Raw genomic sequence first — 54,181 nt, 5'->3', positions numbered from 1 at the left:
AAGGTTGGCACTCATGAAATGTCGTTAATGTCATAACGCCGTTGCCACAACTAATATCGATTTTATTACGAAAATGCCGAAAGTGATTGAAAAAAGAGACAGGGTTTCAGGAAGTTCTATTTAGAATTCAGGTCCGCTCATTCAAATAGTTATAAACTGATATTCTAAAATCCACAATACGTCAGACGGTAGCGAACATATTCAATGTAAGAGAATTTGTATAATGTTTCATCTGAATCCTCATATTTCATCTGAACATTTCCACAATCAGGAAGATTGTGAATGACAAAGAATTTCCTTCTATTGGGAGACCCAAAATAGTGGTGGCATTTGAGAATTTTATATTTGAGTGAATTAATGCGAAAAGTTTACTAGAGGATTTTCGATTAATGTCATCGTAGAATAAGTTCCAGAAAATTGATTATTCTATTTTTCATTTGACTTGTCCTGTACATTGTAAATGTCTCAAGGTACCAATAAATACATAATTATTAACATTATATCAATGTATTAAGATGAACAGCCACAAATACGCGACAGTTGTCATGTTACTTGTTTATTCATATGGAATTTTTTTTCAAAGGTGAAGTTCATCTTGACTTGAAACTTCCTTTAATTCCTGTTACTTCTATTGATGCAAGATGATTTTTGTTGATAATTCTTGTAATTATCTGTTGATTCCTTCGGGAGATACCCATTCCCAACCACTGCATCATATGCATTTCATCTTCGGGTTAATATTTTTGAAATCTACAACTGATGTAACGTATTCAAACTTCAGACAAAGAAGATAACGAACATTAACTCTCCTCAAACTAGTGCATATTATGATATTATACAGATCTCTTGTATATATGCTGGATTTGGTATGCCTTTAATCAGTTTGTATAAACTTCAATTATGTTTGTCACATATTTTCCGAAGAGATTCAACATTGTGATAAAGTACGTAATAACTTTTACGTAGAACGGGCAACATAGCGTTGACTTAAAACCCAAAAATGTTTTGACAAGCGTCATAACCCCACATTTTCGTACTATACAGAGTGTAATGTGTCAAATTTCGATGACCAAGCGAGTACTAAAATAAGAGCGAATGGAGTATAGGTATATGAGTCCATACAAATGGATGACCTAATCATATTTACGAAAAATGTATGCGTTACTCAAAATGGAGCTCAATATATCCTGTAATCAATGTTAATTTGATAACTGGTATAATTTCTGGATTATGAGGTCACTATCATTTCTCCTCAAAACCTAATTTTATTAGGAATTAAAAGAATACAAACCTGAGTAATATTCGGGCCATTTTTTTTCATGGGGGGAGGTTCAGTTCACCAAGTCAGATTCTGGTTCAGGTTCTGACCAGATGAATAATGACTTTGAGTTGTGCGTATCAAATGTTTAAAGTTCGCTAATGGTTTCTTACAATTCCAGTCCAGTCGCCTGATTCACAAAGATGCCGACTGAACCAAAGTTGATTTACTGAATAAGCACAAATGCTCCATTATGAACACTTTAGACTTTGATTATTTTGATTTGATTTGGACGGTACTTATGAGTTACTGAATCATTTTTAACATAACGAATCGAATTAGGGGTATGAAACAAGGAAAATTAAAAAATATAATATATAAAACGAGAGTATTGAAACTGCTGATTTACAAATTATACAACAAACAGAGGAAAATGTTTTCCAAGGAGTTTGGTGAGGGCATACAAAAAACTACAGTGAACACAAGAAAAATTTAGTGGCTCATTTTCATGATAAAGCTATAATTCCTAATTGCCTTCTATTTTTCACGAGGAAACAACTAAAATGTAAAAATAAAACAAGTAAATGTCATGCTTCAAAATACGTGGTATCACAGGTTACCCTCCCTATTTGAAATTTAAGGGGTGGCAACTGGCACTCCAAGAGGGTTGTATCAGGGGATGCAATGTCTACGTGTCATTGAAGTGAATTGCCTGAATAGGCAACATTATTGAAGAATTTCTTCCCTCATACTTGTATACTGTCAACTAGATTAAAAAAATCAGAAGCATCGGAAGAATAGGGAAAAATTCCAAATTTTTTTTAAGTATGGATAAAAATTATAACTGTTATATTTTCCTAAGAGTACATATTTATCAAATTCGCTCTCTGTAGGTCTCAGAATGTTCACATTATTACTAACTTCAACATATTGAGGCACAAAAATTATTATAATATCCACCAATTTCATCAAGGATAATCTGCATCTAAGGTTAATAAATATTTCAACTCAGTAATAATCCATCAAATATAATTATTATTTCCACTAATTTTTCAGTGTTTCATTAGGTTGTTGGTCCTGAAGACTGGCTCCTGAATGGCTGTTTTCTATTTCGGGTATCACACCACCACTTTTTTTAAATTCTTCGAATTCGGTTGGATCGTTCCTATAGCCGACATACCTGAGGCCTTGCGATTTCGGTGCCAGGATCTAGAGGGTCCCTACTACAATCGCCTTCGTGACTAGCTGATTCGCCTTCGTGCAGGGTCGGTCTCGTTTTTTACTGGAAAAAAATGGATTTTATCGATTTCCTATTGTCCTTAGAGACGCTAGGAGCACGTACGCTTGTGTTAAGTTCTATTAAAAAAAAGTCAATGAAGAAAATTCGAGTAATAGAGACAGAGAAAATACTAATTGAAATATGACTGTTTGAAATACATACCATCAAGTAGTAAACCTTGTATAACCAAAAAGATATTTTATCTCTTTCGACATGTATGTATATTTCACTTCAACAACATAATTTTCTTTTACTCTTTCAGGGATGAATAAGTTTTTGCATGAGTTTTGATGAATTAATTTGACACAAAAAAGCTAACAGAAATTATGAAAGTGGTATCGTAGGAAGTTGGACAAATCAATAAAGCTTTTTATAACAGAAATAATTGACCCAGGAAAAAGCAGCGAATTTCACAATGTGATCCATGCATGTAAAACAATTTTTCAATATATTATTGTGCTCATTGTTGATGTTCTATTTGATAAACCTTTGATCAATTTTCTTCAAATATACAGGGTGTCCCAAAACTAGTGAATCAAACGTCACACCACGATAGAGTAGACCAAATACTATATTGAATGATACCAATATTAGTTCAGCGAAAATGTACCGTTTCCAAAATATTCAGAATTTTATGAAAATACTTAAAGTTGCCGATTTTCGAACTATTTTTTCAACCACAGGGCCAGTTTGTGAAAAAGAATAGCGATTTTAAATCATATTAATCCTAGATTATTGTTTTATTATTATTAATAATATAATATTACACCTATTAAAATTATTTCAATTATAGTTAAGCGAAAACCTTAGTACATGTAAATTAAAACAGTTATTTTTTCTACATAATTTTTATTATTCAGAATAAACCCCCTCTAAAGGGGTGATAATATGGGTGAAAAACGCTGTCCTTAATCACAAATTGGCCCTGCGTTTAGAAAAATAGACCGAAAATCGGCAATTTAAGATTAGGTTTTTTTGGAAACGGTACATTTTTGCTCAATGTTGGTGCCATTCGATAGTATTTGATCTACTCTATCGTGGTGTGATTGGTTTGATTCACTAGTTTTGGGACACCCTGTATTTTCTGATGAATAACAGTTTTTTATGAAAGCTCATGATTTTTAACTCCTGCCTCCTGCGGTTAAAAAGTTGATGGATTTTTATGGGTTATCAATGTTCAAAAGGAATATTTCATCATCAATTTTTAAATCCCTACAATTTTAAATCCTCCTTCAGTCTTACAATTAAATTTTTGAAAAAGTACGTTCAGTCAATACGCTCCGCCTATTCGTCACAGAAGAACAAAAAAAATCGATCTTTCAGAAAAAGGTCTTCGAAAAAAAAAAGAAAATAGTTATTTTTATAACAAGCAAAGAAAGTAACACATTTCGCACAGTTTTTCTTTATTTTTCTTCACTCATTTGTAGGTTGTTAGTCGGAGTGTTTGAGAAACTTCATGTGAACGTGATTGCAAGCTCATAGTTTGTATTATGACTACAGTATAGAAAGCTTCAGGAGGAATTCAAATCGATTATATACTTGGAAAATGGTTTTCTTATAAGTCTTGTGTATCGAATTTGTAATGATAACTATACAGTCTTTGTTTTATTTCCATATAATGCAGACGTAGATCGTTTCGAAGAATGATTACTTACAGACGTAAATATTCTTGTTGGCGACACTTTACACAATACTGTCCATCATATCGAAGAATATTATTGTGTGATCATACATTCCTCTTTTGTTTAGTTGACTAGAAGTCTTGTTGAGATACATTTGTTCTGAGTATATACCTTTTTGTCATCTAAGAAGTCATACAGATATAGGTAGGTACTTGTCATACCTAATAAGAAAACATTAATATTATCACATATCTTCAAGATTTCCAGATTGGTAATTTGAATATTATCATTGAGTTTGAGTATCAACTTGAACTTGAATAGTCGAAGATATCATCATTATCTACTAACATTCAAATGCGATTTGTAAATATCAGAATGTCGATGCGTTTTACTTCCAATATCTCCTAAGCTTTTCCTTTTTTTACAGGAACTTTGTGCAATCTACCAATCATCAACTGTGAACTACTTTAATTCAAATATTGTTGGTTGTCTCATTCTACTAGTAATTTTTGTATTGTTCATGTTATACTCATTTCTAATGTTTTAAATCATACATTTATATATAAAGACAAATTTGTCCTGTTTCTGCTCAGTTCAGAAGCCTTGAATGACCTTTTTTCGAATCTCCTCCATCTGTTTAGAAAATGGAAACAGAGGTCTAATGAATCATTCATTCCCATGTTCATTTTTCACTGATACCGGCCCTGATCGATCTATTATAGCGTAGTCGGGTGCATATAGGTGGCCGAGCTCCAATACACTGGCCATAAACAGTTGCACATCATGACTTGCAAGACCTTTTCCGACCCGCGGCCGTCTCTTGAGCCTCATAACATTTCACGGTTCGTGTTCGTCTCGATATTCGTTTTCTGAAAAATCGTATATTTGCACACACGATGCCAAAGTTCAATTGTTGCAAAGACCGATCGATCATTGCGCTACAACGACCGAGTGCCGTTGTCGTTGTCATAATATTGAGAAATGTTGATTTGTCATTGATGGAACGTCTAACACGGTAATCCTTCTTCCTAATTTAATGTTTGTGCTATTGGTCGTGCTTCTTAACTCTTCAAGGAAGCGTTTCCATGGGAAATTTCCGTCTTACTTTGATGTTGTGAACCTATACCCAAATAGGGAATACTCTTTCTGACGAAAATGATGTATTTTTTATGGAATATCTTCAAACCGTCACATTTTGAAATAACCATTTCAACCGTTTCCCAAAAAAATTATTTTAAGCAGTTAGAAATGAAAAATAAATATGGGTATTTGAAGTTTAAAGCGTTTTGTGAGAATTGCACAAGCTGGCAACATCGACTGAAATATGCCTTGATAATAAAGGACAACAAATGCATTATCTTGATGAGATAGACAAAGATGGCTGTCTATGAAGTCTGCGACGAACGAGGAAGGTCGTAAAATTTTATGGGATTTTTATGACCGGTTGCAATTGAAGCTCGCCAGTATTTAGGCACCTGTAGATCAACAGCTGTTATTTTATAAACAAGCTGATCGGACATTGTTCTTTTCATTGTCTTGTATGCGCTGCTGCCAAATCTTAAACTTCGCACAAAACGATTTAAATTTTGAAACCCCATATTTAAAGGATGATTTTGAATAGTTTTCGCGGTGAATTTGAAAAAATTATGAATTAAACTCATACTTATTCAGTTCAAACTTGCATATGCAATGATAACCCAAATTGAGGAGAATTCCTCATTTATACCCATTAATCCTGGGACACTCTGTATATACTCAAAGATTCAACGTTTACTTCCACACTTAGGCCAGGATTTACTGCCTATTCCCAGGGGCGTAGTAGGTCGGCAACTCTTTACTTCATCGAGAAACATGAATCTGAAAATGGATACGCATTTGTGTGCAAACAAATTCGAATCGGCTGGGGAATTGTTGACAAGTTGTCACTCATTTCGGCTTCCTGGTGACGCCAAAAGACTTTTTATTTGGCACTAAAAGGGCTACCGTTTCCGTGCAATGCGAAAACAATAATTCATGTTCTACCTGTGAATGGTTTGGGATTTTGAATGTTATTCAAATTCGACATATAGAATTAGGAACAACGAATAGTTTTCGCTTTATTGCAGCTACTGCTACCGCTATTACCCGTAGGGGTACTTTGAAGTGGTTTCAGAAAGGAATGAATTGTTGAATTCCAGAAACTCTTGGGTGTTTGGTGTTAAGATTCAGGATCCTTGCGAACAATTTGAGTCATTAACTTTGGAGATCATACAATCAGGAAAATTTTCATGCAATGCCGTCAATATTTCAAGTTTGTTTCAGTCAGTGGCACCATTTTGGTGAAGCCGTATATCGAGATCAATAACTAGATAAATAAGTTCGCTCCTTATTGAAGAGCATGTGTTTCATCTTAGAACTCACTGAAGGAATCACCAATTCAGTTGGCTCAGCTAATTTCTCCTACAAGAACACTGCTACCCAAGTAATTGTAGAAACTCTCTGAGTTTACATCATAAAAAAGGAGTGGTCTCATTAAGTATTATACAGATCGGTGAGACATCTGTCGGCAGGTGGGCACATATGATACCTATGCAGAGCGTGCTGCATGTAGATTCCCGTCAAGTATGAGCGTTTCGACTTGCAAGTCGGATAAAATTCAGAATTCTTACTTGTAACTCGAAATTCTGAGATGCAAGACAGAAGTTTTGCTAAAATGGGTCTTATAAGACTTTTATTTCGTTGCATTTGATAAGGGATTCTGTTTTTGGCTTTTTGGAAGAATTTTGGATGAATGGAATGATATTCCCTTGTTCTTTTACCTTGCAGCAGAGCAGAGCTGTGCCAAAGCATTGTGCTTAGTGCTTGTGAAAGCGCTTGGAGTCTTTTTGTGCTCCGAAGAATTTTGGTCCTTTCGACAAGCGTATCTCCCAGAACAATCACCGAGGGAGCTAAAAGTGATACTAGAGAGCAACTCTTCTAGTAATAAATCTCAAAATTCCATAGACACAGCAAACATGTTTTACCAATTAGATACTAGTTTTTGATTTCATAGTTAGTTGATCTTTGAAACCTCATTAACGTCTCAGGAATTATTTAATGAATTTTCTGCTTATTGCCATAAAAATAATGTACAAGAAATTTCGGGAATATGAGTGATTTGGTTAAGACATTCCTCTAATGTACCCCTGAAGTTTTGAACGTTTTTTTCGAAGGATAGATGTAGATGAAGACCAGCCCAAGAATTCCGAATGATCCAGGCCTAGCGAATTTAATTTGGTACGAAATTCTTCGGGGAACCGTAGGCGAAGCACCAAAGAAAGAAAGGCCGAAAATTAGAACGTGTTCTACCTACCAGCCGTTCGGTTTTCTCGTCAACAATGTGCAGTGGAAACGTCAACTTCTCTAATGATCATTAATAATTCCTGACACTTCGAAATTATACATCAATGTTTTTCCCGAACCTTATTTAAAACCTATTTATAGACGGCGGGCCTGAAGCCGGAACAGAAATTGAGTGGACTGGCATACCCGCACTCCTCAATTAACATATTTCAATTGGATTGAGTGACAGAATTTTTTGAGTTACTTTCTGATACTTGATGAATGGACGGCTGTTGTAGGGAGGTGAAGAGATTCCATTATTTTTGAGTTATGGAGAAGGGAAATGCAACAGAGTTGGAATGGGGTTCTGGAATTGCGTAGGCTGTCTGGGATATGCAATTTAAGCTGTCAATTATTATAGAATGATAGTGTCGCTTGAGTGCATTACAATATGTTGCCATTTCTTTGATTTATCAATTTGGATTATTAAGTATTAGATGGGATATTAGAGATTGACTTTTGAACTTCGGAGGATTTTCAAGTAAAAAATAAATGGGAAACTCAAATACTGAAAAAAAAAATACCAATTAAGTCCTTAGTCGAAAAAATTGAGAACAGCTTTCGAGAAAAAAGATAATTAGACAATAATGTGGGAGCAAGATTATTTCTGGTACATTCTTCCGGTAGAAATTTTATGGTTTCAATGATTCAGTTACAGGAGCAGTTTTAGGAGAATATTCCCCTCCAAAAAAAAAAAAAATACAGAAAAAATATCACTCACTAATTTTTCATTTACTTATATTGTAATTTAATTTTGGACTACGGATAATGGAATTTTGTAGGAAGCTATGTATATTTGATGTTGTTATTTTGTATACTTACAATGGAAGCGTATTATGTAGTTGTTTGAAAAAAATCGGATATCGTTGATTCTAGCAGCATAGTTTCAAGCAAATTAAAAATTATCGTATCAGTTACAATTTCTTCTTGAGACGTAATTCATAATTCCAGTTAACGTAAAAAATCTTCGAATAAGCTTAATTCGAATTTTATTACCATTTTGATTTTTATTGCAATAAAACGAATTATCATTGTTGAAAAATTATTTTTGCTTAAACTTCTCTTCAGAATTTTTGCTCATCCAGAAATTAAGATAGAAATCACTCATATTATAGGTATGTGAAATGATTCGAAAATTCGTGACTGAAAAAAATTAACCATAAATTACACGGAAAAAATCTGCTTCAACATTCTACTCAGGAAGTATGGGGAGTTCGTTTCTACAATCGTGAGCCTAATTATTATCGTGCTGTATTCGTACTATAATTACAGTATTTGTTTATATAGAACTGTCTATTGAAACTCCTCACGTTATCGTAATTATTACTCTTGGATTTTTCGAATGCATTAATTGCTGGGTTATGAATAGAAACGCTTAAAGGAACGCCAACAAGAAAATTTCTCTATTTCTATGGCGTTATATGAATCTGAGCAAAAATTATTCTGAATTTAGGTATTCAACGAATCCTCCTCTGACTCCCAATAATAAATTGAAAAATAATGCCTCCATAAAATATATATTTTTATTTCATGAATATTGCATCGAAAAAACTTTGATCATTGTTAGATTTGATTCATTAACATGAGATTTTTATTGATTGGGATGGTACTTGATAATAAAACTAAATTCCAGGTGAATCTCATAATTTCGATATAGATCTTATACAGAATGGCAAAGAAAAAAATTTGTGTATTCAATAAAAAAAAATTGGCATTCTACCTTCCGATATTAGTGAGAATTAAAATATTACACGTCGGTTTTATTTGAAAATATAAAGTTTTCTAATTTAGATCTCATGTAAACTCAAATTTTCGGTTAGATCAATATTTTGTCAGCTTTCTTGGCAGAAAAATATTCTTGTCGATATAATTTAATAATAGATACACTTTATCAAATTTAAATTAGAATATTTTTTTTTACATTTAGCGAAAAAAATCAGTTTTGCATTCATTTCTCCGATATTTTGGTCCGAAATGTGATAATATGCATAAATTATTTCAACAAAAATAGAACTTCATGTTCTAGAACAACAGCGATGTTAATTTTTTTAAATATTTTCCTTAAATATTCAATAGCGGGATTCAATGGAAAAAATTTTTAAATTTTCGTTATAATTACCCAGATTAATAATTAATAATTACTTTTTAATTTTTTGTTCACTTATTATGAATTATAATAAATTAAACCTATTCATTTATACCAGTTGAAAAACCAATAAAATATGGCTTTTGGTTTTTCAAAATCAAATTAACGAACTTCAAGAGTATTTTGAAACAATTATTTCTAATAGATTTCAACGGAATTTTTTATTATTTTATTCGCACCCTGCGAAAAGCAATTCAATTATTCCAGGAGGAAACATTCTGAAAATATTTTAGCACTGAATTAGTTATGACATCCCATATAAGATCATTCAAATATTATCTGAATATACTTTGTAATAGGTTTTCATTAAAAAAAATCAATCCCAAAAATTCAACTTTCACAAATTTGGTGAAACATAATATTCAAAGAAACTGAAACAATTGAAGGTATCAGAAATAAATATGTATTCATAATGAAAAAATTTTGGAAATTATTGATATAGAAAGAAATTCTGAGATTTCAATAAGAAGGAAAATAAAATTTTTCATAATTTTGTATTTGGAATTGTTGAATAGTTTTTTGTTTTCTGTGAATTATTTTATATTATATTCTATTGTTGAAAATCGGTTTAGCGAAAAACATAGATCAATCTTGATCGCCAGATGCTATATTTTATTCTATAAGAAGGATTATAAATTTTGGATCTTGTGTTAATCACATAATTGTGATGAAAACCTCTGATTATAAAAAATTCACAATTTTTTATATTTATAATATAATATAATATTTTTATATTGATATTATCAGAGCCACTTCGAGAACACAAACATATCAAGTTCAATTTTGGAATCTCCAATCGATGAAGAGTAACAAATTGTAGAAAATTTTTTTCCGTGTTTATTTTCGAAGGTTTAGATACAGAAATCTCTGCAGCTTCGATTTAAAAAAAAAAAGTTGGAGGACAAAAATTTTGTAAATGAAAAAATCCTCATCATTGATATAAAAAAAAACTAATTTTTAATTTTCACTGCTAAAAGAATGACATACACCATTAGCAAATATTTCAGTATCGAAAGCAATAAACAAAAAAAAACAGAAAAAGAAATTGAAAACCATTTTTGACCTTGATGAAAAAACTGGTATAAAATGTTAGACAACTGATGGGCTTTTTAACAATAATAATTGCTAGACTTTTTAGCAAATATTTATATATATATATATATATATGTGTGTGTAGGATTAACGCCTGTCAACTTCCTTATAAAGCTTCACTTCTCAAAAATATTTCTCAACAACGAACTTACTCTCATCTCCAAAAGATCCTGATGATTCGATTCCCATTTCCCGGGGAAGCATGGCACGCTGAAGGCGCAAAGGACCTTTTCCCTACCGTCCTATTCCCCACTGGATATTAGAAAAGTCCCGTGCCAGAAGAAGGTGGGATAACGAAGGAGCAATAAGAGGCACTCTCACGCCGAGTGGGAGGAGTAAAGAGTTAGCAACTCGAAAACGTTCCTTCCGAACACACAGTCCATACGAAACCGTGGAACCGAACGCGCTGCAGCTAAGGTTAGACGAAGATTAAATAAAATTTAACTCAGTGACTATTTGCTACACTTAGTTGTTTAGTGAAGGTTCTAGTGGTAGTGATTAAAGTGAGGAAAACACTGATGCAAATTTAGTGCATACTCTTAGTGTGACGAGTAGATGAAATTCGTGACGTCATGAACTTGAGGATTGCATTTATTTAGCAAAAGTACGTAGCAAATAGGTTGGGATATACCCGAACGCTAGCAAGAGTACACGCTTGCTTCCCCTACCACCGTTTAACGGCGCCAGACAAAACGTCATCCATCATGGTCGATGACGATCTGCGCGGGGATTGGTAGACTCGGCGTCACGTGTACTGTTAATTGGCAACGGTGGGCGTGTCCGGGCATCAAACCGGGGACAAGAAGGGGAACTGAAAAAAGGCATAGTATGCGCTGCGAACCCCCCGCGTGTTCGAAACTCTCCACAGGCTATCTCGCATAGATCACAGTGCTCGAGGAGAGAATTCCACAGAAAAATTAATGATCATGAGCTCGTTCCTGATGAACCCCGTGTCTGGTGCAGCCTTGCCGGCTAGTTATCAGCAGGCCCAGCATTTGTCGGGCGTCGTGGTAGACCCCAAGTTTCCTCCGACGGAAGAATACAGCCAGAACAGTTATATACCGTCCTCCAGCAACGATTTCTTCGGCAATCACCACATACCGCAGTCTCAGCATCACCTTCAGTATGGCTACCATAACCATCACCAACAGGCCTATGGGTCAACCCCTGTGCCCATCGCTAATGGAGGGTACGGAAGCTACGGTAACTATTATCACCCCCAGATACATTCGCACCACGGGCCTCCCATACATTCTCACCAGATCAGACCGTCCATACCCCTGCACGAAAGCCAGCAGTCCATGGTGCCTTGCGGCAATCACCAGCCCCCGGTGTCCAGTGCGAGTGGCATCCTGCAGACCTTGTCGGACATTCCCTCGAACGTTCCCCAAAACTCTAGTGATATAGTGAAAAGCAGTGTGTGTAGTCCTGGATCTGTTGGACATGGCCAGGATTCTAGGAGTTCCCCCCCTGGTCCTCACAGTTTGCAGGAGCTCGGCCTGCGGATGGAGGAAAGTGTGTCTGACGAACATGAAGACTGTGATGATGGACAGGGTAGTTCTACGAATAATGACGAAGAGGAGGAAGATGACGATGGTAGTGATAGGCAGATTTATCCGTGGATGAGGAAAGTGCACGTTTCTGGAGCTTGTGAGTGTTTTTTCTTTCATATTATCCACACGAATCTTTCAAGTGCCATACGAAAAAAAGTAGTTGGTATTTAGTATTTTTATGTATGTCTCCAGACTACCAAATAACTGAATCCAATTATGGAGTATAATAACATACGAAATCTTTAAAAATGGCCTGCCTACATGTCTTGAAATATGAGTACCATTGGATTTGATACATTTTGTTATTTGGTTTGGCCAAGTTTGGATGGAAATCAACAAATAGTTATTATTGAACCAAAAGAACTGATAGCCGAGCCTGTAAAAGCTAGCAAGTAGACGAAACCATACAGACAGTATTTCATATAACTCTCTCTCACATAACTATCCATTCTTGATTATAATGAACACTAACATTCAAACCACGTACCTAATTCACTCGTGAAATCTAGCAGATTTAGTGAAGAATTAATTTGACAACAGCAAATAACAGTTATTGTCATGTTATCGTCAAATTCTGTATTTCTAAGATTGATTCAATCGCCCTCCTATGTGGTTTTGGTATCTGGTTTTGGTATGGACGAACACGAAAAGAGTTTGCGGACGAAAAGTGTATGCGGACGAAAAGTTCTTGGCTTCAAAAATCGTGGACTTTTCGTTCGTAAATCAGTATACTTAAAATGTCATTTTCTGTTTATGTCGATGAAAAACAAAATTCATAATCATTCAATCAGAAAGTTATGAAGTTTCATATACAGGGATATGGTACAGGGTTGTAATGCTGATAAAGTGGCTTCATTGGTACTATTATACAGGCTAGGTTTCCAAAATTGTAGAGGAATCGGTGAGGGTGAACAATAATGGTTTTAACCACCGAAAAACATGAAATTCAAATGGCAGTCTCCTATAGTTTTGATACATCGTTCAAAAGCCTGCCTTTTCAATGAAATTAGGAAAATTGAATCGTGAGACCAACCACGAAATCCATTATTAGTGGATTTTGGACTTCTTGGCCACAATAACTGAGAATAAGTTTTTTCTCTTCAATTGGTAGTGAAATCGAGGGAACAGCTAGTAGAACCAAGAGTTAATCATATGTTTATCAATAATCTATTTACATGACACAATAATTTGAGGTTGTAGATTTTACTTATTCTTGCACGTTTTCTCAATGAGTTATGATAATTTAACCACTATCATTTTTTCTGTTGAACAATTCAAAACATTAAGTGCACAATTCTGTCGTACCTACCCCACATCATTCTAGATACCATTTCACCGAACTTGAAATGAATAGAGGTCATCCATATTTCCCATCTAAATTTTCTCAATTTTATTATTTATTTATTATTACTATTATTTTGGTGAAAAAAGATTTCTCGCACACCAGTTTGCTATTTACTATTTCATATTTGTGCGTTTTATTCTCGGTTTCATTGTTGCCGGTTGACAATAGCGTTGACAAACCTTGTGAACAAGCTTTCGATGATATGTTTGATCAATATAAGTACATAAATAAATAAAATAAACTTTATTAACACTATAAGACACCAGAACATTTTTGAACATCAAATTACTCGAAAACGGCGCATTCTACGAGAAAACATGAAGAATACCTACACTGAGAAAAATCTTGAGGTTACAATGTGAAATTACCCACATATTAGCTGGACAGGTTACAGTTACACGGTTGGATTATTTTTTTCACAACTAATATCTGGATGTTTCTACAAGGGTGTTGCGAAATTTCATGAAAAATGTAAAACTATCATGTATATTTACAGTGAATATGAAATTTACAGAAAATATGTGTTAATTCTCTGTGATATCACAAGGATTGTAATATTCACCTGAAAAATTACAACTGCAATGCAATATTACAATAAATTTGCGAATTTCAACATGAAACGGTAATTTCACAACATTATTGTGATCTAAATTTTTTTTTGAATCACAATAATTTTGTGAATTATCACATGAAAATGTGATTTCACAACGTTATTTCACAAAGTTATTGTGATTTGAGAATTTTTATTGTGAATTTGCGAAGAAAAAAATGTTGTGTTGTAGAATTACAATGCAGAACCCTTTTAATTTTAAAATTCCTTCACAAATGTGCTTATACAATGTGTTATTACGGCGGTTGTGAAATTACCACGAAAAAATATAATTGTACAACATGATATCGCGGCACAATTTCCTTCAAGGATAGAACACTTTTTATTTACATGTCTACAGCAAGAGGAAAATCTTACGCGAAATTGTTGAAATTTATTATGGTCAAAATATTTCTCTCGAATATGGAAACAGAATTAAAAAAAAGATCAATCGGTTTCCATTAGAGCGTTCCAAAGATGCCGCTTGAAATTTAATAAACAACTGATGATCTTACGAAGGCCAAAATTGTGCTGTTCTTTTTCCGCTCCACGAAGAGTCTCATCTGAAGCTGACTTTTCAGAAGCTCATCTAATGGCAGCTCCAGGAGCTTTCCGGTGTAGATCGGTGAAGGAAAGAATTTTATAACTATTCTGTGCATGTCTAGGAGTGTGTGTACAGGATTTTTTTTTTTTTAAGGCTTCCTCCCCTCCTCATTTTGGACTGCTGCCTTATATTGATCTGTGTCCACACACCCCAATGCCTGTACCTCTTTCTAATTTTGATCCATCAGTACAACATAGAGTCCATACAGATGACTTTTTGTCTAATTTATTCATCGCATTGAGACAGTCCACAATGACGTTTATTGTAGAAATTTTTTTCTCGACTTGTTCTTTATATGAATACATTTCTGAAGATATAAATAAAATATATCTTATTCTATTCTTTGTATAATTCATATAGGAGAATATAGGTTCCTGCATTCCTCCTCAACCATAATCGAATAACAAATTCTGTCACTTGGTCAGAAAATATTTTGAGTAGGTACCTACTGCTGACAAAACTCGTAAGTCTGGGTATTTTTGTAAAATATCTATTTTAAAAATGTGTTAAGCACATTCATAGCTTGAGCGTAATATTACAATATGATTGCAAATATCAAGTCATTTTCCACCTATGCGGTACGTGACGTCGCTCGGCTGGATCCGAATTCACAGCTTCAATGGAATTTCATAATGCAATTGTAAAATCACAACTTTTATCTGCTTCCAGATTCATTCTGTGGCCAATCAAAACCTTTCCTGCAACTGGCACCTGCTCGTTGCCCAATCCCATATCCTATCGTAGATACTCACTAACTTACCCCATAACCCAATTCATTCTGGAATGATCCACTGTGTCTTCAAGAACTCTGAAGTGCGAAGAGTTATACATGGTTCAGTTTTTTGTTTAATATGATTTAGTTCTTTCAAGTTCCAAGTATTTCTGCCTTCCAAGTTCCTTCAAGGTTTCAAGTGTGTGACAAAAGTAATATATACTGGAATACTGGTAAGTAGATAGTTATAATTTTTTGAAAGCGATGTTTATTTTTTCGATTTGTGGTTTTCCTTTGGCAGATACTACTGAAAAAAATTGAACACCGCATGCATACAACTTATTATTCATTTATTCTGTATCGAAATATTGCCTATTGGATTCCTACTTATTTAATTTTTTTTTTCAGGAATAAACCACCGATACGAATTCTTTATGGAAAAACGATATGTGTTTACAACCTATGTATTCAGGAAGGCCCTCAATTTAATCTATGGAGATGTTCCGAAGGATGCATTTCAACATTCATCCGGATTCTGGAAGTAAGTCAAGCACGACAAAAGCAAGTTTTATAGAAAACAAATTCATAAATTTATCTATTCCAGAAGATTGTGTCTTTTTTGTTGGAAAAAGACTAGGTATACTTTGTTTTTGAATTTTAAGTTTATACTCTTATGATATGAACCGCTAAATAAGCGCACACTCATATCAATATTTTCAGAAGCTGATATTTCACAGTTGAATGCTTCACAATTATGTTGATTTTTTTTTATATTTTGAAAAAAATGTTTAATCATTTTGGATGATATTTGTGGTTGTTGTTTTTGTTTGATGTAATGTTTCATATTGCTTTTTATATTGAAGATTATATTAATTTCATGTTGTGGTTGTTTTTTAACTGATATAATGTTTCATATCTGTTGTTTTCCATATTGATGACTATATTTTATGGTGTAGTTGTTATTTTTAATTAATTTAATGTTTTTTTTCCATATTGATGTATATTTTAGGCAGTGATTGTGCCAAATTTAGTTCTGTACAACTTCTTTGATGAATAACAAAATAAAGACAATTATCCAGTAATTTTCATGGTTATTTCACGAAGTAATTTTAAAAGGGTGTGGGGTATTTCTACAATGGAATCTGGAATTTTAACAAATACTTGAAATTTACAATTAAGTTCTGTGAATCTGCTCTGTTTATTCACAACATTATAGTATTTTACGGTCTAATTGATGCTAAATTTCACGACGTATTTTCGCGAGAACAAGAGGTGATTCCACAATGAATCCTGTAATTTTCCAAAATTTTTTAATTTTACAATTTATTTCTGTAAAAATCCTTTGCGAATTCACAGAATAAATGTAATTTTACAGTTGATACCATAAAATTCCATTGTGATTTCACAATGAGTATTCACAGGTTTAGTTTCTAGAAAAATCATTAGAAAAAATTTCATGTGAAATCACAACCAACTTGTGATTTATATTTTCTGTGATTTTACAAGGTTTTCGTTTCAAAATATTCCTTGTGAAATTCCAGTGATTATCGTTGGTCACAAATAACCCAAGATTTTCACTGTAATTTCACTATTTCGTTCTCTCAGTGTACTTTTATTTTACAAAACATTAATCAGATATCGTCCAACTTAGTTTCAAGAGTTGGGTTCTTTGATTTTTGGTATTTTTATGGTATGTAATGGTCATAATGAGATAACTGGAATACGTGGGTGATATCTTGTGTTCAAAAAAAATTCATCAAATAAAACAATATTCCGAAACTCATTTCATGAGAGAACTAAAAGTAAATAATTTTTATGGTTCTTCAACAGCCTGTATCTTTTAAACCGAGCCGATCCGTAAAAAATGGTATAAAATAAAAGTGTTTCTTTTGACCACAAAAATCTACTGTGAAAATATTTGTACGCGAATCAATTGGAAATATGATAATAATTCATTAAACTGATGTTCCTGATACCTACTTGATGAAGATCCCTAATTAAACGGAAGTCTGAATTACAATTCACATGGGAGTGTTTTACCACTACACGTGATTCGGTATCAATAAAAGTTATTCTTCTTCTAATTACTTTTAGCCATCTGAAGGAGCTAGAAATACTTGTAGTAGTAAAAGTTCAACCTAGAGAAATACTTGTACTTAGGCTTTAGTTCAGGTATCGACCACTTACATTGATATTCGCAGAGATTCAGAAATGTCCAACAAAACATCTGATCCCAAATTTATATAATGAATCAAGAATAGAATTTTAGTGTTTTCTAGTAAATGTACATATACGTTTTCCTTTGCGAAATACCGAGTCATTCAATCGAATGAATAATCCAGCCACCACTCGAAAAGACATTGATTGAGCATTGAGAATTAGAGGTCCTTGTAACGCAACAATAGATCCATTATCGACCAAACAGTCCGTGAAGATGCTAACCACAACAAACAGTTCAAAAATCGCTTCACTTCGAACGATTGACATCTGATAAAGCGTCCCAATTCCTCATTCCCCGGCAAACGCGAAGCAAGTGTCATACGGTACAAAACCGGCAAGTGTCACTCTTCGGATCTTGCAAATCGATCCGATCTCCGGACAAAGGCCTGAAGTACCCCAATTTATAATCTTTTATCGTCCAAATGACCGTCGATTTGTAAATCTACCTCCGTGGCCTCCAAACCGGCTCTATTTACGGTGCCAGCAGCATAAACACCCATCTCGTAAACACAAACTATTGTTGCCGAGTTATAAATTGCGTTCTTAGTATCTTTTAGTGGGAATTAAAACAGGGACGTCGGTTTGGCTTGCGTTTGTCGGTCGCGGAGAGACAAATGGGATGCAATTCATCCTGGAGACCTCCTAGATTCGGCGCGATTTGGTGTACAGGACGAATACAAAGGACCTCAAAGACGGCGATGATGCGATGGAAAATATTGGGACGCGACAGTTGACGATGAAGGCGCGAGGTGGGATGTCAGGGTGATTTTTCATTTTATTGAGGGTGGATTCGTATCGGAGATGGGACATGATTGTGGCTTAGATCTGAGGGTAATTTCGATTTTAGTCAGTTTACTTTGAAACTGACTAACGTCGAACATGCAGTATTGTACAAAAAATATTCATCAACTTCGAAATGGCCGTTTTTGCCTATAGATATAGAATTCGTCAAATGGGACTAAGAAAATTGCGAAAAAAAAATTCTATACGAAATTGAAAATTCTAGAAGAAATCATTACTTTTGGCCACCAATAGGGAATACTCCTTCTGATGAAAATGATGTATTTTTTATGAAATATCTTTGAAACGTCACATTTTGAAATAACCATTTCAACCGTTTCCCGAAAAAAATTACTTAAAGCACTTAAAAATAAAAAATAAAAATGGGTATTTAAAGTTTGAAGCGTTTTGTGAGAATTACACAAACTGGCAACGTTGACTGAAATATGCCTTGATAATAAAGGACAACAAATGCATTATCTTGATGAGATAGACAAAGATGGCTGCCTATGAAGTCTGCGACGAACGAGGAAGGTAGTAAAATTTTATGGGACTTTTATGGCCGGTTGCAGTTGAAGCTAGCCAGTAAGTAGGCGCCTGTAAATCAACAGCTGTTATTTTATAAACAAGCTGATCGGACATTGTTCTTTTCATTGTCTGGTAGACGCTGTTGCCAAATCGTAAACTCGGAACCAAGCGATTTGAATTTTAAAACCTCATATTTGAAGAATAAATTTTTTTCTTTTAACCTCAAGAAACTACTGTTAAAATATTTGTACGAGTCAAAGACCCACCTTGTATAGTATTCAGGGTAATTGCAGGAATCAAGTGAATAGGCTCAAAGTGATTAGAAGGGTTTATAGCCCCGCGAGATTGAATCGTTTGTGTTTTCGTTTATATTTCCATGTTTATGTCATACGGTAATGATGTGAACCATTGCGGTTAATCTACACCATTCCACTTTTCTCTTGTTACAAAGGCGATCGGAGTCATTTACCGAGCCAGGGGAAAGTACCAAAAATTGGTGTAATGATAGTTTTCAATTTGGGGGTGATTTCGAGACATTGTTGTGATCGGAAATGAGTTTTATTGCTTCATGATAAATGGTTTTTCATTTGAATGGGTTTTATTGGAATATTTGAAACAGTTTTGGTGTGATTGTTTCGATTGGGAAGTCATGACTATATTTTTCAACCCTTATAGATGATTTATTCAAAATATTGATTTCTAGACTGATATGTTTATTCTATATAATACTAGCACACTTGGTTTCAAAATTCTTCACAATATATTATCAGAAATATGTTCACATAAAATTATAAAACTTTTTTTTTGATTATTTAGTATTACGTAAATTCAGTACCTCATGAAAAAATCAAGATTATATTATTAAGAGGAACAGAAAAACCTCTTTATTTATAACAAAACAATCCACTACGGTATTCTATATTCGAACTCCGAAATTCACGTTAGATATTGTGATATATACAGTACAAATATTTCAACAGCAGATTCTTGAGGTAAAAAAAAAACAATGAATAACATTATATTTTTGTGCTATATTTAGCTAATATTCTCACCCCCCCTCAATATTAGCCCTAATACAAAAATAAAATAATCGATTACGCCTTTAATGTATCCAAAAATTCATTGAATAACGTATATATAGGAGATGTCCCCATTTAGATTTAATGATTAACATGCAAGATGACTCAAGCCGCTGACAGACTGACAGAGCATTCTGCGGTGAATGAAAGATATATTTCAACATATTCGAAACTATTCAACAAGACGTATTGTATTACATAACACGAAATGCCAGAGACTGTATCGTATTTCGAATATCAGTTATATTCTCGTATTATGAATTATTCATTCAACTTTATGTTATACACAATACCCACTCCTCAGATAGTCACATCCATTGAATTGTTACAGAGAAATGTTTTGTGGGGATGATATTTTTTCTTTGAAAGCGATTGGGAATTTCGTTAGAAAATATTTTTCGAGAAGTCAGCGTCAGTGTTTTTTTCTCTCTCACGTCGTTTTTCCTGTGAATGATTGTTGTTAAATGTTCTTAACAAACATTACAAGATATCAGACAATGATAGCAGCATAAAATTTGCATCATGCAACGGTGGTTTAAGTGGGTGGTGAGAAATCATATTTGGCATTGGCATATACTCCCTGCATCTAGACTTTTATTGGAGCCTATATCTCAAATTGCTTAGGGCCCTATCGAGTCTTAATCCGGTCCTGCCAACCATACATAATTCACGAATTTATAAGGGAATCAATATCACAGAAAGAGTGCTTTATTGAACCTTCGAATCTCATTAGAACACCCTTTTTATCATGAAACCAAGAAAGATTTCATTTTTATTGTTGGAAGGGGTAAACTTCCACAATCCCGATAATGGCTCTCAATCTACACGAGTCGACAAAAAATCACCTAGTGGCACTAGTACCCCCACAAACGGCGATGGTAATAAAAATGCATTAGCTGCATAACACAGATATAAATAATAACATCGGCGCTATTGTAAAACTCATGACAGGGCGACTATAATTTATAACTGGAAAAGCATTAGGCCAGCAGGAATTATTCAGCCTTGTTTCCATAGACAATTTTTCATTTACGCAAGTAGAACAACGCTTATATCTAACGTCGCAATTAAGGTTCACACCTGTTTCACACTCACACATCAATCAGTTTAATTAATTGTTTCATTCGATTTATATATTAACATTTCTTTCTTGATCTTTGCAGTTTCGAATTCTAACGAAACAGCTTCGATTTCCAGTAAGTTCATATTGATACTTTTTATGCTTTTCAATTTTTGTTCAATGTTGGGGGTCTATTAAAAAAATGAAGAAGGACTAATTGTATTTCCTACAAGCTATGCATGAAAACTAACACCTTTTTGTTCTTATTATATATTGTTATTGTTTTGAGCACATCAGCGTTGTGTTTTGTACAAGTGTTATTTCTTGCAGTGAAAAATGATTTTATGAACAAAAAAAATTGCAGAATTAGGAAAAAATTGTTTCGATTGGAATCGAGAAATGGAAAACCATGCTTTTTTATGACAGTGCAGAGTAGCACCTCTTATCACTTCTTGAGTGATATTATTTTGGTACGACTTCAAATAGTTGATGATATTCATTTTCTATTTATTCAATTATAGCGATTGAAGTATGAGTTCTTTCGGGGGAGCATGAAATTTCCTTTGGGAGGAAGAAAATGTTATAAATTGTCCATGTGTTAAAAGTGTTCATTCCTCATATAATTAATTTTCGAAACAATACTGCCCAACAAATAATATCAAAACAATGTGAATGATAATAGAGCAGTTTCTAACATTCAACAGCCTAGATTATACATACTTCTTAGTCAAACAATGAATTGTTAAAATTCTTGTCCTTATATACCAATATTTCTGAAAATCGTAGAAACACTACTACCAAATTGACAAGCTACACCTTGTGTCGAAACAAATTTTGGCCTATTACCATCGAGCCGTCGGCAAAATTATTCTCTTCGTCTCTTGATTTTACTTTTTAAATCCCCGGACAATAACATCAGAATTATTGTGGATATTATTCCAATGTGTTACGTGACTTTGATTGGAAGTGTTGTTACGACTTTTCAACTATTGATGGGAATATTAGCTATTTAAAGAGCTTTTAGAAAAACAGAACAACTTTCATGCAATCCATAGCTTAGGAGTAGTATGACAACCTGATTCTTAGACGAAGTTGCAAATAGGTCATTTTATAAGGGGTTCTAACCCATCATTTTTGAGTTTTTGACCCAAAAAATTGAGATTTTCGGAATCGAGTTTTTGTGCTAGTGAGAAAGCCTTGGCAACAGTGATTATATAAAACGGAACCCCAATTGGATCAGACGAATATAACCGAAGATATATAAGATTGAAATTTGCAATTTTTTGAAAAATGTCATTTCGAAGACGAAAATCTAAACGAAGGAGGATATGCTACTGGAAATGCTTGCGATAGATTCGGCGTATTGGAAAACCTATATTTTCATACCAAACTTTCAGATATCTGACACTGTTTGAGAGAAAATCGATTTTTTTGATTTTCCACTTTTCATTTCCGAGTTCACTTTGAAGGGCTCTCTGAAAAGCGATTCGTTATTGAATCACGAACTGTTTAGTTTTCTGGAATCTACAGGATAACTTCTATGTACTCCATGGCCTAGGATAGTAGCAGGACATCCTGATTTTAAGACAGAGGAGCAAACATGTCATTTTAGGGGGGTCTAACCCCTTGCTCATTTTTGACCGAAAAAATCGAAATTTTCGAAATCGAGTTTTTGTGCTAGGGTGGAAGCCTTGGCAACACTGATTATAGAACCGGAAATCCTAATTGGATCAGACGAATATAACAGGAGATATCGAAGATTGAAATTTGCAATTTTTCGAAAAATGCCATTTCAACGACGAAAATCTAAACGAAGGGAGATATGCTAATAGAAATGCTTGCAATAGATTCGGCGTACTCGAAAACCTATATTTTCATACCAAACTTTCGGGTATCTGACAATGTTAAAGAGAAAATCAAATTTTTTTATTTTCCACTTTTCATTTTCGAGTTCACTTTGAAGGGCTCTCTGGCGAGCAATTCGTTATTGAATCACGAACTGTTCAGTTTTCTGGAATCTACAGGATAACTTCTATGTACTCCATGGCCTAGGATAGTAGCAGGACATCCTGATTTTAAGACAGAGGAGCAAACACGTCATTTTAGGGGGGTCTAACCCCTTGCTCATTTTTGACCCAAAAAATTGAAATTTTCGAAATCGAGTTTTTGTGCTAGGGTGGAAGCCTAGGCAACACTGATTATAGAACCGGAAATCTCAATTGGATCAGATGAATATAACAGAAGTTATCGAAGATTGAAATTTGCAATTTTTTTAAAAATGCCATTTCAACGATGAAAATCTAAACGAAGGGAGATATGCTTCCAAGAATGCTTGCGATAGATTCGGCGTATGCGAAAACCTACATTTTCATACCAAACTTTCGGATATCTGACACTGTTAAAGAGAAAATCCAATTTTTTAATTTTCACCTTTTCATTTTCGAGTTCACTTTGAAGGGCTCTCTGGCGAGCGATTCGTTATTGAATCACGAACTGTTTGATTTTCTGGAATCTACAGGATAACTTCTATGTACTCCATAGCCTAGGATAGTAGCAGGCCATCCTGATTTTAAGACAGAGGAGCAAACATGTCATTTTAGGGGGGTCTAACCCCTTGCTCATTTTTGACCCAAAAAATTGGAATTTTCGAAATCGACTTTTTGTGCTAGGGTGGAAAACTTGGCAACACTGATTATAGAACCGGAAATCCCAATTGGATCAGACGAATATAACAGGAGATATCGAAGATTGAAATTTGCAATTTTTTGAAAATTGCCATTTCAACGGTGAAAATCTAAACGAAGGGAGATATGCTACTAGAAATGCTTGCAATAGATTCGGCGTATTCGAAAACCTATATTTTCATACCAAACTTTCGGGTATCTGACAATGTTTGAAAGAAAATCGATTTTTTTGATTTTCCACATTTCATTTTCGAGTTCACTTTGAAGAGTTCTCTGGAGTGCAATTCTCTATTGAATCACTAACTTAACTGTTTGATTATCTGGAATCTACGGGACAACTTCTCTGTACTCCATAGCCTAAGATAGTAGCAGGACATCCTGATTTTAAGACAGAGGAGCAAACATGTCATTTCAGGGGGGTCTAACCCCTTGCTCATTTTTGACCCAAAAAATTGAAATTTTCGAAATCGAGTTTTTGTGCTAGGGTGGAAGCCTTGGCAATACTGATTATAGAACTGGAAATATCCCAATTGGATCAGTCGAATATAACAGGAGATATCGAAGATTGAAATTTGCAACTTTTTGAAAAATGCCATTTCAACGACGAAAATCTAAACGAAGGGAGATATGCTACTAGAAATGCTTGCAATAGATTTGGCGAATGCGAAAACCTATGTTTTCATACCAAACTTTCGGATATCTGACATTGTTTAAGAGAAAATACAATTTTTTTGATTTTCCACATTTCATTTTCAAGTTCACTTTGAAGAGTTCTCTGGAGTGCAATTCTCTATTGAATCACTAACTGTTTGATTTTCTGGAATCTACGGGGCAACTTCTTTGTACTCAATATCCTAGGACAGTAGCAGCACACCCTGATTTTAAGACAGAGGAGCTAACATGTAATTTTAGGGGGGTCTAACCCCTTGCTCATTTTTGACCCGAAAATCGAGTTTTTCAATCTACAATTAATTTTTGTCCGTTGTAGCAGCATGATAAAATATATATCATACCTACTGAGAATGTTCAGGTAAGCGAAAGCAATATTGTCCAAAATAACAGAAAATATTCCAATCCCCAATCCTCTCCACTCATGGACCAAAACAGCCAAACATCTGATCACGAGGCGGATGAAAGTGCCTCTTAAAAGAGAACGGAAGCTATTATTTTTTTACACTCTACTGGTGGTCATAATTTCGATAGTACTTATGCTGTGTAAGTGGCAGTAATAACTCCACAATTACACCGGTAGTTGGGGACCACCACAAGAGTCATAATCCACAATTGAAAGAATCATCTGGTCTTGACTTTCCGTTCCCAAATCTGTGCTTTATTGTTGCTTCTTGGAGAAATGTTTAGGTTCTGTAAGTGGCAACTGAAAACAGTGTCTCTTAAGAGTTAGACTTACGAGAGTACAGAGTATTATGAGTAGAGAACCAAAGATTAGATCGACAAGTTTTAGAAACTATGTGGTGAAGAAGAAGATCTACTGACTAAAGAGGCAAATCTACCCTAAGGCTTATATAATGATTAATTGTTGCCAAGAAACAAATACCCTTGTGTCCTTGGCTATTTGACCTATATGTTTAACACAGTACACTCTAAGTTTCTGTCGAAAAGAACGAAGTTTCGAAAAATAATCCTACGCCACAAGTCAGCAAATGTCTTCATCGTCTTGGTGTCTTCTCCGAAACCTCCCCGAGGCCTCGGCAGGTACCACAAAGCCCGAAGCAGCGAACTCCTGTTGGCAACGGCTCTTTGCCGAAACGATGATGCTGCATTTTATCCACACAAACAACTAGTGCAGCAGTAGACGGAGTCTGGGCAGCGGCAAGGTCATGAACAATATTCAATGATTCGGGCCAAACAGTTAATTGAAAGACGAGGATGCCCGCCAACCAGGTCGTCTACAAGCATGATTTGCTGTATTGAATTAGGCAGAATCTGGCTTTGGTTCCGTTTATTCGATTCACGACGGAATACTGATCGTGATTGTTTATTTAATCCTTCACGTGTTCGGGTTGTATTACTATAGTTCATGAATATCAATGAGAAATGTCTTCAATATTGTGTTGTTATGAAATATCCAGGAATCTTGTAGTCCTGGCAACTTATGTCTTGGTTATGAGAATTTTTTCAAGACTAGTTTGAACCCTTGGCTTCCTTCATTTACGTTTCCATCTCTATAATGATACTTACTGTCAGTTTACTCCCTAATCGATGAAGAAATCATCAATTTTCGTAACTGACGGACGAATGGCCTCTACATTTATACAAATGTCAATTGGAGGAATCCCAATCCTATTGGTAATGCAAATTATAGCTTGTTCGGTTTTTCATGGTTGAAAATGCATTCATTTCAGAACAAAATTAATGAGTCACATCATTTAAAGTATTCTCCATCGCTGGCTATTACTTTTTTCCACTTCTTAAGCCATTTTTGAATTGCATCTCTAATAAATCCTCATCTTTTGAGATGATCCAAGGTCAGAACCAATATTTCTGCGAAGAAGTGAGCCAGTGACCTGCCAAACCTTGCTGCATCCGTCGGAACAACCACTCTCAAGGTGCAATATCTGGAGAATAACGCGGGTGTGGTAAAATTTTTCACTTGATCGTTTATGGATATTTTTACGACTTTTCAACGTGTCACAGTTAACTTCATGAGGTAGAGGTAGCCCACATGATTCTTGAAGCCCTTCGAATCTTCAAAGAGTACCTAATGTCTTTGAGTTTTTTAGGCTATTCTGGGAGAGGTTTGACTTTAACGCTGCAATCACCATTCTTGAAACGTCGAAAGCAATCTCTAAATGTTTTATTAGATGCAGCATTTCCCCCATATATATCCACAAGCATTCGATACTTTTTCAGCTTTTTTTCAATACAAGCAGGTTACTCGAACCTCTGGAAATGCTGTTTAGTTAACACATACTCTGACATATTTAACCCAGTTAAACACAAGGTTTTGTATGGAATTTGAAGCGATTTGAACTGAACACTTTGGACTGATATCTTACCTTCTTGGAACCACCAAAATTAGCTGCCACTATGAGAAGGTAATCACAGTAGAAAATTTCGAATCAATGTTTCAGCAAACTGGAAAGGCCCCCCCCTAAATTCCTACAATTTACAGAAAATTCAAAGGTCGAATATTGAATAATTGTACAAAATGAACCCCAAAATTTACTTCGAAATCTATTGAAGACTTCTGCTATATGTATTGTCCTCTCTCTACACTGATTCTTGCACATCTTGATCTGTTCTATTTTCACCAAAACCGCGGAATCAGTCACACTTGAATCTTACTCAATTCCCTGAAGAATAAACTGTAATTCACTCGAATACAATCGTGGGAATCAGAGACTTCATGGCATGATTGATTTTGCTCAATGTTATCGATCAACAGAGCAGAACAGAGAAACTAAATAAGTCTCTATAGAAGATGCTTCTGATAATAGTGATTTTTGCTCACGTTTGGTTTGAACAAACTAGTTATCTACTCCTGGATGGAATGAATCTTCTGTTCTACAAGCCAACTATACGTTTAGGCAATCTCGAACCACAGATTTTTCAAGTATATGAACAAGTGCCAGTGAACGATGTTTTTTGTAATATTTGGAATACTGTGGACCGAAAGAGAGTACATAGAGTACAGTGGTAAAGTGTCCAGAGTCTGGATGCTCTAAGTACAAAAGTTCTGTCGAATCGAGACGTTCTAGATGTCCGAGATTCGACTGGTAGTACTCAGCTGTTCGGCGAGTTATTCTGACGTGTTTCTCAGCTGTCAGTTGTAGAGAATATTGCCCAGGGAGTATCATTGAAGCAGTGAGAGATCGCCCATAACAGGCCGACGCTTCAGGGAACCATACGTTTGGTAATACTGGAGTCACCCAACAGACATGAATTCATGGCGAATCCTTTCAGGGTGCAACTCCTTTCCACCATGTTCGGATTCTAGATAAGATCAAGGGTGTTCTCCACCAAGCTCTCACAGAACACGTGCATCGGCATTATTTGCGGAGTTAGCATCCCCTCATAGTCGCAAACAACAGCGCCGTCGCTTGGCGTCGTGACAATAATAAATTAATACCGCGAACAGACTGTTCCACGCACGTATTAGGGTTGCGTATGTGTGTATCGACATATCTGAAGCTGGTGATTGACGTGAACTTCATCAGAGTAATGGAAAAATTGAGTCCACAATGCCTTGCCCTCATGAGTGCGCTTCATTGTAAAAGGCCCCCATGCAACGTTGTCACGTCACGATGTTTCGAGTTTCAAGCTCAAGGTTTTTATCCTTTATTAGTTATATCATTGAGTACTCAGAGGTTATATCTAAGAATGGAGTGCAAGGCTGTTAGGTTCAAGGCGATTGAGAATTATTTATATACAGGGTAATCAGGGTTGGATTTTACTAGGTTTGAATGAAATTTAGGTGTATAAAAATTCATCGTTTTATAAATAACAACTTACGAGGATATATTGAAAAATTCTTAGCCTACTATAGAACCGAACAAAATTTTGATGTCGAAATATTTTATTACTCAACATATTCTCCTCTTAATTGGATACATTTATTACAGCAAACCTGCAACGTCTCTAGACCTTTCAAAAAAAATGTTTCTTCTTGCTCTGCAAACCAGACCTCCACAGCTTTTATGACCTCCTCGTTGGAAGAAAATTTACGACGTCTTATTAAACTTTTTTTCAGTTGAGGAAAGAGATGATAGTCGGATGGAGCCAAATCTGGTGAATAAGGGGGATGTTCTAGTAATTCGAAAGCTAAATCACGAATATTTTGCATGGCAACATGAGATTTGGTGCAGAGGCGTTGTCCTGCAAAAACAAAACACCTTTGGATAGCTTTCCGCGTCTCTTTAATTTTTTCCCGTAGAGTGGTCAGTAATGTCGAATAGAAATCTCCGGTTATAGTTCTACCCTTATCCAAAAAATCGATCATGATTACTCCATGGCAATCCCAAAAAACTGTGGCAAGAACTTTTTTCCAGTAGATTTTTGAACACGAAACTTCTTAGGTCTTGGAGAACCAGAGTGTCGCCATTCCATCGATTGCTGCTTTGTTTCTGGATCGTAGAAATGTACCCAAGTCTCATCCATAGTAACAATTCGGTTTAAGAAGTCTACATCGTTTTCAAATCGAGCACAGATCGAACGCGATGCTTCAACCCTTGCACGCTTTTGGTCAACATTCAAACATTCGGGGATCCATTTTGCAGCAATTTTTCTCATGACCGAATCGACGTGAACTATATGATGAACGCGTTCGTATGAAATTTTCAGTGCTTCAGATATCCGTTTTAGCCCAATACGACCGTCTGATAAAATCATGTCATGAACTGCATCGATATTTTCTGGGACTGGCACAAGAATGGGCCTTCCAGATTGGTCATCATCTTCAATGGAAAATTCACCTCTTTTGAAGCTTGCAGTCCAATTTTTCATGGTCGCATACGAAGGACATTGATCAACAAGGGTATTAAGCATATCTTCGTGAATCTGCTTACCTCTTAACCCTTTTAAATACAGGCACTTGATGATGGCTCCATGCTACAATTTTTAGATTTTCACAATTCCGGTGGCCATCTTCTTTCTTTCAATTTATTGCGTAACGCTGGTTTACTTTTTCGACCTCAAACTTCACACTGATAGTTCTAATGAGTTATTGTTCGTTGCTATGGTAACGCAATATTGTTTTATGCTTGGAACTGGTCTAGGCTAACTAGATATCATTACATCCTCGCAAAAGACAAAAAACGCGGTCAATAAAAAATGCCGTGATAACTCATTAACTCCAGCCTCAAAAATTCCCATCAAAAATGAATCGCTCGATAAATCATCAATAATTCATCTCCAAGACGAATCCCATTCACGAGTGACCAGGTAGGAAACATCTGTTACTGAAGACTAATAATTATAGCTTGGAAACCCAGACCACCGACGCCATCGTCTCCTTTCCAGCCAATTAAAATAGTTCCACTTCGTAGTTAATTCATGCCGGCTATGGCTCCTAATAATAGAATCCGATGTCTTCGCCTTTGACTCGTCAGGAAATTCGTACTTTTTATGCGGGTGCTCCAGTATCAACTAGGACTAGATTTACCGATGATAGATGATGTTCTCCAGCAATTACTTTGTCATTCTGGCTATAGCCTCGCTTTGTTTTGGTTCGTGAATGATGGGGGGGAAAAATTAGTTTGGTTGGTAAGACTCCAACAAGATGATTTCACGGGCTTGTTTGTGAAATAATTTTTCACCTCTCGTTGAAGACCAGAAAGAAGATGGGTCATTGGATATCTCTACATAGGTGCACTCATAATAGCCCTTTTCAATAATTTTGGATTTATGATAATTTATCACCTTGATGAAAAAGTTTTTGCTCTACAATTTTTGAAGAAATCTAGCTTAACTGCTAGCTCAACATTAACCCAGCCTTACCCAAAAGCTAATCGAATCAAAAATGATTCGGTACATCATATCTGAGACCCATTTCAGTCATGGTGTCATTGTGTGCATTTTTTTATAAATGTAATCCGCAAGCTAGGAGAACCGTACCAATGTTTATCAGGAATTGTTGGAGAAATTGCCAATTCAGCCAGCTCGAAGTCAAGAGTCGAGAGGATCAAATCTATAATGGAGAGTCTGATCACAACATAATATAAGGCTAATTTTTGAAAATTGGAAAGCATGTTTTACCCACCAATTGTTGAAGAAATCGATTTTCATTCAGAATTTTTGATAACATAATAATTTGTGACATATTTTAGGCTAGTTTATTGTAATGTAAAAATGTTCTCCAATACTTGGAGCGCAAAAATATAAAAGTCATTGAAATGAAATAAAAAGTTATAGTAATTATAATGAAAAGAGAAGACTAAATCGAAATCATTATAATAAGAAAAAACATTAAAATGAGTTAATAGGACAACTCCAAAAGCACCTAGCGAATTTTGTCCATAATAATATTGAAAAAAGATATGTATTTTAGCAATTCGACATAGTAGCCACGGAAAATTCTCTTGGGGTTCTTAGGTGAGGTTGTCTCCTTTGAAGTATATACAAACCATTTCAACAGGCAGAGCCATGCCCGGAATGCTATCTCGAAAAAGAACGAAGAATTTATGATCCCAGATATTCTAATATTTCACACTTTTGCTAAAGTTATTTGGAAGATGCTACCCTTGCTCCTCGACTTAAAAGGATTATCTATTCACTGCGCTTGAGCTCAGTTTCAGCCATATGATATTTACAACCTTATAGGTGTGTCTCATGGTTTTCTAGCAATCATAAATATATCTGGCTTCTGTTTAACTTGGGAAGTAGTGCTCGAAGAACTTGAGTGCAAAATTTTCAGAATGTCCCATTCGAGCTAAAGTTCGATGCGATGAGATAGATCTGTTAAAATCTGAAAAAATAGCAGTCCTATCGTTTCAACCATCGACTGGGTGAGTCTTTGACTCGTACAAAAATTTTAGCATTATATTCTTGAGGTCAAAAGAACCACTTTTTTCCCTTACCATTTTTTTCGCATCGGCTCGGTTTAAAAGATACAGGCTGTTGAAGAACTGTTAAAAAATGTTATTTTTGGTTCTATCTCGCAAATAATTTAATCGAATGATGTGATTTTCGGAATATAGTTTTTCATTTATTTGATGAATCTTTTTCGAACACACGTCTTTCGGTTTTTTTATTTTGCATATTACGCGCCATAAAAATATCAAAAATTCAAAGAACCCAACTGTGGAAACTAAATTTGACGCTATCTAATGAATATTTGAGCGTTTTGTGAAATGAAAGTAATCTTCATATCTTTTCGCATAATGCGCCGTTTTCGAGTAATTTGATGTTCAAAAATTAAAAAAAAACTGAGAAATTTGAAAAATTGGGTACTTTGGCTGAATACAACTCTGTTTAGAAGATCCAAAGATGTGTCAAAGATTTAGCTAGTTATTGTGAAGGGAATTTTTTGTTACAGCTCATTATGAAAACTCAAAATGGCCATATCTTTTCATCAGAGCTGAATCAGGAAAATGGTATAGGAAAAACGTGTTTCTTTCTACCTTAAAATGCATAAAATTGAAATTTCAAGAAGTTTTACAATCTCATCCTATAATGAAAAAATAAATAAAAAACCAAGCAATGTCAAAATAACCTTCAACTGCAAAAAGAATCATTAAAAATTCAATTGATGACACACATTGACAGTATAATTGAACTCTGCATCAGTGAAATTCAGCGAATTAATGCATTTTGTATGAAAATTTCGACCAGAAAATTGCATGAAAACCAGCAAAACAGCCAGTGAAGGTCATATTTTGTATGATGCACTTTCACATGTACTTTATGTACCAAAGAAGGAATCTCAATTAAAACAAAACGGTGTCTTCTATTTAATTAGAATTTTGAGGCACCTTTATGTGAAAGTTTTGACTTTTTAATTCACTATTTTTGTTTTTTCTTGTTTATTTTATTGAGATATTTGTTATTTCTTCGGTTGTTTGTAGTTGAGTTTCGGTTTGTTGGACCTAAACTTGGGAGGGTTCTATATAGGCATGATTTGACGACTGCAGTAAAAACAGTTTATTGATCTATTGTTGTCAAAGTAACTACTACATGTTTCGGCTTTTCGCCATCATCAGTACTATTTTCTTACAGATGAAGTGAGTAATAAGACTTTTTCTTTTATATTTCCTATTGATAATCCACCTCAAAATGGATTTTCGTCAAATAAATAAAAAATATTAGTGGCAGACTAAATACTGGTACAGAATTAACAGTGACCTGAAGCCCTGGTCTACTTGAATTGTCTTGATCCAGATATAATTCTTATAAATATGAATATACAATTTTATAGTAGAAATTCTCGGGAAAAATCGAAAACAATAAAATAAATTTTTTTTCTCTTTGTTCCAGCAAACGGAACCTTCGCGCCCGGCATGGAACCCAAACGGCAACGCACAGCCTACACGCGACACCAAATCCTCGAGCTGGAGAAGGAATTCCACTACAACAGATACCTAACCCGTCGACGCAGGATAGAAATCGCCCACACCCTAGTCCTCTCCGAGCGTCAAATCAAAATATGGTTCCAGAACCGCCGGATGAAGTGGAAGAAAGATAACAAATTGCCGAACACGAAGAACGTAAGGCGAAAAACCAACCCCGCCGGCGTGACGACCACGACCTCAAATAACTCCTCCAAGACGGCGGCGGGCAAGGGCAGGGGGAAAACACAGAACGGCACTCTCGGCAATAACAATGACAAACGGAAAAACAACAACGCGGGCAGGGAGATCGAGGGTCTCAGGGAGAACATGCTCGATATGTCTCTGTCCGGCCAGATTCCTTCGGGCCTGGGCCACTCGCACGCCCACCCCATGGCCTCGGCGGCCGGCCTGCACCATTCCTCCATGCTGCACGGGCACGCGGACCTGCACATAGCGGCGATGGGAGGCATGGACCCCCTGTCGTCTTCGCCAGGCTGCGGGACCATGCAGGGCGGACCGCCGGCGATAAAGTCGGACTACGGCCTCACGGCCCTGTGAAGGGGGCCGAGGGCCGTTTTTGCTCAACCAAAGTGATTCAGTTTAAGGGTTCGGATTGAGGCGGGCTCGGTGCCGGTTCGTGCTGGCGTTGCCACGTTTTCGGATGAGGGAGATGTGAGGGGAGAAGATGCGGTGGGTGGAATTCGAAGGTTTTTGTTGATTTGATTATTGTAAAGTGATTTGTTGGTTTTGTTCATCGGGAAAGGTTTACATGAACTCATTCAACTCTATGACATCAAAAGGCAAAAAATTCGTCTGTAATGTCCTATCAAATGACTTTTCTTGGTCTTCTTCAAATATTTCGTAAAAAGGATTACAATTGCATGTTTCATCTGAACAATAGCGCTATTATTGATGTTTTTCCGGCTCGGGTTTATATAAAAAGTAATTCTGAAATATGTGATCTGGAATTGAAAGCATTTAGTTCGAGTAAAATTTAGAGAAAACTGAAAATGTCTGTGAATTTCCTTCCAAGAAATATACAACTACTTGAGTATGGGCCTCACAGAATGATTTTTAGTTATTAGGTATCTCTAAAACTTTTCAGATTCTGTTCTTTGATATTTAATTGAATTAAATTAAAATCAAACCAAAGTGGATATATAAGATTAAAATAACTTCACAATACTCTGCTTCCTTGTCATGAAGTTTCAGCATTTTTCCATAAGGAAGGAGATCTTGATGAAATTCAATAAGGTGTGCTGTTTCAAAATAAGTTTAACCTAACTGAACCGAATCTAACTAAACCCAACCTAACGTAACTAAACCTAATCTAACCAAACCGAACCTAACTAAACCCAACGTAACCTAATCAAATCTAACCTAACTTGACTAAACCTAACCTAACTAAACCTAACCTAACCTTACCTAAGCTAACCTCACCTTGCGCTGAATTTCATTTTACTTGAATACAGATCTACAATATGAAAATTTTCGAAAATAATTCAAAGCAATTACGTACTCGAGGGCTGTATATTTCTTAGAAGGCAATTTCTCACTACTTTTATATGTTATGAAATTTTGATCATCATTCATTTTTCTCAGTTTCACTAGGTAAGCATCTTTTTCTTATACTTGTTTTCAGGTCTTTTATTCATTCAAAAGTTGAGATTACAGAAACACGACAAAATTCGTTGAGTAAGAGTTAATGCTGACCATGGTTTCTTATTTGATTTGTGTTGCTCTGACGAGCTCCAATATGACCGAAACTAGGGTTGGTTCTCTTCTTCGACCTGTTCAGCCTATTCTAAAATGCACTTGATATAATCATCATTGTGCAGCCGACAGTAATAAAAGAAAAATGAGGTTCTCCTAATTTTGTCTTGAAAATTTGTGACTTAATGGGGAATTCTCCCCTATTTGGGTTATCACTGCATATGCAAGTTTAAACTGAATAATTATGAGTTTCATTCATGATTTTTCAAATGCACTGCGGAAACTATTCAAAATCATTTTTCAAATATGAGGTTTTAAAATTTAAAACGCTTGGTTTCAAGTTTACGATTTGGCAACAGCACCTTCTAGGAAATAAAAAGAACAATGTCCGATCAGCTTGTTAATAAAATTTTACGACCTTCCTCGTTCGTCGCAGACTTCATAGACAGCCATCTTTGTCTATCCCATCAAGATGATGTATTTGTTCCCCTTTATTATCAAGGCATATTTCAGTCGATGTTGCCAACTTGCGCAATTGCAATGAAACGCTTTAAATTTTAAATACCCATTTTTATTTTTCATTTTTAAGGGATACCCTTTATAGGCTCCACCTTGTCTGTACGATGGAAATATTATTTTTCAAATTCAAATTATTATTTTTCGAATTCTCATCATTCGTTTACTTTTACAAATACATCACAATTGTTTAGTTCATTAATTATTCCAATTGAGGTAGGCAAAAATAGATCGTTGCATCAGTGTACTACTTCAGTCGGCACTAATGTTGAATAAACGAAACAATAGATTCCAAACAATGCCGATGACTATAATGTAACCAAAAATTTCATCAGAATTGAACATAATAAATTTTAGGTACAATTAATTGATTATTTATCAATAGTAGAATGCACGACTTCTCTTATCAAACGATTGTAGCGAATGAAGCGCAGTTTTTCAGTTTTATTTCCCAAGGATATTTCCTATTGTTATATTCCGTAAAATATAACACAAAACCAATTCGTTGAATGTAATGGGTTCATGTAAATATATTCCCGCAATACTCACCTGTAAAAATTTATATTCGACAATATAATTATATTGATAAGAATTCACCTGAGTGGAGAGTGCAACTGAATGATGACTGTCCTGAGTCATTGTACGTCCCAGACACTATTTTTGTGATTGTCACATTGTTCAGAACACTGCACTTGAACGATGTTGATGTTATGATGATACACTGTACATTTGTTTAAATTGGAATCAATTATAGATACATTGGAAACAGAAAGAGATGGTATACTCTGGAAGAGATGTTGGTTTTCAAATAAAACTGCTCTTAGAATTTATTTCCTCCTCTCTTATTTACCATTCATCATACACTCTTAATAATCGTTATTTAGCTATCCATTGTTTACGAAAAATGTCTGAAATTTTACTCTCCAGAGAGTTGTCTATCTGTTTTGTTCGTGCCATTTGGAAATAAATCATTCTTTTATTCTGTTACCCTTTCTTTATTTTGTTGTTCTTATAATTTATTAACCAGAAATACATGTAATATTAAGGTAAGGTTATCTTGGTTATACAGTTTTCAAACAATAACGGATTTTCTCAGGGTATCTACTGTGTAAAAAAAATATTGGGTTGTATTTTATATTATATAAACATAATGACCATAGTTTGTTGCTAGATAGAATTTTGTATTATTCGTTTCTTAATATTGTGCATGTATTTTTAAGGTTATTGAGCCCAGTGTGATCATATATAATGTACATTTATTCTTTAGATATAGAGTGTAAATAATTGATATTTAGAAATAAAGATACACACTTCTAACTCGAGTGTTTTATTGACAGATTAATTATGTGAAGTGTCATAGGCTGTCGGACATACACAGAAAAATTCGTATTATGTATATTTAAAAGAATCAGGATTCATATGAGATAGCTGTTTTAGGTAAGTATCAATTAGGATTTGGAAATAGATGAACTTCATGATGCCAAGGTATTTTCAAGTTTTGCTTAGAATTCGACCCTGCCAAAGAACCGATTTTCAACCACATCCTGAAACAGTTGAACTCCGTATGAAAATGGTTCAAAAACAGTTAGACAATTGAGAGAAAACTAAATTTTTTCGTCAACGAAATTTTTTTTTATTTTTTTCCGTTTGACGAATAAAAAATTTCTGACTTTCCGAGGTAACCAACTGATGGAATTGAATTATAAAGAAAACCCCATATAAATTAGTGGATTCTGACGTAAGATATTCATTTTCTCTTTTTGAACTGAACACTCAAACGATGTAGACCCCTCTTAAGTCATTAACGTTATATAACATACGTTATAACTTTTCACTTATTCGATTGGTGTCGAATCCAAAACACCAGAGGCTTAGGCAGACTATCATTAGAATTTTTTTTAACTAAATTTTAACATATTCGAACCCATTTGATCGTTATTGGAAAATATATCAAATCAATAGGATAGGTATAGTTATATGGCACATGATTTTCTAAATTTTGTAAATTTTGCAATGTCCTTTCAAGGATTGAAAACATCTTGAGCAGCAAAAAGGGTTTTTCGCCTTTATGCGCAATTCATAGTTCCATTATCAGGTCGTTGGAATAGATTCAGCTATGCGAATCAAGATATGCAGATGGTCTTTTGTAGGAAGCCCCAAACGACATTTTGACAACCCTAGGTGTTGAATTAACAATACAATATCAATATAAAGGAAGTTACTCAAGGTAGGAAGTTTATCAGTATTATAATAAAATGTTCAATATGTATATTCATGAAATTCACAAAATAGCAAATAAATTCGTCAAGGATAGTCGTGATCTTTCGTAATATACCATGTCAAATAGAAAATATCGGTTTTTCAGCAAAGAAGAAGGTACATAAGAGATGAACTCAATACTTATCTTGACCATCAGAAATAAAACCAACCAAAAATTTGTCAATTTAAAACTGATTGGTATTTGCTCCTCAATTGGTTATATCAGGAAGGTACGGCAGATTCGAAGTTATGCCGTGTCTGCGACCTTATTTTATGTATCTTATCTGTCTCATGGATAGAGAGCAACGCTACAGAAGTGTTAGAGACGAAGCGACAAAATTATATGATCCACTGAAAGCAGCTGATAAGGAATGATAATCTATGTCTGATCACGAGTTGACACCGATCACAGAGTACATTGGTGACATTGATTCGAATCATAGATCAGGGTGACTGTGAATTATGAATATTACAACCCATACACAGATTAAATATAATATATATGAATATTATAATATTTTTATAGCCCATCTCACGACTTACTGTAACTAGAGAATCGACAATCTTTCTGATACAGAATGCCCTACTGTCCTCATATCTTGGTTCATTTCCTCGTATCGGCAATGTTGCTCGAAAATTGGAATTTGTTCCAGGTCGTATACAATTCATATAGGAGGCATCAATTACCTCTTTCTTATGCACCGACAACTCAAGGTGCTCTCACATGCCTTGGCACGTCATTGACTTATATTAATTGACATATTATATTCATAGCACCTATCTGTTTTTTTCCGATGTATTGCGCATTCGAAAGAAACACAATAGCCAAGATATCGCCAATGATGAATGGCACATAATGGATAATTTCTATTGATCGAATGACCCCCATTTGCGAGTCGGTTTCCGGCAGATGAGAAAGGGAAAAAGAGCGAAAATAAATATGTTTTTACCTAACGATAAACTGCGTAATAGAGACAAGTGGAAGTGTCACATGCGAGCATAAGTATGTGTCGAAAACGTCGTTTTTTAGGTGAACCTATCCTCAATGCTCAATAGATCAAAGAATTACTAAATAATGAAATGAAAGTAACAAACTTGTATTATAAATACCTCATTATGATTCATCATATTCCAATTTTCCAATTTATCACAAAGTATTGACAAATAGGTACTGCATTTCATTTTGAGTTCGCCATTTTGTATTTTTAACGGAATGACGAATGATTGTTAAATGGGGAATTCTCCTCAATTTGGGTTATAACAGCATGTGCAAGTTTAAACTGAATAATTATGAGTTTCATTCATGATTTTTTCAAATGCACCTTGGAAACTATTCAAAATCATTCTTCAAATATGAGGTTTTAAAATTTAAATCGTTTCGTTCCTAGTTTACGATTTGGCAACAGCACCTACTAGAAAATAAAAAGAACAGTGGCTTTTTTATCAAATAACAGCTGTTAATTTTCAGTCATCATAAGTACTCACTACCGCCTCAACAGCAACCATAAAAATCCCATAAAATTTTACGACCTTCCTCGTTCGTCACAGACTTCATAGACAGCCATCTTTGTCTATCTCATCAAGACAGTGTATTCGTTGTCCTTTATTATCTACGCATATTTCAGTCGATGTTGCCAACTTGTTTATGAAAATGAAAGACTATGATATTTCTTTGAAATTTCGATCTTATAGTTCTTTATTATTTGAAACGAAAAATAGGGAGATTCACCTACTTATTGTTCTATTGGTGTTTTTTAGGTATTATCATCCATGGAAATCTGCCTTCTTCCTTGCAAGGTTAAATTGCCAGCAGAAAACCTCATATCAACTCTTTTCAATGCAAAAAAACGGCCTGAAATAGTATAGACAATACAAAAATCAAATTCCTTTTCAGTTATTCATACTTATGCATGAATAAAATGGAATAGGAAAAAAGAAAAATCTTCAATACAAAATACCAAAAAAAAACATGGAGCAATAACTCTGTATCTGGATAACCATATGTTATCCTGTTTGAATAAAGACTACCTACAATTAACTATTATATAAGCCAGAATGAATGCAGGTACCTACATAAGTATATAGTGCACCTACCATACTATGATTGAAAAAATATAACAATTCTTCAAAAAAATGCTTTAGTGTCTCTACGATTTCCGTTCTCTTTTCCTAGAAACGGTTGGGTTCAGATTATTGGACTAAGGGTACTTTTTTCGAAAAACACTCCAAGGTTCAAGATAATGAAATTTTCAGCTGCTTGAGAGGAGTTTTAGATATACAAAAATTTTACAATGCGATTCCTAATGATTTGACAGAACTCAAAAGTGAAAAATGTAAAAGAAAGGCCAAGGAGCTGAGGAGGAATTTCAGCTGCTGCTAGCTCAATTCTCTAATTGGCTCCGAAACATGTGTTTTCTCTCTGAGCACTTGATTTTTTTTTAACAGGTGTTAAGTGCTAGATCACCACTGGGTGTACTTTCCCTAGGGATTTTTGTTGGAAATAAAGACCCTACTATTATTATTATTATTAAATACGTAAAGAAGGCTGGTTTCCTAGGTTTTTTAAACCTAAATATTAAGAATTCATACTTGATCGAAATGAGAATAAAATAAATGAATAGTTCAGAGTGACTGCATTCACAAACCGAGGCAATCAGTAAAACCATTTACTAATCCACCTGAAATTTCGAATAATAACTTTTTCCTCATTAAAATACAAACGACGCATTTCATCGAAACAATCGGCTGGCTCCATGCAGTCAATCTTCAATTTTTCATACCATATGATACCGTATTTAATCTGTCTATTGCCTGTCCATCAAGATAATTTACCGAAGTTTCCATCGTTAGCTCGAATGGGGAAAAATTCGCCCCCGAAAGGACATTAATATTTCTCCATTTGGCGTTTTTCGTTAACTGTCCCCCGAATGAATTTCCACAAAAACCATTACCGCCACGGCATCCATAAAAAGAAACTCCTTTTTTTTTCGTGAACCAATCTCGCGACGCCTATTAAACGGGGCCAGCCAGCACGTTGGATTTTTCCATTTTCTAATCGTTTCCCGACAATGCGACGCAGTTTTCGTCGTGGTCTTCCATTAGCGTATTGTTGATGAAAACGTTAAGAAACCCTTTATCATAAATGCATCTAAATGGCCTCAATTCGGCTGTAATATCCCATAGCTCAACTATTTTATTAATATATGTATAAGTGCCCAATTCGGCTTGATGTTAGTAATTTTATATATTGCAAGTACATATAATAAATCAAATTATAGCTCCGCTTCTTCCTTGGCGCATTTTTTATCGTATTAATATCGAATTTTAGAACGATTTGTGTTCCTGGCATATGGGTCCTATTAGTTCCGGATGTTTTCATCATGATTTTCATGATTTCTCGTTGGTAGACGATCGCGGTTACGGTTTTCTAGTAGGCACGTGGCATAACGGTGTGTAATTTGGTCACTGCAGAAGACTGAGGCAGATGTTTGAAGACATAGTCATGATTTGTCCATTAGGTATGGACATATTATAGGAGGGTTATTCAGAAAATCATGAATTTACGTGCTTCTTGATTGAACTCTTGTCTTGGATGCGGTACGTAGGGTGTTTATTGAAGATACATGCAGTAAATGATTCATTATTTGGAAACAATTATTCCCTGAAGAAATAGTGCCCAAACTTTATTCACGTTCTCGGGAAAGCCAAGAGATGACTTATTGAAACCTTTCATTATTCTGAACAGAGCATTAAAATCAACTGCCTACTGTTCGTTATGATCTATAAGGAAACAACATTCTCAGAGACCCATGAGCTTTACCAATCATGCTTTCTACATGTCTCAACGGGTCAACCAAAACGAGCACTTTCCACGAAACTAACGACAAGATGAAGAGTATGGGCCCAAGAACCGAACCTTGATGGACTCCACTCAATACGAGTCTGGCACTTGAAACTTTATCGCCCAATTTAAAGATTTGATTTCAATCTTTTTATTACACATTATAATCTATTGTCGTTCTTTTATCCACACGAATATAGTTTCCGAGGCATATTTGGTCCTTCTGCCATAATTCGGTCCATAGTATATGCTACAATAGTTATGAATCACTCTGCATATAATCACTGAATGCTTACTAATACATATCATTAAAAATAATTTGAATAACACAACTTCGACATAATTTATTGACAGCCGACAGTAAAATTGTGTAGCAGCTTTTGGTTGGTTGATCAAAAACAGAGTGAGTATATATATTTACGATAGAAACTTGACTAAGCCAAGTAAATAGTTATAAACCATAAATAATAAAAAAAAATCGTGAAAGTAATCAATAAACTAATCAAGAATATGGTGTCATATAAAATTCTAATATACTCACTACAACTGACAAAAATCAAGTGTTCACCCCATATTTTCTCATGCAATAAAGTGTTAAACCCATATGTATATAATATCGAAAACCTACCATAATATTTCACAACATTTCAGCATTTGGTTAAAAAAATCATTCAAAACCTAATTTATGGAAAAATGTATGGGAAGTTGAAAGAATCCCCTATTCAATTCTTGACAAGGGCTACTTGAGAACGTCCGGTATAATCGGAACAGAAGGGATGTTTTTTCGAAGAGACGAAAAATATAAAACCGTTCACCAAACCATAATTGAAGTATGACCTGTGTTATTTACAAACCTTAAAATTAGCTGTGGCTGTGTAACATGATAAGGCATATTATAATATGTCCGTTGGTGCCTTTTTTGTAGCTTCGCTGAAGAAAACAATTATTATAATCCCAAAACATGAAATGAATGGATTGAAGAGACTTTTATTACCCATACCACCTACTGTACTTACTTCACGTTACTAAATCACCATACCTTTAGGGTGCTATACAATTTTGTACGTATATTTACTAAAACGGAGCATACACGATAACATTTAATCACTTTGATGACGAGTTTATATGAATATTCAACTGATGCAAAATATTCGCTACTTTCTGGATGAAATCCGTCAATTTCCCGTGAGGGATTTCGGGAATTGGTCTGACATCCCCCATGGGACCGAATTTCAACCCTTTCGGACTCTGGTCACTCCCCCGCAATTGTGTGGACACGGTTGATCTCAGCGCTAATTGTCCTAAAGCCCAGTGACAACTCCAGGGAATAAGGCCTATTTGCAACGGTAAGTATAAATTTGTCATAGCATCATTCACGTAGTTTTGCGGTTGATGCCACAAAAAGTGCCGAAAATCTATTCTGACTTCACTTCCTATACCGAGTTTTTGGTGGAGAGTTCGTGGAAAAGAGCTACCTGAGATAGTATCGGTTATGACAATCGCATTTCAAGATAGCGTGAGGAACAGACAGAAGTTTTTCATGAATAATGTGTCAGTATGTCCTCTCAAATAATTTACCTTATGACTTCTTGAGCAATAAATTTTGAAGCCAATAGTTTCGATACCAAATCCAAAAAATATCATACAGAAAGCTTATTGGCATGTACACATTTGTTATCATTAGGCAGCTCTCGTTGCATAAGAAGATATTGTTCAACTAGCAGGAAATGAATAATGATGGTCATTATTCCCGAGTCTCGCACTTATATTACCTGATGCTGCAAATATTGAAAAGGAATAATTATTATTAAAACAAGTGTAGAAGGTGCAGAAGGGACTGATATTCTATTTACGAGCCTAAATTGAAATTTAGAGAAGTAGTAGCGAGTTTTTTAGCATCTGATCAATGGTTTTGAGCATTTAGATATAAGGGGGTTGATTCCTAGTTCTAAAATATTGTTATTTCGAGAACTTACGGTTAAATATAAGTTTTCAATGTGTAAATTGTCATTCTCTTGGGAGTACAAGTAAGTTCCATCTATTCAAGAAAAAAAATGGCTCCAGCTGTTATTAATGTCGGTTTTGGTGGTTTTTAAGAGGTTAGACATCAGTCCATAATATTCCAGTCATAAACCAATGAATTTCATACGAAAACCTCATCCTTTACTGTGTTGAATATGTTAAATTTTGTGTTGACAGCATTTGGGGAGATGTTTCAGCATTAGCGTTTCTAGAAGTGATTATTTGTTCATTTTTAAACTTTCGAGTTGGGTATATATCAGAAAAATCATAGTAGATTTAAGCGTGATACATACTGAAAACTAAAAGAGCAACCTTCCTAATGATAAATCTCGACAGCTTTCGAGTAGTTTTACCTTCTGGATAATTATCGTAGATCTGAATGTGATACATACTATGATAGAGCAATTCTTCTAGTAATAAATCTGAGAAGTTCATCCATCTCGGCGCAACCGTTCGGTCTTGACGAATTCCCAAGTGAAATTTGCAATTTTAAAAAAATGCCATTTCCAAGATGAAAATCTGAACAAAGTGATATAGGCTTTCATAATTACTCGCAATATATTCAGCGTGTTCGAAAACCTATATTTGCATACCAAAATTTCAAATGTCGGCCCCAGTTCAGGAGAAAATAATTTTTTTTGTTTTTCCACTTTTCATTTTCGAGTTGACTTTGAAGAACTCTCTAGAGTGCAATTCTCTATTGAATCATCAACTATTTGGTTTTCTACAATCTTCAAAACAATTTCTATGCACTCCATATCCTAAAACAGTAATAGAACATCCTGATTTTCAGATAGAGTAGCAAATAGATCATTTTAGGGGGGTCTAACCCCTTGCTCATTTTTGACCCAAAAAATCGGGATTTTCGAAATCGAGTTTTTGTGCTAGGGTGGAAGCCTAGGCACCGCTGATTATATAACCGGAAATCCCAATGGGATCAGACGAATATAACAGGAGATATCGCAGATTGAAAATTGCAATTTTTGAAAAATGCCATTTCCAAGATGAAATTCTAAACGAAGGGAGATAGGCTTTCGAAATTGCTTGCAATAGATTCAGCGTGTTCGAAAACCTATATTTTCATACCGAACCTTTCAATATCTGACACTGTTTAGGAGAAAATATTTTTTTTGTTTTTCCACTTTTCATTTTCGAGTTGACTTCGGAGAGCTCTCTGGAGTGCAATTCTCAATTGAATCATCAACTGTTTGGTTTTCTAGAATCTTTAAGACGAATTCTATGCACAAGTTATCCGAAGACAGTAATAGAACATCCTGATTTTTAGACAAAGTAGCAAATAGGTCATTTTAGGGGGGTCTAACCCCTTGCTCATTTTTGACCCAAAAAATCAGGATTTTCGAAATCGAATTTTTGTGCTAGGGTGGAAGCCTAGGCAACGCTGATTATACAACCGGAAATCCCAATTCGATCAGACGAATATAACAGGAGATATCGCAGATTGAAAGTTGCAATTTTTGAAAAATGCCATTTCCGAGATGAAAATCTAAACGACAAGAGATAGGCTTTCGAAATTGCTCGCAATAGATTCAGCGTGTTCGAGAACCTATATTTCCATATCAAAATTTCAAATATCTGACCCAGTTAAGGAGAAAATATTTTTTTTTGTTTTTCCACTTTTCATTTTCGAGTTGACTTCGAAGTGCTCTCTGGAGTGCAATTCTCAATTGAATCATCAACTATTTGGTTTTCTACAATCTTCAAAACAATTTCTATGCACTTCATATCCTAAAACAGTAATAGAACATCCTGATTTTCAGATAGAGAAGCAAATAGATCATTTTAGGGGGGTCCAACCCCTTGCTCATTTTTGACCCGAAAAATCGAAATTTTCGAAATCGAGTTTTTGTGCTAGGGTAGAAGCCTAGGCAACGCTGATTATATAAACGGAAATCCCAATTCGATCAGACGAATATAACAGGAGATATCGCAGATTGAAAATTGCAATTTTTGAAAAATGCCATTTCCAAGATGAAATTCTAAACGAAGGGAGATAGGCTTTCGAAATTGCTTGCATTAGATTCAGCGTGTTCGAAAACCTATGTTTTCATACCAGAAATTCCAATATCTGACACTGTTTAGGAGAAAATAATAAGGTCTTGAAGAAGTTTCAACTGAACCCAACTTTTTGGGAATTTTTCTAAGGTCAAATTTCGAGTCGCATATCTTCCAGGAAAATCATCGCAGATCCAAATGTGATACATATTCTCAAAGTGAAACTCTTATGGTAATAAATCTGAGAATTTCATCCATCTTCGTATAACTGTTCAGTCTTGAGGAAGTTTTAACTGACCCCATCTTCTTGGGAAATTTTTTAAGGTCTACTTTCGAGTCGCGTATCTTTCAGGAAAATCATCGTAGATCTGAATGTTATACATAGTCTGAAAGGGCAACACTTCTTGTGATAAATCATGAAATTTCATTGAGATCGGTTCAACCGTTCTGTCTCGAGTATTTTTTAACTGACCCAAAGACTTTTTTGCTTCAATTGGAAGAAAAGCATCGACGTTTGAGGAAGTTTATGCTGACAATGTTATGACTGATAAATAATGTAGAGTGCAGATAAGGCTTTCGACGTTCCAAATTTGCATCCTAATTCACGACTGCCCCGTTCAATTTAATCTTGGTCTTGCGATCCGGAATTCCGAACGCAGCACGTTACAATTTCGCGATAAAACTCCAAACCTCCCCCTATCGCAGATTAAAACCGAATCCCAGGCGACCGTCGTTATGCCCCGTTCCCATCAACAATGGTAGCCTGCGTCAACGTCCCTTACGCTCCGCTTGATCGCTCCGACCCATCTTACGAAGGGCAGCATGGACCCCCTTTCTGCCAATCTAGGGGAGAGCATGCTTGGCTGAACTATTTTTACACAACAGGCCATCGGTCGGCGTAAAATGGCGCCCGACTTGCCGGGACAAAAAACTTTCTCATGTGTTCCACATTTTGGGGGAAGGGAAGCTATTCAGACGCTGCTGGCCCCGCAGGGAGATTATTTTGTTTGCCGCGCCGCGTACGCTTGAACGGGCACTGGGGTAGTTTTTTAGCATCCTCCGGTTCGATCCCCTTTATTCTTTCGCTTTTTGGCATTTGTCATATTTGCATAGACCGTGAAAAATTGTCGATATTAATGATTTCTCGATCGGATTTGTGCGACTGCGTTTAAAATTGTTTGTCGTTCGATTTTACGCATGGTGAGCTTTAGGTATATCGTTTTTATGGTCTGTAGTGAAGAAGTAACAGCTTGCACGATGGTAGATTACGAGGAAGTTCAAATGAAGCCCTCAAATTCAATTGTAACCATTTTATTTTTCGACAAATCTTGTATAGGTAGGTACTTATAAAATGGACCAGTTCTATTTAAAGCTCAGATTACAGAACTTCACAGGGTGTTAGGTAATAAGTGCAAAAAACTTCAAACTCTATGAAAAATAACGAGAGTTTTCTATATAACATTTATTTGCAAATGATTCAAATTCAGAGACATGGGTGGTTGAAGGTTTTCTTAAATTAAGACAGTGACGATGATAAAGACTAAAGGATTATGACATAAATAGGCACTAATGCAATAAAACTAAAAATAACAGAAACAGAAAACAAACAATAACAGAAAATAATACTTAGATATAAATATATAGGAGCAAAATTACAACAAACAAATATTCAAAATAACCTATCTCAGAAGTGATACAACATTCAACCCTTCTCCATATTGATAGCTTCTACACAGGGTACTCTGTAAACTGTAAATGAATGCGAAGGACTCAAGGACATCATTCCTTGATGAAAATTAGCAGGGGTAGTTCATATGAATTTTTTCCAAAATCAACTTCCCTTCCAAAATACAGTCGAAGGTGTTGACGAATCCATATTTTATAATTATTTTACGGATTTTAAAAACACTGAGCCAAAAAACTCTACAAAATATGAAGCACTAAGTGTATGTTGCTTACACAATTTTTTTCGAACCCACAACTTTATTATTAGGAGTTGAAAATCATATTTTTCGCAAGTCTTTCCTACGAGAACAATTATAGAAGGAGAATCATAAGGGGTTGCTATTTTCAACCCCTAATAAAAAAGTTAAGAGATCGAAAAAATTGTGTTAGCAATATCTGCTTATAGGGCTGCCTATTATGTAGAGTTTTATGACTCAGTGTGTTTTGGTATAGGTAGAAAAAATTAAAAATCCTCAACTCGTCAACGACTTTTCAAGTAGTGTCTTAAAAGTGTGATCGATTTCGAAAAAAAAATTATATGAACTACCCCTGTTAATTTTCATCGGGGAATCATGTCGTGAAGTCCTTCGCTACAGATGCCCTGTATAGTTAAATATGTAGTAGATTGTTCATATACAATTTTTGTTTTGTTTTTTCGATGTTTTCTTTGCTAATTTGTGATGTTGCCATCACTTTTTTGCGTTTTAATTTTGTATCATCTATTGTGAAGCTTTGAAAACGGATTTGAATAAATCGCAACCTCGGCATTCTGTCAAATTTTGTTTCTCCAATCCAGACCTAAAAGAATACTTTAAATAATTACGAAAAAAAAACCTGTATAATATACTCGTATTAAATAAATGATAAAACACCTTCAGATATTTTATTTTCTGCATAAAAACGGCACCTCATACAAAAAAGGCAGGAAAAACATTCGGTCACAAATTCAACGAGGAATTACAATATAATTTTCAGTTTGAGTAAATCAGGGCCGTACCATTTTTCCAACCCCTCACTGAACTGATGAGGATGTTTATATTTTTCGTTTCTTGCTGAAACCATCAACAAATATTGATATGTGTTCCACACTGAAATGTTCCACTACAAAAAGCTACTACAAGAGTTTCGGTCTTACGAAAGCATCTTCAGGTGGATTACGATGAAACTGCGGTAAAAAGATCTCATAACGATTCAATAAGTGAGCCTTAAATTCCAATGTATTCGGGTTCATCGAATCCAAGTTCTATTCCGACAACAACGGCACAGTTAATTTAATATTTTTCAGGGTCGGGTGAGTGTCAGTCGGTAAACAGGGACGGGTCGTTCTGATGGGTCAGCCCACACGGTTTCGACATAATTGAGCGGCGTATCAAAGCGATGTTGGCTCGCCTATATACAGGGTGTGCACCTCGAAGAATAATTATTCAATATTCTCCTCGGGTCCCCTATAGGTTCAAGGAATTTTCAGAAAATTCGTGTGATATTTGGGTGAATTTCCCGGATAATATTTTTACAAAATTTTCTTTGTTTATAATACCAGCGCAATTCGAAAATAATTCTTGGGTAATGAGTATAAAGTAAAGAAATCAGTGGCCAAGGATGGTTCCAGTGGGAGGCCCCCTCCTTGAGAACTTGAGAGAAATATTTTTAAAAATTCAAATATTTACTTCTAGAAGAGATTGCTATTTCAAAATATGTATCATATTTTTTCTATGATATTTGTGGGAGTTACCAATGTCGAAAGTTGACCACCCAAAAATTCCTAAAAATATTTGTTCGCTTAAAAATTCGTTAAGACCGAACGGCTGGACGTAGGTCGATGAAATTAAGAGATTTATCACAAGAATAGTTCCCCTTTGAGAACTTGGGCGAAATCTCTTTTTTTGAACATCGAAAAATGATTTTATTTCCCCCTTCAAATTAGAATAAATCTCAGAGTAGTTTTCTATCAAACATATAACTTATAAAACATTTATAAAGATATACTTATTTTATACCATTATATCAACAAACACAACACAATCAACAAAATTTTAAATATAAAATAATGCCCTCCCCACCAAATATAACTCCTGGCTCGAAGAATCTATCAATGTATATAGGGCTTACTTTATTCTGATCTCTACTGGGGTATTTCGAACATAGAATTTGAACATTGACGCCCACTACGATGTGACAATCATCCATGACGATCCTGTAGAAACAATATACTAAGAATTTAACTGACAGTTGCTGTAAGCTCTGGAATAACATACACTCAGTATGAGGTATACGCCAATCTGGTATAGAAATTGGTTTAAAATATGTGGGATTCTACCAACCGCGGTCAAGAGGCAGATATAATAGACCTTGGACCACAAAAAGATCAGTCGAGGTTCCTCTGTAATTTATAATAGACTGTCATATCAAGCTGGGATTGATGGAATTGGAGATGTATACGACTATAATAGGAGTTTCACCCTGTTGTAGTCGCGAATCAAAACCAAGAATTTAAAAATATTCATTCAATACATTAAGGTCAAGACAATTCTGAGATATTTTCAATATTTCACTCCAAAAATGTAGTACAATGTAGCATTATTGATGTAGTTGGCAGATTACGAAAAATATGGTAAAAATCGACATCTAGTATAGCCACAGAAAGTTCCATTAGTTGATATCTTGTTGAGTGTAGGTAGTAAAAATATTCTAAAACTAATGCTCCTTTCATAACATTGTGTACTTGAATATTTTAACTAGTCAAAACTCTTTATTTCTTATTATTTCAGATTGAAATTATTTGTACTTGATTCCTTCGAGAATATTTCAAGCGAATCACTCCATGAAAAGTTCCATAATGCTCAAATTTCCTCATAGGATCACCATTAATTTGAAAAAATCAAATCTGCCGTTTTACTCCCCCAATCGTTAATAGACTATCGTTTAGCGACGCAAACAAACGACAAATTAATTGAGTTCGATCTGGCCCATCGAAAAACGGATAATCAGTCAACATTAACAACTGGAGGAGAGGAGCCTTTGACAACTTCCATCAGGATTCCATACAAATTTTCACTTGTAATGCCGTCGGACCACAATCAATCTTTTATTTTTTTCGAATGACTCGGCGAATTTCTGACCTAATAGAATCACTTATTATAATATCTCGGGGTAATTGTTTAAATAGAGATCTCTTACTGTCCTGCGGGGCTATGATTGATAGATACTCCCACGTTTGTTGGTGTTAAAACGCAAAACTGGTAGCTGAATCTGGTAAAAGGTGGTATGTTTAATTCATTCGTGACGACAATGGCAAAATCATCACATTCTATAGCATTGTAGAGTCAATTTAATAATTCCAGTACCTTTTCTGACTGAGGAATACAGAATTTTGTGACAGAAAAACAACTAACAAAACTACAATTACAATACATAAAAAAACATAATCTCAATCGGCTGTAATAAATTATAATGAAAATGTGAAGAATTGTACCAAGCTCGATATAAAATCCTAACCGAATGTTGTTTTAATTCCTAGCTGAGGAAAATTTCTTATGCTCTCAGCAGGCGTAATTAGCAGTGTGAAAACAATCAATAAGTCGCAGTCAGCTCTGCTTATGGAGCGTGATTAATTAACTGAATAATTAACACTTTTCCAAGACAAGCAAAATACCTTTAATTACCTCATATTCACACGACTACTCGGGTAATTATTGAACCTTTTATAATTAAAATGTTTCGAATGAAATTACTCGAAGGAAAACCAGTGGAACATGTTGGAAACGCAGAGGTTAGTCGAGAAGACATTAAGATTCAGTGGGCATCTATCAGTTGGATCTCTTTCAAGCCAGTGAGTTAATTGCCTGTCAATCTAGCCGACTTGATGCTCCTTAACCCCTGAAAATCCTCTTCGACGTCATTGCTTTTGGATTAAAACAAAGTTAATCTAGATGAGTTAGATTATAAGTAAATGAGCCAAGGAATATTTCGTTTTTTGTTGGGACTTCAGACGAGTTATGTACATTATACATTGCTGTTCAAAACCCTTGTGAATAAGACGGATTTTCTAGTAATTCAAACCCTAAATCACGAATTTTTTGCATGGCAACATGACATTTGTGTGCAGGAGGTTTGTCCTGCAAAAACAAAACACCTTTGGATAGCTTTCCGCGTCTTTTCTCTTTAATTTTTTCCCGTAGAGTGGTCAGTAATGTTGAATAGTATTCTCCGGTTATGTATCAATCATGATTACTCCATGGCAATCCCAAAAAACTGAAGCATGAACATTTCCAGCAGATTTTTGGACACGAAACTTCTTAGGTCTTGGAGAACCAGAGTGTCGCCATTCCATCGATTGTTACTTTGTTTCTGGATCGTAGAAATGTACCCAAGTCTCATCCATAGTAACAATCCGTTTCAAGAAGTCTACATCGTTTTCAAATCGAGCACAGATCGAACGCGATGCTTCTACCCTTGCACGCTTTTGGTCAACATTCAAACATTTAGGGATCCATTTTGCAGCAATTTTTCTCATGTCCAAATTGACGTGAACTATATATGATGAACACGTTCGTATGAAATATTCAATACTTCAGATATCCGTTTCAGCCCAACTCGACGGTCTGATAAAATCATGTCATGAACTGCATCGATATTTTCGGGGACTGACACAGAAACTGGCCTTCCCGATCGGTCATCATCTTCAATGGAAAATTTACCTCCTTTGATATGCAGTCCAATTTTTCACGGTCGCATACGAGGGACATTGATCACAAAGGGTATTAAGCATATCTTCGTAAATCTGCTTACCCTTTTAAATACCGGTACTTGATGATGGCTCGATACTCCAATTTTTCGATTTTCACATTTTCGGTGGACATCTTCTTTTTTTCACTTTATTGCGTAACTCTGGTTTACTTTTTCGACCTCAAACTTCACACTGACACTTCTTATGAGTTATTGTTCGTTGCTATGGTAACGCAATTTTTTTTATCCATAGAACTGGTATAGGCTAACTAGATATCAATACATTCTTGTAAGCTTAATTTTCTACAATATACATAGTTTTAGTTAGCCTAAAACTTGACGGAATAACACTAGATAAGGGTTGAAAAACAAATATCAGTGTTATACCAATTCTCTGATTGTAGAGATATTGAATAAAACTATTTTTTCTTCGAGAAAATGATCTCAAATTGAGAAAATACAAACCATACTAACTTTTTGTTGAAAATTGATCTTGTAAAATATTTCGCCTGACTTTCACGTTTTTGGAAGTTTCAATCATATGAGGTTTTGAGTATTGTTCACGAAATCTCAACACCGAGTTAATGATATTTAGAATTTATCGTAGTAGCCAACAATAACAATGTATTAGAATTTTTTTTGATTCCGTTGAAAAACCCAACCTAGAACCATTAAGTAGCCAATGTTTTTCGGACATTTGTTGATTGAAAGCTCATATACAGTGATTGCATCCATTCGTTCCGCTTCGATTCGATGTTTTTCTGTTTGGAAACAAAACAGGTACATTTAAATATCATTCTATATTATGATGACCAGCCACTTGAGTGGATTGAACGAGCCACAACTAGTTTTTTCGATTTCCTGAACTACCCAACCTCGTTAAATAGAGCTTGATTATTGTAATCGTGTTAGTGGTCGTCCATATTAGGAACTTTTTGAATTTCATCATGAACGTCGAAACTATTCAGCTAAAGATTCAAGTTTGCTGATCAATAGACACCTCTTTTATTCATAAATGCATTTTTTTGTTATTTGCAGATTAAAATCTGCAATTTTTCTAATTGTCTTTGAAAAATTACTATAATGAAACTGCTGAAAGAGGATATGTAGGGGGAAAGTGAACATACAGAGTGTAAATAGATACAAAAGTTTATGGGTTGATTCATTGAGGAAAATTGAAGTGGGTATTTGGTATAAAATTTTTTGAAAAACGTACCCTCGGAAATGTTCCACCCCTCCGAAGATTAACAAAAAAAATTGTTTTTCTTTTTTATTTTCCCTGTATATTAAGCTAAAAACGCGAAACTTTTTAAATATCATTTGACAATAGAATTACACATATTGGAATTTTTTTAACACTGAAGTATGCTCAGACAGGGTTGAAATAGTGAACCTCTGAGATATTTTTTCTCACAACTTTTTTTTGAATAAAAATTTTCCTTTTGAAGAAACATGGCTGAAAAGCCCAATTCATATACGAACTTTTTTAATTCAGCAAGTTTTTTCGACAACTTAAGCATTTACGAGAAAAACATATTTGTATTGCAAGCTCATGTCAAATAGCATTTTATTGAACAACAGCCAACCAAATTATAATTCTTCTAGGTTTTCTAGGTTTTCACAACTAAAACAAAAGGAAACAAACATTTTCTGGGGGAGGTTTTTAAAACAATTTCATACCAAATGCCCACCTTAATTTTTTCGGTGTCACCCAGACACACCCAGTATATGTAGGTGTGTGAGAAAAACAATATCCCAATGATAAAACGAACATTTCACAGAAATATTTCTCGATCAACTGTGAGAAATCAGCAGGTAACGAAAAAACCCACGGGTTCCAAAGACCGGCCATTTCCACGATCTCTATTGGCCGATCGGTATATCCATCACACTGACCGAGGAATTCCACGGATGCGCTCAAATCACGAAGCAGGCCGAGATAGTTGCCCGAAAGGGCTTCCTCCGGCCTGTCAAATTGAAAATAGCTAATCTCTGCCCGGCATGGGCTTATTGATCAGTATTCATCTCGTGAAACCCGTGTCCGAAATGAATGCCTTCCTTTAAACATTCAGGAATTCGAATCTGGACTACACGAACCGGGGTGTGCCTGTCCAAATGAATAAAACATAGAGTCCTGTAGCATTGTGGCTACTATGGACGACCTGAAGCTTCGCAGTTATCAACGACGCCATTTTGAAACAGAAACAACATATTTAAAAAAAATTAAGTGGCCAACATATAAGCAATGAATACTCATCATAGAAAAGAAGTCCATGAAACAACGAACAACAAAGGACACTAAAAGAGGAAAAATTAATCAAGGAGCCATTTAAGAAAAGAAATGAAAAAAGAGAAAGAAAGATGTGGATTGTATTGTTTTTATTTTTATTATTTATTGGGGACAACTCCTAATGATACTCCTTATCAATGAGCTGCATTCATTTGAGTTAT

The 54,181-nt window shown here is 35.1% G+C and overlaps 1 protein-coding gene across 2 annotated transcripts; it reads left to right on the top strand.

Moving 5' to 3' along the window:
• Positions 1-10,935: 10,935 nt before the first annotated feature.
• Positions 10,936-34,195, top strand: LOC123319385 (homeobox protein Hox-C4a). 2 transcript variants are annotated; one of them, XM_044906306.1, is made up of 3 exons: positions 10,936-12,407; positions 21,331-21,363; positions 32,843-34,195. In XM_044906306.1, exons 1-3 carry the CDS (start codon positions 11,678-11,680, stop codon positions 33,472-33,474), a joined length of 1,395 nt encoding a protein of 464 aa, XP_044762241.1. In that variant the 5' UTR covers positions 10,936-11,677; the 3' UTR covers positions 33,475-34,195. The 2 variants fall into 2 exon arrangements, with proteins under 2 accessions (XP_044762241.1, XP_044762242.1); XM_044906307.1 differs by lacking the exon at positions 21,331-21,363 and having other exon boundaries at positions 10,939-12,407.
• The last annotated feature ends 19,986 nt before the right edge of the window (positions 34,196-54,181 follow it).

This window comes from Coccinella septempunctata, chromosome 8 (genome assembly GCF_907165205.1).
Source record: "Coccinella septempunctata chromosome 8, icCocSept1.1, whole genome shotgun sequence".
Lineage (NCBI taxonomy): Eukaryota > Metazoa > Arthropoda > Insecta > Coleoptera > Coccinellidae > Coccinella > Coccinella septempunctata.
Note: the sequence above shows the minus strand (reverse complement) of the source record. Positions and strands in the feature narration are given on the sequence as shown.

Excerpts from the sequence above, each read along its gene's own strand:
- LOC123319385 (XM_044906306.1), top strand. The coding sequence starts at position 11,678 with ATGATCATGAGCTCGTTCCTGATGAACCCCGTGTCTGGTGCAGCCTTG. Across the intron at positions 12,408-21,330 it reads AGTGCACGTTTCTGGAGCTT|TTTCGAATTCTAACGAAACA; the intron begins GTGAGTGTTTTT and ends TGATCTTTGCAG. Across the intron at positions 21,364-32,842 it reads CGAAACAGCTTCGATTTCCA|CAAACGGAACCTTCGCGCCC; the intron begins GTAAGTTCATAT and ends TCTTTGTTCCAG.